The following is a 60948-nucleotide window of genomic DNA, read 5'->3' on the forward strand; positions in this document are numbered from 1 at the left end:
CGAATTGTGTCATGACCCGCCTTGAACCCGAACTGTTTATCCGGAATTATTTTGTTGTCCGCAGCCCTATTGATGATCTTTTCGAAAACTTTTCTGATTCTCGGAATAAGACTTATCGACCGAAGATTTGACGGGTTGGAGTTGGTCCTTTCCCTTTCTTCCATAGTACTGGATAATATGCATTATTCCGTGCATTATTGAAGAGTGTGGTGTAAATGTTAATTGCCTCCATCGGTAAATGTCTTAGTACAACGTTGGATATACCATCGACACCTGCTGATACTAACCATCATGCCACGGGTACTATAATAAAACGAAACCTCATTGAAAAATATGTTATTGTTTTAACACATTCAACAAAATTCGAAATTTTTATCCACTCTTGGTAAAATCACAAGATTGGGATAATTCTAAACACCTTCTGGGGGAAGAACAAGATCAGAAAACTTTTCTATTAAAATTGCAAATTTAGGAACTGTTACAACAAAATGTTCAACAGTTTTGTAGTGAATTTAAAAAAAAATTAAATTTGTTGTTTAGGTGTGTATCGATCAATTTTTAGTAACAGCGTAGTACTTATCAAATGTTGTAAGATAACTACTTCAAAAGTGACAACTGTCCAAATTAACACAGAACTTTTTATTAAACACTCCTTCTAAAAGCGTGAAATTAAGCAAGACATGTCGAGATGCATACCTCCACGAATGGCCTTCATTTGTATGTTTATGAAGTTTATTTTCTCTAAAATATTTACTTGATGGTAATCTTTTTAAACTTTAACTTTAAGTTTTTGAAACAAAATTGGCTTTTCATACAATTTTTCGCTCATTTATGGCTTATCTCGCTCTGGTCACTTGACCGTGCATTTCAACTTCAGATTTTATAATTCATCATCATTTGACCAAAAGGTGGGAAAATGGCATCTTATTGTTCCTTAATTCACGTTTTGTTTTTGACCTTGAAACAACATACTTACTTACACGTGAAACATTTAAAAACATAAACCTAGTTATGTTTTTTGATGTGGGTGACTTGTCGCTTTGAGGCAAACGAAGATAATAAATATTTAATTAGACCATTAACTCTAATTTTAGTAAATCTTCCATTCTGAAGTGTTTAAATATATACTTCTTCTTCATTTTGATGATAATTGTATTTTAATAGCACATGGTAGTGGTATGGTGTGGTAAAACAATTATCTTATATACTACATAGTATTTTTATTAACATAAACAAAACATAATTAATAAATTATTATCCATGAAACAAAGTATTAGGATTAATATTATCTCAACTTGTTGATTTTCAAAAAGCGCAGTAGATATTTTTTCTTGCAAGTTGAAAATACCATCGGTCATTCAAATAAAAAATTAATTTCATTTATATGCAATCAATCAAGTTGTATGGAAACAACCGGACACAGGTAATATAGTTTTCAGCAAAAGTCAAGGCCTTTCTGCATGCGAATGACTATTATTATTATTTTATTACCATTAGAATGGATCGCAGGTTTAGACTTAGCTATATGGGTACCACTGACACTAGACCGATTAATAATGCTTACCATAATTTCATTTCTAATGATGATGGTATGTATCTTCAATTAATTGCATTACCTATGAACTTCTTTATAATTTAGTTTGTGCATATGTATAATTGATATGTGCTTGATATGAATATGTAAGAAATTATAATTCACATACAAATTCTTGTATGTTACTACATACTTACAAGAAAGTATGTGTATAATTAAATAATAATAATAATTTTCATCAGAAGATGCAAAATGGAACTTTTGACATTTTAATAGGTTTTAAATAAAAACACGATACTTAGTTATTATATTCAACCAGTTCACATTACCTAAAAATTAAAACTACTGCCACGATGGGTGGGTTAGGTATTGGTACAAAATATTTATAAAAAATTATATTTAGTCATAATTTAATCATTAAACGATTAATAAAAGCTTATTAATGTATGAAGCTATTAATAAACAGAGATTATGCAACAAAAAAAAATCAACAGACTAAAGTAATTTATAAATTGTAGATCTGACTCATTTTGGATTTAGTCAAATTTAGGAGACGTTTATTGATAATTTTGTCAACTGATTTTATGGGAAGATGGTTCAGAAAAAGTTACTCAACAAAAGTATTGATATTTGCAGATAATCTGCAAAATCCCTGGAATCCTGTAAATTCATATAGCTACTTCATGAACGTACGAGTAACTAGTAGTAGTAACTGATGATAGCTCTGGAACAAGTATTCTATAGGTTTTTAAAAGCTTCAAAACCAACCTCTGTCTATCAACTTCTACTCTCACCTCCCCATGATGAACATCGGGTGCCTAGTACCTCAACTGGAGATTGGGTTCCAAACCCAGTGGAAAGTTGTTGGGGGCAGCAAACGACAGAGATGGCGAGAGGTGTTTCCACTAAGGCACCTCTCCTTATCCAGACGGCAGCGGAGGAATTCCCGAGATGGAATCAACGTTGGCGTCTACAGTTCCTGTAAGGTTAAATCACTTAGTGAACACCTTATAGGGCTTCTTCGACTTATTCGGAGCCCAGGCCTATAAGAAGCGGTTTTATCCGGCTCCCCATCCATGGAGTTATACTAAGGATCTGGCCCTTCAGGTTCGGGGTTGTGCGTCGGGGTGACTTCCTGGCCACGTAAAAGCTTTCAAAGTTGCGAAACACCAACAAGCCTCGGATACGGACGGATTTACTGTTGACAACCAACGCAAACGAATAAAGGACAACGAACTTCGGATATGCACGTGGAATGTTAGGTCCCTTAACAGACCACGTGTGGCCGAAGAATTAGCGGAGGCCCTAGAACGATATAAAGCAGATATCACCGCCATCCAGGAAATACGATGGGATGGGCCGGGCAAAAAGAGGATGAAAATCTGCGATATTTAATATGGTGACTGCTACCACGAAAACCAACAGTGCTTGTTTGGATGCGGCTTCGTCATTGGAGCCAGACTTAGGCAAGAAGTATTGATCAACAGGTGCATCAACGAGCGCCTCATGACCATACGCATCAAGGCTAAATTCGGCAACATTGGCCTGATATGCGCGCACGCCCCACAGAAGAGAAAGATGACAACACCAAAAATATGTTCTTCGAGCTCCAAGACAAGAAAAAACATATGAGCAGTGTCCTAGCTACGGTATTAAAATAGTCCTGAGCGATTTTAATGCTAAGCTAGGTAGGGAAGACATCTTTGGTGGAATAATCGGGAAGATCAGATTGCACGACAACACTTCCGACAATGGATTCAGGCTCATAGATTTTGCTGCGGGCGAAACGTCATGGTAGCCAGTACGCGTTTTTCACACCTCAACATCCACAAAGGAACTTGGACTTCTCCAGAACACTTCTGCAGACTGTATAACGGCGACGACGAACTGAATTTTGCTGTCAGGCAGGATGATCCATTCAACATAGACGACGAAAGCCAACAATCCCGTCCTCCCGAGTTAGCCATATCTAAGCTGAAGTCCATTAAAGCCGATGGAGCGGATGGCTTGAATGCCAAGCCCTTCAAAGCAGCTGGAGATAAGTTGGCTAGGAGCATGCACCAACTTACCTGTAAGAAATGGTCGGAAGAAAGCATGCCCGAAGAATGGAACCTCAGTATTGTTTGCCCGATCCTGAAAAAAGGAGACCCTCTAAACTGCACCAACTATAGAGGAATCAGTCTACTTAACATCGCCTATAAAATCTTCTCTGCCGTAATATGTGAACGTCTAAAGCCCATCCTCAACAACCTGATAGGTCCTTATCAGTGTGGTCTTAGACCAGGAAAGTCCACAGTTGATCAAATATTCACATTACGGCAGATCCTGGAAAAAACTCAAGAGCACCAAATCGAAACCCACCATCTTTTCATCGGTTTCAAGACCGCATATGACAGCATCTACAGGGACGAGCTGTAGATTGGTCATCGCTGCCAAACTCGTCCGTTTGTGCAGGATGACCATGGAGAATTCACGCTGTTCCATAAAGGTTTTAAACAACTTAACAGAACCTTTCGATGTCAAAAAAGGTTTTAGACAAGGTGATGCGCTGTCATGCGATTTTTTTAACATCGTGCTTGAAAGAATAGTGCAGAGCTCACACATCAACACTAGAGGCATTATTTTTCAAAAGTTTGTCCAATTACTGGCATATGCTGATGACATTGACATAATCGGAAGAACTCAGTGTGATGTCAATGGGGCTTTTGTGAGTATTGAGGCAGAGGCGGCAAAAATGAGTTTAACGGTTATTGACGGCAAAACAAAGTACATGCTGTCGTCAAGAAAGGACGTCATGGTCAAAACGTCACAATCGACAGACGTAACTTTGAGGTAGTCAAGGACTTCGTCTACCTAGGCTCCGCTGTAAACGCAGAAAACAACACCAGCGCTGAGATCAAACGCAGAATAACTCTTGCTAACCGCTGTTTCTTTGGACTAAGAAAGCAATTGAGTGGTAAAGTCCTCTCTCGAGGGACCAAAGTGTTGCTATATAAAACCCTTATCATGCCCGTCCTGCTATACGGTGCAGAAGCATGGACTATGACAAAAGCGGATGAAAGCTCCTTGGGTCGCTTCGAGAGAAAAGTTTTTCGTGAGATCTACGGTTCCGTATACATGGAAGGGGAGTGGAGGAGAAGATGGAACGACGAGCTGTACGGGCTGTACAGCGACGTAGACTTAGCCAGAAGGGTAAAAGTCCAACGACTAAGATGGCTGGGTAACGTAGAGCGCATAGAAACTAATGCTCCGGCCCAGAAAGTCTTCGAATCCGCACCCAAAGGACAGCGCAGTAGAGGAAGACCGCAGATCAGGTGGCGCGCACAAGTAGAAAGTGACCTCACCCAACTTGAAGCGCGAAACTGGAGACATCTAGCTAGGGACCGAGCTAGATGGAGAAGTTTGTTGGGTGAGGCCCTAGTTCACACAGGACTGTAGTGCCACCTTAAAGTAAGTAAGTAAGAAGCCAATATAACATTGCAAAGAGTTTTTTTGACATTGAAAATTAAGACCCAAGGTGAATACAGTGGTTACATGAGTCTATTCGAGTACTTCAATCTTACAATTTGAAAAAGACACAGTGTGAGCTTTAGGGAAAAAGGTAGGGGCTAGGAAGGAGATGTCGGTGTACAATGAATTTAAATTATTGAACATTGGCATTTCACATTCACGTAGTACGGCTAAGCAAAGAATCTTTCTGCCGAAGGTTCAAGGACAAGAAACGTTAACTTCATATTTTAGTGTCGTAATTGTGTTAGTGAGGTTGCAGTCACCAATCATTTTTCGAATACTGTTCAAAAGGCTAAAGTTATTTTCTAGAGGACCAGCCGAAAGATGGGAGTTATAATCAAGTTTTGGACGTATATAGGTTTTGTAAAATATAGTCAGATCAGAACCAAACGTAAGGCTGCTTATGAAATGTCGAGATGAATTTATTTATAAGTATGAGGTCAAAACCAAGGGGACACACGAAGGCTTGAGTGAGTTTGTCAGTTCAAACTTAAATCAATTTAAAACAATTTGTATTGAATGGTTCAGAAATTAAATTCTTATCCAACCAAGAAGGGATTCTTCAATACTGAAAGCACACAATTTTGATAAGATACCAAGATATCAAACTTTATCAAATGCCTTTGAAAAATGGAGAGGAAATCTTACTTTTTTTTAGGAGATTAGAGGCATCTTATGGAACATGTTTGAGTTTTTCCCGACATTTATTTTTCGCTAAATATCTTATAAACTCAAACATCATTTTTTATATAAAGAGTGGTTAAATTTTAAGGGCCGATATTGGTTTTGAATAAAACACCAATTATTTACGAAACTATTATCATTCCTTTTTATTATGATAATATTGGTATGATTCAATTTAAATAAAACAAAATATCGGCAAATGGCCGGCACGACCTCGATGACACACCACCATGAAATGGTCTAAATTATTCTATGCCGTTGATGTTCCTAATTATATCATCTTGTTCAATTGTTGCTTTCTTATCCTCGTATATCATTTTTTTAAATAACACCAAAGAAAGAAGTTCAACGGTGTCAAATAAAATGGCCAATTGATATCTCCACCACATGATATAAGCGACCATTCAATTTGTAGTGCAAAAGAGCCATTGTTTCGTTAGCTTTGTGGTAAGTGGCACCGTCCCGTTGAAACCATATAACGTCCACATACATATCCTCCAATTCGCGTCATAAAAAATGAATATCATATCACGATAGCGAACATCATTCACAGTAATCACAGTAATTGCCTTAAAAATGGTAGTGAAGAAACATTTTGGAAAAAATACGGCCCGATGATGCAGCCTGCACATAAGCCCCACCAAACAGTCTCTTTTTGTGGTTGCACTGGTTTTTCGACAAACTCACTTGGATTGTCATTCGTCTAAAGGCGGCAATTCTGCTTGTAGACGAATCCACTGAAGTGAAAAAGTTTCAAATTCAAAGTTCAAAAATTGATCATACACTTGGCGAAATTCTGACCATTGATGACGACGCTCAAAATGTCAAGACGATTCAGTTCTTAAGTCGATTGCATCTTGTAAGCGTGTAAATGGAAGCCTTTATGCATAATGTTCATCAATGACGAGCGTGAAAGGTACAATTATTGGGCACAACGACGTTGAGTTGAGGTGGATGGCTCTTCAGCCACACTATCGCCCCAAATTTCTAGAAAGTGTTTTCAGGCATCTTGGCGGAGTCAATAAGCTACTTGGAACCTGCAATTTAAGCCGTTCGGACTTTTTCTTCTTTGAAAACGTGAAACTCCTGATGTTAAGCTAAACTTCTGGAAACTATTCAAGCAGTTAAAGGTAATATCATCCAGAAACAATGCCTTGGAAAATCGGAGTGACAAAACGTACTTCTTTTAAACCATTCCAGGCAGCCAGTTGAACGATGGTTTGTTCCACAGTTAAACGGAATGTTTGGATTTCTTGTTTTATTCTATATTGGTTTTGTCTTTAGTCTACCCTTTATAAGGTTCAAGAAAGAGTTACATCTTTCCTTCCACAAGAAGTATGAATCTAATTTCATGGCTGTAGGTATAGATTTGACAAAATATTGTTTCTTCACTACCATTTGGAAATCATAAGTTGTAATTTTTTGTTTGAAATCAAACCTCAAATTGTCTGCAAATTAAAAAAAAAAAACAAATGTTCAATGTCTTTACCAAAAGTAAACAAAGCTCTTCAAAATCTTCCATATTTTCCAACAAAAACAAAAATAAAAGCTTAATCATGAAGAGAAATTGATGAAATCTAACCCTTGGCCATAAATTATTTTGTTAACATTCGACAAGGATTTCCTTCAAGGTGTCGGTCGTCGTCGTTAATATACTAAATACCGATCTATCCTAACTTTAAGTCAAAAAGAGTTCAATTTCAATATACTTTAACTTGGCTTGATGTTGAAGGTTCACATAAGTCCATCTCAGATAAACAAAAACTAATAACTTATACGCTTGTCAAGTTCATTTATAACCTTAATTTATATTTTTTTGTTTTTAATATACACATCTACATACCTACTGGCCTGGCCAGACATCTCAGAAAATGATGCTCACCAGACTGACTAAACCACCAACGATAACGAATGACCTACAGGCGACAGCAGGTGCTTCAAGTACGTTTGGTTGCCCAATATAGGCAGCGGGCAGCAGCTTCGCGGAACTTTATTACTTCGATCTTAATCTTAACTTAGCTTTATATCATATTGAAACAGACTTTAAGGTACGTATATATGAATATTTTGTAGATTTAGTTGAGACTTTGAGGAAATATTTACTGCAGACCTCTACTGCGTGACGTGTTTCGTGGGCCACATACCATTCATTTCTAGATACTCTTACATTGCAACATAAAAATGAGAAAACTGCACAGATTTTTCGACAGCTTAATTTGCATACGAAAAATATTTTAAACAGACATTAGTTATACAATTTTTTTTTAATATTATTTCTGAGTCATAACATAACCAAAGCCCGTCAGTAATGATACCCAAAAAAAAATAAACAAAAATACAAAACAGAAAAAGTCAAATGATAAAACAATTTAAAGAAGAAAAAAACGTACCAACCATTAATTACATTATATGAACAAGCGCATACCGAAAGCTTCAAATAAATAATTTTCGGTGCTAAGATGTTCGACAACAATGAGCCCATTGAAAAAATCCAGTTATCCAAATTCAAAAAAATAGACACCTTTGCGTAATCAAAATTTGTACTTTTTTTTTTAAGTATTTTTGATAAAGTATTTAAAATTTTTGCTCATCACGTTAAATCAGGGCCGTAGCTTACTAGTTAACAGAGTTTCCCAATAAGCTTGTATACTTTTTTTACGGATTTTGCTTTTGGAATTTGACAACTTTAAAATTTAACTTTGAACAAAATTAAAATATTTAGTAAAAAAAGGTTAGTTAAATTTTATGATCCGATGTTGAATGTGAACCGCATGTAAACTTTAAGTTTTTTTCTGCATTTCATTTGACATTTTTCTCAATTCCAAACTAACTTAATTTGAACCATGACAAAATACACTATCGAGCAACGCATTTAAGTTATTCGGGCTTATAATAAAAATGCAAATGGAAGTGAAAATCGTGCCTACCGTTAGTAAAATAGGGCTAACATTTAAGCAAACCGGGTCTGTAGGAGATGTGAAAATACCAGTGTATGATCGTACAGCTTGTACTGCAGAAAATAATGCTGCTGTTCACGATAGTGTGGCTGAAGTGTCGGCCACCTCAACTCATCGTTGTGCCACAACAATATAGACTTCCATTCACACGCTTACAAGATGCATTTGACTCAAGAACTAAAGCCACTTGACCATTTTAAGCGTTGCCAATGGTTAGAATAGTGGCAAGAAATGGCAAGAGTGGATGATCAACAATTGTAAAGGGTGATTTTTAGCTATTATCTTTCTGGCAACAGTGGTTTAAAAAGCTGACGCACGTTTCGTGTTTTATTTCACTGTCAAATATCTTCAGTTTGGTCTATAATTTAACCATGAATATTCTTATAGTCCAGTTAGTAAAGGTTTTCACCTAAAACAAATTCCAACAGTTTTGAAACTTGGTACACTTACTTAGGGATGCCTGGTGATGACCTAAAAATAAAGTCCGAAAAAATCGTATGTTTCTCTTCAGTGCCGCTAGAGTTTACTTTTAAACTATAAAAGATACGAAAAAAATCATAAAGCTTCTTTTATAAAATTTAATGAGACCTAATTTTGTGGGAAAACATTTTTTGATACGACAAATAGTTTTCGAGATAAACGTGAAAAACTAAAACAATCTCCATGTTTCTCTTAACTGCCGCTAGAGCTCACGTCGGATTCTTGGAGATTTTTTTTTGGATCATCATAAGACATCCCTCAGATTTTTTTGAGGTGAAGGCAATTTTTTTCCTTCATTGACTGGACTATTTCAAACGAAAATTGTGATCAGCGACGAAGCTTATATTTGTCTCAATGGGTACGTAAATAAGCAGAATTGTCGATTTTGAAGTGAATATCAGCCAGAAGCACTTCAAGAGCTACCAATGCATCCACAAAAAGTCACAGTTTGGTTCGGTTTATGGGCTGGTGGAATCATTGGACCATACTTTTTCAAAGATGATGCGAGTCGTAACATAACTGTGATTGGTGAGCGCTACCGTGAGATGATATCCACCTTTTTTTTTGCCCAAAATTGACTTGCATGACATGAGGCTTCAACAGGACGGTGCCACATGCCACACGCACGCGCAACAATGGACTTATTAAGAGGCGAGTTCGGTTAACATTTTATTTCACGTTCGGGACCGGTCAATTGGTCGCCTAAATCATGCGATTTAAGGTATTTAGACTATTTTTTGTGGGACTATGTTAAAGCTCAGGTCTATACAGACAAGCCCGCTTCAATTGACGCATTGGAAGACAACATGGAGCATTTATTCGTGAGATACCGGCCGAAACGTTGGAAAGAATATGCCAAAATTGGACTCTACGGATGGACCCTTTGAGACGTAGTCATGGTCAACATAATCTTCAAACATTAAATTATATGGATCATACTATAGGTTCAAGTAGAGATTTCGTGCATTTTTCTGAATTGTATGTTTTTTTTTAACGTTTCTATAACTTTAAAAAAATCACCCTTTAGAAGAAAATCATCTAATGATGAGGCATATTTTCACCATTTCGCCAAATTTTAATACAAGAGTGTTCGCTATCGTGAGCTGGTAACGAAGTCTTTATGGGCCTAATTGTAAGATATGAACTAATTAATCATCCGTTTACTCAGCAGATCTAGTCACTAGAGCTCAAGACTGAGGCCTTTGGTTAATGTTTAGTTTTCTTTCACGGGTACTGCCTTTACTGCGAGGAATTGACAAATTCTCCAAGAGTTTCTTGTCATCAAAAGTTCTTTCCCAAATAAGCCTTTCGGATTCTGCATATAAATCCCTTAGTTGACTTGCACACAGGAATGGTTGAGAGTTGCAAGTCATTAGGCCCTGGTTTTCTATGAACTAATGAAAAAAAGGAAATCCATTTATAATAAAACTAGCTGACCCGGCAGACTTCGTACTGGCTCAATCGATAAATAAAAGACCTAAACTTTTGTATAAATTAATTTCAAAACAAACAAAACGCATTTAATAAAAAAGCATTTTTTAATGAAGCATGAAATTTTTATTATTATTTTCGACACATCATGTTGCTTACTTAAAATACAGAGTTTTCCTGAAATACTGGCTATTTATAAGGTTTAATTTTTCATTAACAGTCACACACTGTTATGATACAGTTTGTTAATCAATTTAAAGCTTTCTCATCAACTATATTTTTGTTTTGTTTTGTGGTGCGTAAATAAACAAAGAAGACGGTTTTCCGACGAACGAACACGCGACAAATAATTGTCCATGCAGGAAACAGAGAAACTCCAAGTTGATTCCGCAAACTTCTAAAAACTGTCTATGCGATTTATTTATTGTGATCGCAAATCCGTTGGAATCATCGGTTTTCGCGGGATCAATACATCTTCCCCTTTGTATTTTCCTTTTATGATTGTTGCCTCAATGACGTTATTCATCAGCTGTTTCACAGCCAGTCTTGTTCCATTGCATAGTCGAGGTTGATTAATGTTACGCAGCATGATGGCAACTGATCCTACTTTTAACTGCGAATTGTGAGGTGGTAATCCAGGCAATTCTAGTGCATTTAAAAACTCCGTGCGATAGTTGACTTTGTCATCCTGGTTCATAACGATGTCGACTGATTTTAAGGAAAATAACCGTCCTGGAAGAAAATTCTGAATGGTCCAATTGAGATCCTCGACATCTTTATTTTTCGCTGCCAATATTGCTCATTCACCCAGCCAATTGTGGTTATTGAACTTTTGCGCTATATCTGGGAAAACACACTGAATGAGCTCTTCTTTTGAATCTGTGATGTGACAGAAATCTGTGTCCATTTTAACTTTATTATTTCCAATATCTAACCATTGCTTTGCAAACACATTTGCAGTTTCATCACGTTGCAAAAATAATCGCATGTTAGTTGTTAATTGCAGTGTCCTTACGTACCGCAAGACATTTGATGATTTTAGGAATGCATTTAGATCATCAGCAACAGTTGATCGGGGAATAACTGGATGAGTCTGACGAAAATCGACTGACAACAGAATCATGGCCACACCAATAATATTTTGGTTGTCAGGAAAGAATCTCTCAATGTTCTATCCAGCACCTCCAGTGACCTCTTATGGGCCATTGTGCATTCATTCCAAACAATTAATTTGCATACCCGTAGGATCTTGGCCATTGCGCTATTTTTGGCGATGTTGCCAATTGGTGATTTGCATGTTTAATGATAATTTTAAGGCAAAATGCGCAGTTCGTCCGCCTTCTAGCAGAGTCGCAGCCATTCCAGATAAAGCCAATGCTAGAGCAATCTGAAATTAAGAACGTTTTTCCGGTTCCTCCGGGAGCATTAAGGAAATAAATTCCACCAGATCCACTGTTCTCAGCTTTTATCAAAGTGTCGTACGCAATTCTTTATTATTGATTTAATTGTGGAACATTTGTACGAACTGTTTCGGCCAATGCTTCAATGTCGTACTATTGTTCCCTTTGCAATTCGTGGTTTAATGCATCGTGCATATGACGATTGGGTGCTATCATTCCCAAACACGACAATACTTTACCTGCTATCAAGAAACACATATCTTCTATCATGATCAATGTATCACTGTAAATTTCTTCAGTCATTTGTAGTGTAGGAATATCATAACCATGATCGTAACACAACATCTCCGTGTTCTGAAGTGCGACAGATTGATTGACATATTAGTTGGTTGTCAAATCTAATATCAAATATTATGGTTGTATTCAGAAATTTAATTTGAATAATAAAATTACGGAATTTTCCTTTTACTTACTTACTTACTTAAGGTGGCGCTACAGTCCTGCGTGAACTAGGGCCTCACCCAACAAACTTCTCCATCTAGCTCGGTCCCTAGCTAGATGTCTCCAGTTTCACGCTCCAAGTTGGGTGAGGTCACTTTCCACTTTGGTCCCTCGAAAGAGGACTTTACCACTCAATTGCTTTCTTAGCCAAAAGAAACAGCGGTTAGCAAGAGTTATTCTGCGTTTGATCTCAGCGCTGGTGTTGTTTTCTGCGTTTACAGCGGAACCTAGGTAGACGAAGTCCTTGACTACTTCAAAGTTACGTCTGTTGATTGTGACGTTTTGATAAAGACGTCGGTGTTGTATGTCCTTTCTTGACTACAGCATGTACCTTGTTTTACCCTCATTATCCGTTAAACCCATTTTTGCCGCCTCTGCCTCAATACTCACATAAGCCCCATTGACATCACGCTGGGTTCTTCCGATTATGTCAATGTCATCAGCATATGCCAGTAATTGGACAGACTTTTGAAAGATAGTGCCTCTAGTGTTGACGTGTGAGCTCAGCACTATTCTTTCAAGCACGATGTTAAAAAAAATCACATGACAGCGCATCACCTTGTCTAAAACCTTTTTTGACATCGAAAGGTTCTGTTAAATTGTTTCCAATCTTTATGGAACAGCGTGAATTCTCCATGGTCATCCTGTACAAACGGACGAGTTTGGCAGGGATGCCAAAACAAGACATGGCTCTATACAGCTCGTCCCTGTAGATGCTGTCATATGCGACCTTAAAATCGATGAAAAGATGGTGGGTGTCGATTTGGTGTTCTTGGGTTTTTTCCAGGATCTGCCGTAATGTCAATATTTTATCAACTGTAGACTTTCCTGGTCTAAAACCACACTGATAAGGACCTATCAGGTTGTTGACGATGGGCTTTAGACGTTCACATATTACGGCAGAGAAGATTTTATAGGCGATGTTAAGTAGAATGATTCCTCTATAGTTGGTGCAGTTTAGAGGGTTTCCTTTTTTCAGGATCGGGCAAACAATTATGTCTTTTAGGTTGATTAAAATTTGATTTTAGAACTACGCGCATAATTTTTGTTTAACTTCGCCGATTTGTCAAATTGAAAATTTTGACATTTCTCGACGTTTCAAGGTCCCTAGAGTCGAAATAAAAGATTTTTAGAAAGATGTCTGTGCGTGCGTGTGCACGTACGAGTACGTTCGTACGTCAGTACTTTCGCGACGTTTTTTTCGTCGTCTATAGCTCAAGAACCAGAAGAGATATCGATTTCAAATAAATTTTGTTATACAGAGAATAAAGCAGAAAGATGCAGAAAGGGCTCTCAAGAAAATTGCGTGGGTGGTTTTTTTACCATAGCAGTTTGAAAAAAGTGACAATTTTGGTTAAATATCTTACGAACAAAAAACGCTAGAGACTTGAATTAAATTTTATATAAAATATTGTAACGTTATACCAAGCAAGTATATTTTTTGAAAAAAATCCATTTAACGGTTTTTTTATAAATCAAAAAAACTGTAAAAAACATTTGTCACCTCCAAAGTCTTACGACTTAAATATGATTTCATCTCCAGAACAATTTTGTGCAACGAAGATTAATGTTTTTGACATCTGATAAAATTTTGAAAAAAATCGAATCGACAGTTTTTTTACAAAAAATAAAACTTAAAAAAAAAAAAAACAATACTAAAACTTGGTAAAAATTAACTTTCGTCTCAAATAGCTTTTCAAACATTTAAAATTTTGGCTTCAAACTTATTTTAGTTCACAGAAAATATTATTTTCGATATTCAGTAATTTTTATATAAAAATACAACGGTCTGTTTTTTCATAAAAAATAAAATGTACAAAAAACAGAACGCAAATTTTAAGCAAGACAAATTGACAAACGGGATAGGAAGTTATCAGTGTGGGTCGCATCCCAGCCTCTTTTTTTCATTTTATGATTCAGAAATCCATCATGATGAATTTTCTGGTCACTCGATGTCAACAAATTTGTTTTTAGATCTGAATGTGATGTCACTGTAATCAATTGTTTCTTTGAGTTTTTCATCTCGTGTTTTTAATTTAGGGATTTAACCTTTTCTTGTAAGCATTCACGTTGATTGGATTTTTATTGCACCATGTACCAATATTCGTTTGTTGCCCAAAATTGAAAAAGTTCAAATTTTTAGTAAAATTGGATCTGAATTCCTCAAAATTGTTATAATGTCCTTTCAATTATTTCTAATATGTAATTACATAGATCCCCTAAAAATATTTGATTTTTAATAGCTACGACCGGTCTTGTGCTAAATAACGTGTAAGCAATAGACCTGTGGCATAACCTTATATTTTGGAATCTGTATGTACGTACACATGTTACAAAGACATAGTTGCAAAGTATAAAATAATATAATCATCAAATGTGTTGCTTTTTTTAAACATAATCCCAAACAACTTAGGTATGAATTTTTAAAAGAAGAAATTTAACCCACCAAAGCCTATAAATGTTATTCAAGTGGGCAGCCCAAGTCGTTAATGTACAAGAGTGCTTTTGACCTTTTACCATCATTGGTGACCGATTGGTATAGTGATTGACCATGTCCTACAATTACATACATTGATCAGCAAGAAATGCGACGCCGGCCGTCATCACTGTGATGTTGATGCGAGGACTGAGGAGGGGCTGTCCAGTGTCCACGAATAAAAAAAAAAAAATTTGTTACCTCTTCATTTATGGAACGAGCAACGGTAAAGTTGGCGCATCATATATAACTTAAGAAGTTTTCTCCAAACTCTAGGTACAGCTAGGTATGTACTGTACATGGGTATGGGTGTAGGTAATTTATGTTATATTCAATTAAGATGGTTGAATGCCTGAATACCTGAAAGGCACACTTACTACATATCTACATTGGTATTTATTGTATTTATTTATTGAGTTGTTATTTATTGAGTTGCTAATTACTATAGATAGTGATGTATAGTTCCACATTAATATACTATGCAAAAATGTACATATGTGGCTTGACTAGAAAAAAGTTACATCACATTATGTGATTTGGTATACCTGTTCTTTTAATAAACATGAACCTTATGTGGAAACATTTAAATTTATCTAGCACTTGCTCAGAACTTGTTCAATTTAAGCATTAAATTGTTAATAGGATTCTCGAAAATTAGTTACGAAGTGATTATAGTTTTTCTAATTAGAAACTTATCAATCATTACAAATTTAAATGTGAGAAAGGTAAAAAGGGATACAAAATAAATATGGATATTTACAAATATACGCAGTATATTACTTCAAAAATGAAAAGAGAAATTTTGAAATTGTCAGCTTTTGAAAACCGAAACGTACAAATTACGCCATTACAAAAATAGGATGATAAACTATCCAACAAGATATAAAACTTATTAAAATAAACTTGCATGAAAAGCGGAACATAAGTTCTATGTTAATGTCCCACCATCGTTCAAGGCCTTTAGGATGGAATAAGTAAAGTTGTGAAGAAAATATATGTACATGAAAAATTGTATGAAAATTATATGGTATGTTATATAATCTCTAATTGGAAATTGACATTTATAGTTGGTTTTCTGCTAGAAGAATGTGATTACGATATTAAAGAAAAATTAAAATAATAGGATCAATATAGAATCTTCTAATATTGTTATAAGATTCTCAGCACAGTTCCTCATTTATAAAATTGTGTTTAATAACTCAAAAAATTGAGTTCCCTGGAATAAGATAGAAATATGGAAAATGGTATACTTTCTTTAAAATATAATCACCCATCGATATCCATTAAATACGTATTTTCTTAAGTTCAACAGCTTCTTCTTCCGCTAAAAATAATTTCTTCATATAAGATTGTTTAATAAACAAATACTCCAGTAAGTTCAACTTACACCTACCTTAGAGACGGCAGACACGAGCAGCCCTTGCTTCGCAACACAATTAACGCTGAAAAGTACTGACTTGATATCCCCTGCGGTCAAACCCTTTAAAGCCAATACGGGAAATCGGGATGAATTTGGAAGACTACTAAGGGTTAACTACTACAGAGTTCTCTTTGAAAACCTATCTTCAAAGAAACCACCTTGGATCTCTTATTTCTTGTCTTTAGGGAAAAAGATGACAGTTTTATATTAAACTACTCTTCTCTTTAAATTCTAGTGGATGAGATAAAAATATTCAAGTTAAGGTCTTCCCCAACTGACACTGATCTAACTATTTTACGTGGTATGACCATAATTTTCTTGAATTAAGTAAAGCGTGATTTTTTAAAAGTTATAGGAAAGTTATTCAAAAAAACACCTACAATTCAAAAAAATGCATGGAATCTTTACTTGAATCTATAGTACGGTCCATATAATTTACTGACTGCGCCTCAAATAGTCCATCCGCTTAGTCCAATTTTTGCATACTCTTTCCAACATTTCAGCCGGTATCTCACGAATAAATGCTTCAATGTTGTCTTCCAATGCGTAAATTGAAACGGGCTGGTCTGTATAGACATGAGATTTAAAATAGCCCCACAAAAAATAGTCTAAAGGCGTTAAATCACACGATCTAGGCGACCAATTTACCGGCCCGGAAACGTTAAATAAAATGTTCTACGCACTCGCTTCTCCATAAGTCCATTGTTGGGCGTGCTGTGGGGCATGTGGCAATGTCCTGTTGAAACCACATGTCATATGCAAGTCAAGGTCTTGCATTTTAGGCAAAAAAAAAAGTTGGATATTATCTCATGGTAACGCTTACTATTCACAATTACGTTACGATTCGCATCATCTTTAAAGAAGTACTGTCTAATGATGCCACCAGCCCATTATCCGCAACAAACAGTGACTTTTTGTGGATGCATTGGTAGCTCTTGCAATGCTTCTGTCTGATATTCACTCTAAAATCGACAATTCTGCTTATTTACCTACCCACTGAGCCAAAAATGAGCTTCGTCGCTGAACATAATTTTTCGGCGGATCTTCGGATAACTTTCCACGAGCCCATTCTCCAAAAACTTTATGTTGCAGTAGGTCTTTCGGCTTCAATTCTAGCACAAGCTGTATTTTAAAAGGCATCACACATAAATCCGTTGAGTAACAGAGGCCCAATTGCTGCGAACTGCGCGAATTGATAAATTGATGGTCATCATTAACACTGGGCGATACAGCTAAGATATTTTCTTCAGTTCGCACTCTACGTAAGCGTGTTGGTGGTTTAATGACCAACAATGTAAATTTGGTGCGAAATTTAGTCACAATACCCGAATTGCGATGAAGTTTTTTAACAGAGCACGCATTTTTATAATAATAATAATTTTCAAGCGTTGTTCGTTTGTAAGACGATTTATGGTTAAATTATAGACCAAGATGTCTGACAGTGAAACAAAACACGAAACATGCGTCAGCTGTTTAAACCAATATTTCTAAAAAGATAAAAGCTAAAAAATCGCTCTTTTAAAGCAAATGTAAAAATATTACTTTTATCCGAAATCGATTATCAACAAACCAACAGAATATATTTTGTTGTGCACTTTCGACCTTGGCGTTAACTTTGATTGAGAACTTTATTTAAACTCACACATTCATCATATTATAAAAAGTTAGTGTTAGGAATTCAATGATCCCTATGAAAATAAATTTCTTTTCATCACTTTGGCAAGTTTTCCCAATGATCAATATCATTACCGCTGAATTGACAACGTTCATGAATTCAATGATAAGAATCCTAAATAACCCTCTAATACAGAATCGTGTTAATTTAATTGGTCTTAAATCCCTAGCCTTACGTCGCCAAACAGCTGATGTTCTCTTCGCACACCGTCTTATTTTTACTTGTCCCAATTTTTTACCACTTATCTCAACATTTTGAGCCGAATTCAAAGCGTCAATTGTGTTGGTCTTATTTTCGTAGACAAGCGGCTTCGCATAACTTTACAAAAAAGGGGCTGGGATGCGACCCACACTGATAACTTTCCATCCCGTCTGTCGATTTGTTTTGCTTAAAAGTTTCAATTTTTACCAAATTTGCGTACTATTTTTTGTAGATTTTATTTTTTTATGAAAAAAAGGATTGTTGGATTTTTATATAAAAATTACTGAATATCGAAATTTATTTTCTGTGAAATCAAATAAGTTTGAAGCCAATATTTTTAATTTTTGAAAAGCTATTTGAGCCGAAAGTAAATTTTTACCAAATTTTAGTATTGTTTTTTTTTTTAGAGTTTTATTTTTTTGCACAAAAACTGTCAATTCGATTTTTTCCAAAATTTTATCGAATGTTAAATATAATATTTCTTATAAAAAAAATAATGTTGAAGCCAATATTTGAAATTTTTGAAGAGATATTTGAGGTCGACAATCAATTTTTACCAACTTTTATACATTTTTTTTTAGGTTTTTATTTTTTGTAAAAAAAACTGTCAATTCGATTTTTCTCAAAATTGTCCTAATGTTGAAAAGAATATTTCTTATAAGAAAAAATTAAATAGAAGATTTTATCTCAAAGTTTTTAAAAGATATTTGAGTCGAAAATCATTTTTTACCAACTTTTGTTCGGTTTTTAATTTTTTGTAAAAAAACTGTCCATTCGATTTTTTTCAAAATTTTATTGAATGTTGACAACAAGATTTTTTGAAAGATAAAAGTAAGTTAAGGACAATACTCAAAGTTTTGAAAAGATATTTGAGTCAAAAATCAATTTTTACCAACTTTTATACATTTTTTTTAGGTTTTTATTTTTTGTAAAAAACTGTCAATTCGATTTTTCTCAACATTTTTCAGAATATTGACAACAATATTTCTTATAAGATAAAATTAGTTTGAAGCCTAAATTTTAACTTTTTGAAAAGATATTTGAATCGATATTCAATTTTTACCAACTTTGAGTAATGTTTTTCTTGGATTTATCTCAAAATTGTATCAGATGTCAAAAACATTATTCTTCGTTGCACAAAATTGTTTTGGAGATGAAATGATATTTTAGTCGAAAATTTTGGAGGTGACAAATATTTTTTTCAGTTTTTTTGATTTATAAAAAAACCGTTATATGGATTTTTTCAAAAAATATACTTCTTTGATATCACGTTACAATATATTATATAAAATTTAATTTAAGTCTCTAGCGTTTTTGGTTCGTAAGATATTTAGGGTTAAGCAAAATGTTCACCTTTTTTTAAACTGCTATGGTAAAAAAACCACCACGCAATTTTCTTGAGAGCCCTTTCTGCCTTATTATCTGTATAACAAATTGTATTTGAAATCGAAATCTCTTCTGGTTCTTGAGCTATGGAAAACGAAAAAAACGTCGCGAACGTACGGACGTACTCTATGGACCTTGAAACGTCGAGAAATGTCAAAATTTTCAATTTGACAAATCGGACCCATTACAATAACTTCCTATGGGAAGTTAAAAAATCACAAAGGTATGAAGTTCAGCTTTCAATTTAATGAATGAACATGATCAGCTCAAATTTTGACATAAGTAACCTTCACTTGAAAACCAGACAGGTTTTTCTTCATTAACTTTTTAACAAAATTGTCAGAATTAAAAGGTAGTTTTTTGACAGCTGGCATACCCGCTTCTATGAAATTGCCTAGATTCAAAACCACACGTTTAAAAAAAACACCCGCTATAAATAAACTCTGGAGTTAGCAGTTTGGGATAATCTTTCGTAAGGTACAAAAGCAAAAATAAAAATTAAAAAAAAAATATGTAAGGGTTAGCTCGTAAGTTCTAGCTTAAGTTAAAGCCTTTACTTAGCTAATAATCAAATAAATTAACGTCTTTTCCAACCACCAAATGTCATGATCTATTATTAAACATTCTACAAAATCATTATTTCAGTATTATTAACGTCTATCTCGCCTACTCCCCCCTCCTTTTTTGAGGCTTCTTCCATCCTGAACTTTTAAGACATCGACCAATGCTTCAATTATAACTCATGTGATTTTGTATGACGGTATTTTCTAAGGCTATGTCTATCAGTGACATAATGACTAATACGTCTTTAATTTATTTCAACTCAAGATCATGACCAATTTCCTCTTATTTACCAAAAAGAAGAAGAATTTGTGTCTGTCTAACATTTTGTCTTTTGTCTAAAAAGAGGAAGACACAATTTCTTAGATTTCATTTATTATCGTGAGAAGATAATTTTCTGTTGGTATTCTTGTTGTTGTTTTATTTTTCTAGACATCTAATTATTAATTTTCAAGATGCTACCGCTTGAAAATTTAATACTTTTTGAAGACATTATAGTTTGACAATAGTTTCATATAAAAAAATACTCAAAACTCATATTTTTCATGGAAAATCTTAATTAACACTTGATAATAATTTATTGGTTTACCTCAAGGTCAAATTCGACACCTTCGAACAACTCTTACAATCAATCATATGGTTTTATCTTAAAACAAAAGTTAATAAATCTCCCTACATATGTACGTGGTGTCAAGAGTTCCAAAATTTATGAGTCTTTTGTTTTGTATAAAAGAAATTCAACAAAAAAAATGATTAATATCAATTTATTATCATTAAGTTATTGACAATATTCAATTTTAATTTCTAATCAATGGCGCTCGCGTCTTCCTATAAATAGTCATTTATTAGAATGTATCTTTGTATCTAAACATTCCTAAATAAGAAATAGGTACATACTTTTGGTCTTTGTATGATTTTTAGTGTTGGTGGAGGTGGTGGTAGGTGAAATGTGACACAATTTGATATTTAAATCCAATTCACGTTTTGTTTATTGGTCTGCTGATATGTTTTGTATTACATATACCTTTGCTATGGCTCCTGGTTCCTGTATAACCTAAACTCGAAGATTTCCATCGAATGAAAATCACGTCCAGAAGAGCAGCTCACGTGCCGTAATCTCACAAAATGTATGCAAAACGATAGAATAAGAAAAGAAGCACAAAACCAACCTTTAGAGTTCTAACAGCAGAAGCTGAAGCAGAAGCACCAGTAGCAGCGCAGTAGTGGTGGATTTGGGTGAAAAGAATTATCGAAAAAGATACGTGGAAGGACAAAATAACCCTTTTATTGCTGGTGTTATATCCTGAATGGATGAACATCTGTATTATTAGCGCCTTCGGTGGATATGTTTGAATATATTTGAATGTTTGGATGTTATAGGTGAATGTGTTATTCTTGATTCGGTTTTGGTATAGGTATACACCATCTTATACCTTCCTTTCCCTTAAAAGTCCTTGAGGATTAGCGAGAAGCTACAGAAAAAAAACAAAGAATAAAAGAAAATCGAACAACATATTCGAGGTTCAAGATACATTTCGTATCGATGACATGGGTTTTGCATTTTTGTCAATAAAATTTTAGCAACAAATATTTCTTTGATCTTTGAAATGTGTCCTATATGGTAATATTTATATCTCGCGTGGGTACATCACAATGTTCTTGTTCTAGAATTTGATCTTCTGTTTAGGAAAATGAGACATAGTTTTCTGCATTATGTATTTACGTCAACCCTTGAACTGAAAAAAAATCCTCTGCAGGAAAGAATTTGCTTACGTAGGTTATGAAAAATAAAATTTCCCTGCGACATTTTCGCATCAACAACATTTTGTAAATGTCCAACATTTTCGACTTTATAAACTCAAATTGTACACATTAAAATAAAAGTCCAGGTACCCCAAGCTGAATGGTTAATATAAACATATTTAAACGAATAGTTTGGACATTATTCTCTTTTCCAATTTTAGAAGTTGAGAAAAAGTCCGTATTTTTGCATCTTAAGATGGATATTTAATAATTGCACAGTGTAAAATATATAAATAAAAATAAGAAGAAAAAACGAACCAATTTGTTCGCTCGTACGAACGATTTCAACTTGAAAAACAAATTCGATCGCATGAATTATAAAATCTTATACAGGTAAATCCAGATAAGTGATTCTCGCTTAAGTGTCTTGCCTTTTAGTAATGAGAACAAAAACTTCAACACTGTTAAAAAATTTCCAATCTTTTGAAAATGCAATCATTATAAATCGTTTATTGAATTTAATTTAAATATTACATTCATTGAGACTATCAATCGATAGAAACAGCCTTGCACACTCTGGTAAGAACTATCGAATACTCCCTAGAGAAAAAGGAATACATATACTATGGTGGCCTTCCTGGATATTGAGGGCGCTTTCAACAACGTTGACACATCCGCAATCGCTTCTGCTATGACGACCTTAAACGTCGAATACTCAATCTGTGAGTTGATTAATCTAATGCTAATAAGCAGGATCATCAACTCTAGTTTGGGAGATTTTTGCACAAAAAGGTCTGTCAGTAGAGGCACTCCGCAAGGTGGTGTTCTGTCCCCTCTCCTGTGGAACATAGTGGTTAACGAACTACTAATATCACTTAAGAGGGAAGGCTACAGAGTGATTGCGTATGCCGATGATGTTGCTATCGCAGTCACAGGGGAACATCCTTATACACTGAGAGACCTCTTCCAAAATGCACTCAATATGCTCACTAGAAGGGATTATCACTGCGGACTTAGTATTAATCCTAAAAAAACAGACCTCGTCCTGTTTATACGGAAATACAAGATCCCAGTATTTGTACCTCCCTCAATAAAAGGTGTACCACTAATTTTTACCAATGAAGCCAAATACCTTGGTCTGATATTGGACAAAAAATTAAGTTGGAAATCTAATATACAGGAAAGAGTTAACAAAGCTACAGCAGCTCTTTTCCTTTGCAAGAAAGCTATATGAAGCAAACGGGGTTTTCAACCTCGCATAACCTACTGGCTATACACATCGGTCATCCGAACAATACTTATGTACGGGGTTGCAGTATGGTGGACTGCACTGGAGAAAGTCACATACTACGACAAACTCAGCAGAGTCAAACGCCTGCATGGCATTGAGAACCACACCCTCAGCAGCGTTAGACACTCTCCTTCATCTAACAACCCTCGACATCTTCAGTAAACAAGTGGCAGCGAGTACAGCGATAAGACTCGACGCCTCATCTCAAGGGACCACAAACAATGTGGGGCACTCCATCATTTTGAACCTCTTTGGTTCTATACCAAAGTACATAGACTACACTATACCTAAACCCCTATTTGGAAAAAACTTCCAGGTATCCATCACATCCAGAGATAAATGGGAAGACAAAAAAACTCCTGGATAACAAAAGTATTCATTTTTATACAGATGGATCCAAGACAAATGAGGGAGTTGGTAGTGGTGGGTACTCAGAAAAGCTTAATCTAAGCATCTCATTCCGCCTCCCTAATCATTGTAGCGTCTTCCAAGCGAACATTTTAACGATCAAAGAGGTTCTCTCCTGGCTAAGAGAAAACGTGATATTAACTTCTGATATCCGCATCTTCTCTGACAGTCAGGCTGCTTTTAAATCTCTTGATGGTGTCTCAACCAAATCTCAAACGGCCCTCGATTGTCGATCGTCTCTTATGGAGATGGCGCAGCAATTTGACATTCACCTATGTTGGGTGTCGTGCCACAGAGACATCACGGGCAATTGTAGAGCCGATGAACTCGCAAAAAATGGAACCGTCATGCCTATTTCACCTGAAAGGGAGGAGATAGGTATACCGATAGCTGCATGTAAACTTATGCTAAAAGAAACAGCTTTTGCGGTAGCAAATTCTAGGTGGCACAACTTACCAACATGCGCAGCTACAAAACTCATATGGCCTTTACTGGACCTAAAGCGCTCTAAAGACTTGTTATCTCAAAGCAGACTTCATATTAGCTCCCTAATAGGTGCCCTTACGGGACACTGTCTTATAGGCAGACACGCAATACGACTTGGTGTAGCCTCAAATGACTTCTGCAGGAGCTGTATGTATGAAGAAGAAGAGGAAACAACCTCTCACCTTCTCTGCACTTGCCCTGCTCTTTCACTAAGACGCAAACTTCATCTGGGGGACTACTCTTTAGATAATCACAGTGAATCAGCTAAAAAGGATATCAAATATCTTCTTCGCTTTATAAAAAGCTCAAAATGGTTCGACTAGTAAGAAGTAATTCTCTAAATTCATGTGGTATCACAATGGGCCTTTCTCTTGGCCTAAGCGTGTGGATTTTAATCCGCAGCCACGTTAACCTAACCTAACCATTACATTCATTGATTTGAGACTGCGACACAATTTTGGAAATCACCTTAAAAAGACTGCAACCAAATTCTCTTTAATAATTTTTTTGTTATCGGTTGATTGCATTCATTAGAAACTTCATGCATTCTTTGCATTCACTTGAAGTATTCGCATTCACTTAAACTTTTGGAAGATTTCACGTGAATGCGAATGCTACGGAGAAGTACTATCAATGTTAGGAATTTACCTTGAAGGAGGTATCGTGAAAAAATCAAGCAGTGAGACTGCGATAGGCTGGTTAACATGTTTACATGTGAAAAGGGAACCCAGCTCAGACCATTATTTCTATATGTAAATAGTATCTCACGAAAAAATGCCTCAATGTTGTCTCCCAATGCGTCAATTGAAGGGCGCTTGTCTGAATAGACATAAGCTTTAACATAGCTCCACAAAAAAATAGTGTAAAGGAGGTAAATTGCACGATCTAGTTGACCAATTGACCGATCCCGAACGTGAAATAAAATTTTCACCGAACTCGCCTACCAATGTCATATGGCATATGTTGAAACCACATGTCATGCAAGTGAAGCTCTTGCATTTTGGCCAAAAAAAAGTTGGATATTATCTCACGGTAGCGCTCACCACTCACAGTTACATTACGATTCGCATCATCTTTGAAGGAGTACGGTCCAATGATGCCATAAACCGCACCAAACTGTGACTTTTTCTGGATGCATTGGTAGCTCTTGCAATGCTTTTGGCTTTAGACGTACAGTGGCTGTAACATTATAAATTCAGTGATTCAGTATTCAAAAATTATGTTTTTTTAGCTGGTATGCCTTTTCATGGTGAAGAAACATTCAACAATTTTATTGGTTTTTCGTATTTCATAAAGAATTGACCCGTCTAAGTTTCGAAAGTCGTTACGCAACATTCACCAAATACTTAACACCCCGTTTACACTCAAGCAAGCCATTTACAACCTATTTTCCCAGTAGAGAGCGTTGGCTAATTAACAAACTTTTAACCTATGAATTAACGTATACACCGACGACAAGGCTCAAATATGGTTATAGGTCTTGGTGCTGGTTTCTATTCAGAAAAGTTTGGACTAGACAGGTTATTCTTCTTACTTACTTAAGGTGGCGCTACAGTCAGGGGCGGACCTGGGCCTCAACCAACAAGCGTCTCCAGCCAGCTCGGTCCCTAGCTAGCTGTCTCCAGTTTCGCACGCCAAGTTGGTTGAGGTCCTCTCCCACCTAGGTGCGCCACCTGAGTCGCGGTCTTCCTCTACTGCGCCGCCGTCCCTCGGGATTGGATTCGAAGACCTTCCGGGCTGGAGCGTTGATGTCCATCCGCTCTACATGACCTAGCCATCTTAGCCGTTGGACTTTAATTCTGCTAACTAGGTCAGTGTCGCTGTACAGCCCGTACAGTTCATCGTTATATCTTCTGCTATATTCTCCATCTATGCGTACGGAACCAAAAATCACCCGAACAATTTTTCTCTCGAAGCATTCTAAGACGCTCTCATCTTTCTTTGACAGGGTCCAGGCCTCAGCGCCGGGATGATGAATGTCTTATAGATGGTGATTCTAGATGCTCGAGAGAGGACTTTACTTCTCAATTGCCTTCTAAGTTCAAAGAAGCAGCGATTTGCAAGAGTTATTCTTCGTTTGATTTCAGCGCTGGTGTCGTTGTCTGTGTTAATAGCGGTGCCTAAAAAGTCCTTAACTACCTCAAAGTTATAGCTGTCCATGGTGACGTTTTGTCCAAGAAATCGTTGTTCAGTGTTCTTTTTTGATGACAGCATATATGTACTTGGTCTTTCCCTCATTGACCACTAAACCCATCTTCTTCGCTTCCATCGCAATGCTCAAAAACGCTCTACTGACATCACGCTTTGATCTTCCAATTATGTCTATATCATCTGCGTATCCGAGTAATTGGATGGACCTTTAGAAGATTGTGCCTCTAGTGTTGACGGTTGAGTTTTGCGCAATTCTTTCCAGAACGATGTTGAAGAAGTCGCATGATAAATAAACCTTTTTTGACATCAAATACATCGGTAAGTTCTTCTCCGAACTACGGTTCTACCACGATGTTCCCCTGATCGTCCTTACAGGCTTCGGTCTGTGGCTGGTACCCTTGGGAGGTTTTTTTTACCTTTTGGTAAAATTTACGAACTTCATTCCTGTTGTGACATCCCTTTATCTCTTCGATCGCGCTCTTCTCATGCTTTTTTTCCATCTAAGAAGCCGGTGTTCCTCTCCTCTTCTTCTCGTAGAGCTCGAGAGCGTTTTCTATGACTGCTGTTTCGCTGCGTGCGCTTGCCGGCATTCGTCGTCAAACCAGGGGTTTCGCTTTGTGGCCGTGTGAAACCTAGCACTTCAGAGGTGGCATCTCTGATGGCTGCAAGGCAATGTTGCCACTGGTTTTCAATGCTTAATGCAGGCAGCATAGGACACCTTAAGAGGTTATTAGAGACTCGATCGGAAAAGGACATGGCAATCTCTTGCGATTGTAGCCGTCTAACGTCGAATCTTCTCACAGTACTTCCTTGTTTTGGCTTGGATCGGGATATCCGTAGCCGTACCTGGAACGAGGTAGTAGTCCGAGTCAATGTTGGCCCCTCGGAATGTTCGGATATCCTGGATACTGGAGAAGTGTCGTGCGTTGATCACAATGTGGTCAATTCGGTTGACGGCTAATTAATTAGGAGATTTCCATGTCCCCTTGTGAATATTGAGATGTATGAACTGCGTACTAGCTACCAGAACGTCTCGCCCCGCAACAAAATCGATCAGCCTAAATCCGTTGTCGGAGGTGGTGTCGTGCAGGCTGTATCTCCCGATTATACCACCAAAGATGTTTTCTCTTTCTAGCTTGGCATTAAAATCTCCTAAGACAATTTTAATGTCTTGTCCCAGAGCTCGAAGAATATGCCTTTGGTGTCTTCATCTTTCTCCTCTGTTGGGGCGTGCGCGCATATTAGGCTTATGTTGGCGAATTGAGCCTTGATACGGATTGTCGTGATGCGCTCGCTCACGCACTCAAGACTTTTTGCCTGAGTCTAGTTCCAACAACAAATCCACACCCAAATAGACGCTGTCTTTGTTCCCGGTAGCAGTCGCCATAGTATACATCGCAGTCTTAAAGTTTGCGTTTGCCCGGTCCGTCCCATCGCACTTCTTGGATGTAATATATGCCTTGCAGCAGTTTAGGACTTTCGCTAATTGTTCGGCTGCACGTGGTTTCTTAAGGGACCTACCATTCCAAGTACAGATCCGAAGTTCGTTGTCCTTATTTTGTTTGCGTGTGTTGTCAACAGTGAATGCGTCCGTATCTGAGGTTTGTTGGTGCTTCGCAACTTAAGGTATTGTTTACGTGGCCAGGAAGTCACCCCGACGACACAACCCCCAATCTGGAGGGTCAGATCTTTAGTATAACTCCAAGGACGGGGAGCCGAATAAACCGCTCCTTACAGGCCTGGGCTCCGAATATGTCGCAAAAGCCCTATAAGGTGTTCACTAAGTAGTTCAACCTTACTGAAACTGTAGACGCCAACGTTGATTCTATCTCGAGAATTCGTCCGCTGCCGCCTGGATAAGGAGAGGTGCCTTAGTGGAAACATCTCTCCCCCCTCTCTCGTTTGCTGCCAACCAACAACTTTCCACTGGGGTATTCGAAGTATTCGAATCTTAGCTGTCAATCTCAGTCTTTTTGACATATCGCCACAATTTACTTATTTTCAAGCGTTTTGTGCATCAGCAGCAGTTTGTAGAACAACCGGAAGTCTAACGAAAATCACCGGACAACAAAATAATAGCTCCTCTAAAAATATTTTGGTTATCACGAAGATTATTCAAAGTTCTGTCTTGACCTCTAGTGACTTCTTGGGTGTCTCGCCAAAATCAGCAATATAAAAGTGTTGTGTAGTTCCTCCAGGAGCATCTAAGAAATAAATTCCACCAGTTCCATTAATCACAGATTCTCTGACAGATTGGAGGAAGAACAAAAGCGTATCACCCGTATTTTAGTAGGCGTTTTATTCGAATGAAAATTGTCACACAAACAAATTGGTATTGCGAAGGGCGTTATAGGAGCCGCTTTACTTAGCGTTACGCTAGATGACATTTGGTGGTTTGTGGAATCCAAATTTGTAATCGACAAATATCACTCTAATCGCTATTGTAGCTGTCGTTTTAGTTTCCTTTTACGACAAGTAAAACGCCACTTTCTCACGACGGAAAATTTTCGAACGCCTTGTGAAAAATTTATTTTCCCTAATAGGTGGAACTTACGAATCCAGGTGGAATTAAAGGCTCACAGGATTCATGGAATTAAATATTTCTCACAGAAATGTAAGAGTAAACAAGTTTTTAGCCACGTTAACCCTAAAGACCTAAGACCTATCAGCTTATTATCATTCCTTCTCAAAACTTTTGAACGTTTGATCGATATCCACTTAAGGGCAAGTATTGATAAGTCCCTCCTTTCAAAGGCTCAACACGCCTACAACAAAGTGAAATCAGTTGAAAGGGCTCTACACAGTAGAGTACCTACACCTTAGTTGCCTTCTAAGATATAGAAGGTGCATTTAACAATGTCGACACATCTGCAATTGCACGTGTATTGACATCTCTGAAGGTAGATAAGTCGATCAGCGAATTGATTAATCAGATGCTGATAAGCCGGATTATTAATTCAAAAGTGGGCAATTTTACTGCACAAAGGGGTGTCAGCAGAGGTACGCCACAAGGTGGTGTCCTATCTCCTCTCCTCTGGAACTTAGTAATAAATGAATTACTAATTACTCTAGAAAGGGAGGGATACAGAGTGTTTGCTTATGCGGACGATGTTGCTATTGCAGTAACGGGTAAACATCCCAATATACTAAAGGAACTCTTACAAAACGCTTTAAATAAGCTCATCAAATGGGCAAATAGGTATGGACTAGACAAAGTCCCACTCATTGACCCTCCCCTCATAAACGGTGTACCACTTAAATTCTCTGAACAAGCAAAATACTTGGGTCTCATTTTGGATAAGAAATTAAGTTGGTAACCTAATATTCAAGGGAGAAAATAAACAAGGCCACAGTAGCCCTGTTCTCCTGTAAAAAGGCCATTGGTAATAAATGGGGCCTACAGCCCCGCATTGTATATATCTCGCTCCTTACTTATGGAGTACCAGTATGGTGGACGGCGCTAGATATAGCGACAAATCGCGATAAACTCAGCAAAGTCCAACGAACAGCCTGCCTGTTTATGGGAGGAGCACTTCGCTCTACCCCCTCTGCCTCACTTGATGTTCTGTTCCCTCTAATACCGCTGCACATTTTCAGTAAGCGAACGGCTGCTCATACAGCCATACGGCTTCAAGCCTCCTCTGTGGATCAATAATGGAATTTGCCACACCACTATATTGAACTCGTTCAAAATTATAAACAGTTATATTGACTACACCATACTTCATCCTCAGTTTAATAACTATAGCTTCAAAGTGACTATACCTCCCAGGTCTTCTTGGGAGAATACATCATTTATGAACGATGATCTTATAAACTTTTATACAGACGGATCAAAAACGGAAGATGGGGTTGGTGGAGGCGTATACTCAGATAGACTAAACTTAAGTCTCTCCTTTCGTCTACCCGATCATTGTAGAGTGTTCCAAGCTGAAATCGTGACTATAAAAGAAGTCCTATCATGGCTTAGAAAAAACGTTATATCAACTAATGATAAACGTATCTTCTCGGATAGCCAAGCTTTATTAAAGTCCCTAGAATCTGTCTCCACTAACTCACTAACAGCCCTAAATTGTCGATCATCTCTTTCTTTCACCTTTTTTGGGTGCCGGGCCATAGAGACATTCCAGGAAATTGCAAAGCTGACGAACTTGCAAAAAGCGGAACAACTTTACTTCTGCTGGCTTACAATGCTAGCATAGGTATTCCCTTAGCTACACGTAAACTCATGCTAAAGCAAGATACCACATAGAAAACAAACTTCAGGTGCTATAGCACCACCACCTGTTAAGCAACAAAATTAATCTGGCCTAATGTTAGCGCCAGGCGCTCAAAACAATTAATCTCTATGAGTAGATTGCACAGTAGCTACGTTATTGGTGTCCTGACTGGGCACTGCTTGATAGGAAGGCATGCTATTCGACTTGGAGCTATCACAGATGAAGAATCTCTAAATCTGTTATTAGAGACCCACTTTCCAGGTAGCTCTAACATACTCAACGACTTAACATCAGAGTCTCTAGCCTCTACAAGCGATTTAGTTGATCTAATAACGCGGGAAAAACTGCAATGGGCCATAGACAGCTTTGATCCATATAAATCTCCATGACCAGACGGAATCATTCCGGCCGAACTACAAAAATGCTCAGACATGATCAACCCAGGGAAACCCTCAGACGTTAACCCTAAAGATCTACGACCAATCAGCCTACCATCCTTCCTTCTTAAAACCTTGGAAAGATTGATTGAAATTTACATCAAATATAATTTCTCATTTCCACAGCTCAACATGCTTACTCTAAAGGAAAATCAGTAGAATCAGCACTTCACTCGCTGGTACGTATTATTGAACATTCCCTCTAATACAAAGAATATAACTTAGTACCGTTAGTAGATATTGAATGAACTTTCAACAACGTCAGTTACCAGGCGATGACAACAGCAATGGATAAGCTGAAATTAGAGAAATCACTAATAGATCTTATAAGTCTCATGATCAAAAGCAGGACAATAATTTCTAACATGAGAAGTTTTACTACCACCAGATCGGTGAATCGAGACACTCCCCAAGGTGGAGTCCTTTCGTCTCTTTTATGGAACATGGTAGTAAACGAAATACTTACATCATTGGAAGCAGAGGGTTGCAAGGTGATTGCCTATGCTGACGACCGACGTTGCAATATCCGTATCTGGGAAGCACCCCCAAGTTCTCTCGGAACTCCTACAAAATGCCCTAAACAGGCTTACTGAATGGGCTAAGCAATGTGGATTGGACGTCAACCCACACAAAACAGAATTAATACTCTTTTCGAGAAGATATAAAATTCCTCAGATTAGCCCACCCAAGATTAATGGAATACCATTAAGCTTTTCCGACCAAGCTAAATATTTGGGCCTCATTTTAGACAAAAAACTAAATTGGAAGGCAAATATTGATGAAAGATTAAAAAAGGCTACTGTAGCGCTTTTTACTTGTAAAAAGGCCATAGGATCAAAATGGGGCTTCTCCCCAAAAATAACCCACTGGCTATACACTTCGGTAATCAGACCGATACTCATTTATGGAGTTGTCGTATGGTGGACCGCACTGGACAAGATGGTAAATCTAAATAAGCTCATCAAAGTCCAGCGGTCAGCAGGTATGTGCATCACATTAGCACTTCGCTCAACACCAACCGCAGCACTGGAAGTGCTTTTAAACCTAACACCTCTTGACATCTTCTTCAAAAGGGTGGCAGGCAACTCATGTGTGAGGCTTAAAGCCACCTCTCAATGGAACAATAACAATACTGGACATACTACTATTCCAGATCTATCCCAGATCGCTTAGACTATACCACTCCAAAAATGGTATTCGGTAAAAGCTTCCATGTGTTCATCCCTTCAAGATCCTCCTGGGAAGAAGAAGAGATCCCTATAAGACGATGCGGTACACTTCTTTACTGACTGTTCGAAGACCGATCACGGAGTTTGAAGTGGTATCTTTTCAGAAAAACTAAATCTCAGTCTATCCTATAGACTTCCCAATCAATGCAGTGTATTCCAGGCCGAAGTAATGGCGATTAAAGAAGCACCATCCTGGCTCTCTTCTCAATTGCAATATGCTCTAGAAACAACAAATGCTAGATGGTCACAGAGTACCACCTGCCTAGCAACCAAGCAAATATGGCCAAGCATAGACTTAAAACGGTCAAAAGGCTTGATATCCCTGAGCAGACAAAGTATAAGCTCTACAATTGGAGTAATAGCAGGACACTGCCTCATAGGAAGACATGCTCTGTGGCTAGGGGTCTACACAAATGACTTCTGTAGAAGCTGCATGGACGAGGAGGAAGAGGAAACGGTCCAACACCTTCTATGTACATGTCCAGCACTCTCCATTAGAGGGAATAACTTTATCGGTAATCACTTCTTTTATAACACCAGTGAACTATTGACACAAAACGTCTCTCTAACTTTATTAAAAGTACAAAATGGTTTATTTAAATTCATTACTCTCCCATGAGTAACCTCATTAGTGGTATTACAATGGACCCTTGAGGTCTACGTGCGTCAATGACATCTGGACAGCCACTCCAACCTAACCTAACCTATCACAAAGATGTATAATCCACCTTGGAGACTACTAATTCAACGATACCAGCGATCTAAAAATGCTGACATTATTTGTCTCCTACGCTTCATTCAGAGCTCCAATTGGTTCGACGAGTTAAGCTGATCAACTGATCCATGTGGTATCACAACGGACCATACTTTGGTCTAAGTGTGTGGGACTTCCCAACCAACAGCCACTTTAACCTAACCTAACCTAACAAGTCTCACGATTAGTTGCGCACACATGCCCATTAACGGTTTTGAATTGTTGGAACGAACGTGCGTCGAAAAAGCTTTACTTTGGTCGAAAATTGAAATCTCATCTAACGAATAACTTAACGTTACATCAAAACAATTTAATTACATTCATATCTTGTATGTTTATTATTCTTTTAAACACTTCACAACTAACAAGTACTATTGGTAAGAATATTTCACAAAGTATGATGATCAGCCATTGATTATAAAAAAAAATAAGTCTTTGTCCATCCGAGTGTAAATTAAGTGTCATAGTTTTTTGTTTGTTTTGTTATTCTTTTGTTGAGAAGTAGTATCATTTGCATTTGCATTTAATGTTACAAAAATATTGATTCTTAATTTTAAGCTTTCTACAAAAACAAGGAAAATTAATAAAACCGTAGTTTGATTAAAATTCAATTAAATTAAAACAATACCTAAAATTGTTTTATCTTTTCCTTTTTTTTTGATTTCCCATCGATAGGGAAATAAAATTATCATTTTTAATTGTGTCGCCACCTTTCATTAAATTATCTCGATGTTTGCTGATATACAAAGACGACCATTTAAAACTGTTTACTTAGCATATACATTTTATATCGAATAATGAACTTAAAACAAAAGAAAAATAATAAAAAATGTATTCACGAAGGTGCCAGCATTCATCATCAATGCTAGAGCTAGAGATGATAAAACGGGAGTTTCCTCTCTTTGCCATATTGCAATAAGTGCAAATGTTGGAAAATTGATATTTTGTTTTGTTTAAATATGAGTTTTAATAATTTGTAGTGTGCTGTCCACTTAAGTCTATCAGGTCAATTTGGATCTTTTCTTGGCAATGGCGTCTTCGACAGCTCTTAGCTGCTTCAGTAACTCTTCACGTCTGTTCTTCTTCATGTCTTTGACTTCGGGTTTATCCGATGAGTTAGAATTGCTAGGTGATGTTAGTGCTGACGCTCCAACCGTAGCTTGTTTCTTAATTTCAATTGAAATTGGCGATCGTTTTTTAACAGTTTCAACTGAAACAAAAACATGACCATTATTATTGAGAAATGTGTTTAGCTTAGAGAACTCTTAAAATATGCTTACTCTTTTTCACAGCTTTACGTTCGTTGGCTATTTTATCAGTTGTGCGCATACGCTTAATGGGAGTAGTTCCTCTAGACTGTGACGAGCTCTCAGATGACGATGACGATGTATCCGAACCAGACCCACTAGATTCTGAAGATCCTAAAGGTTAACAACCAAATTATACTTGAGATAAATTTCAAATTATGAACTCCCACCTGAACCAGAAGTACTCGATCCACCATGACGCTTTCTCTTTGTTTTATCGGTTCCAGATTTTTTGGATGGTGGGGAGGCTCTTCTCTTTCGATTGGTCGGGCTGTAGGCTGTTCTTTTTTCTGGAATTGGAGAAGGTGAAGAATGTCCACGCCGCTTTGCAACTGGCGAACGTACAATACCTTTGATTAGGTTGCAGACAAAAGGTTGAAGACAAACGGTTTTTGTTATGGTTAAAAATGTAATGGTATTAATATATAGAGCATGCATGTGGCAAGGATAATAAGTTTGTTATTATTTATTGTTAATTTAGGAGCTTTTATTACATATATACATTTGTCGGGTATTTTAATGGCAAAAGACATAAAGAGTGTAATATTTTTGAAAATTTCTTTATCACCTTTAAAAAGCTTTTTTTCTCTTTTAAAATGAATGTTGAAAACAATAAATAAAAAGCAGCCTTCACGGCTGCGGATACAATAAAGGGATACAATGAAGGGAACATAAATAAAAGCACATGCGAAATTTGACATCTTGGTTTTCCAAAACTTAAAACATGTTTTATATGATTCTTGCTCTTAAAAATAAATAATATCCACAAACAAAAATCAGAATTTAACTTACTTGGAGAACGCCTAGGGCGCCTGGGACTGGGCGATCTTAGACCACCACCAGTTCGAAAATGTCGTCTAGGTGGTGGACTTTTGTGTGAACTACTATTGTAGCGACGTCTGTTCTCGGGACTTGGAGATCGACTCGATTCAGAACTTGAATCTGATTGTGAACTAGTTGAACTGGAATATGATGAATTGCTGCTGTAGCTACGTCTATCGCGGCGACGTTTATCGCTCCTCTCACGATCCGAAAGTGCACGACCACCAGGTGACTTCGAACGCATCCAAGGATCATTCCATTCATCACCTCGGGCAGGGGGTTCGACTCTTTGTACAATGACTTCACGTGCTGGACGCACTCTCCGCTCGTCTTCATAATGAGGCATCCTATGAGCTGGCAATTCTCTGTATCTAGCACTGCGTCCATAAGGATCCAAATCATCGTAAATTGGTGGCGGTGGTCCTCGGGCAAAGCGTTCTGGAGGTGGATACAGTCCGGGTGGTTCTTGATAATTTTGATGCCTTGGATATTGTGGAACAACCTTTGAATAAATAAATCAATCAGTTAAAATTCGCTTGAGATTTGAACAGAAACTTACTTCTGGTGGTGTAGCTCTGTCCTTGATGTAATAGTTGTCTTTTTCAACATCATCTGGCGACAGCGTCAAGTTCATTTTCTTGTCCTCAAAGTCCATGTCTTGTTCCTTGCGCTTGTTGGCTTTACGCATCATTTCCTTGGCAGTGCGCAGACCACGCTCCCAAGCACTTTCAACGATGGGAGGTTCCTGCGGTACCACAGGTGGAATGGCTCTCGGGTCGTGGTGTGCAACAAACGGAATAGCCGGATGGTGATGTATTGGCGGAGCACGATGATGCAGAGGTGGCCTATCAGTGCGATAGTCATGATAATTGTCATGTGCAAAGGCTCCTCCTATGGGCGGTCTGCCTCCCCCCGAAGGAACCGACACTGGACGAACCATGTCAAACATTGTGTAATTGCCCTTATCGGTGACACCAGGATGCAGGAAACGACAACTCATGCCCCAGGTGCACTGGCCTCTTGTATAGAATCTACACACCGGCTTGGGTTCTGTTTCTTCGGGACGCTTTTCATCTTCATCTGAAACCTCACCTTCTTCAAGCTCTTCACCTTCTTCGGCCTCGCCATCCGATTTGTCAGCATCTTCTTTCTTCTTTTTGGCTTCATCGCGATCAATTTTATCCTGCTCCTCTTTACTCACTTCAGGGCATTCACCTTCCTCAGCTTCAAAATCTAGGGCATCCTCATCGTGCTTCTTAACCAATTCATCAATATCCGATTCCACATTTCCATTCTTATTACCGCCACTTACTGATTCATTCTCCTCTTCCAATTTTTCAGCTACTTTTTGTTGGCAAGCTTTTTTCTTATCGAGTTTTTGACGTAAATCTGTTATGATGGGCTCTGGTTCCTGTTCATCTTCTTTTTCATCATCTTTAGATTTTTTCTCGCCATCTTTTTTAGAATCTTCCACAATTTCACCTGCATCCTCATCGTCGTCGTCATCATCGTCATCGTCGTCTTCGTGAAGGCTGCGTGGAGAGTTCTTTTCCTCAGTCACTTGTTCCTTACTTTCCACTTCCTCTATTTCTGGTTGCCGTTCGGGTTCATTTGTATTTGATACAGAACCGTTAGTGGCTTCATCTTCAACAGACATCTTTGTGGTTTCTTTGATTGCTTGATCCACACGCTTTTCGGAATCCATCTCGCTAACATCGCTCAGGTCTTCGTGGCTCATGTTTATAGCACCATCCTCGCGGTGATCATCTAAGCTTCCACCAGCACTTGACACACTAGAGTTCCTTGAACTTCGGGATTTTCGTCTCACAGGGGAAATGGATTGGTTGCGAGACACTGCGCCCGGCCGCTGTGCACCACTCTCTTCGCTGCTCGATCTAGATGAAGCAGGTTTGCTGGGCGACTTGTTGTTCTCTTTGGCGCTTCCAGCTTCGTCATCTTCATCGCTCGATGATGACGACGAAGACGATGAGGAACCTGAGTTCGATTTGGATGATGCTCTTGAAGAACGTGAACTTACACGAGACGACCGCGATACTGCTCGTTCCCCACCCGACTGAGGACTTGCCGATCCTGACTTATTCGATCCGGATTTCATTGATGTGGCCGACTTAACTGACGCCGCCGATTTAACCGATCCAGATTTCGAGCGTTTTGGCGCTTCTGGACTTGATGCACGTGAATTATTCTCCGAATTATTATCATCCGATGAATCCGACGAGTTCGACGCCGACGATCCAGGACGTGACTCATCTTCTGAGTCCATCTTTGAGCTCTGGGAATCTTCCGGTGATTAGAAGCAAGCTTCGATGCTTCTCAAAATCAACAATCTGCATCAATTATATTTTTGGAAAGAAAAAGTATCTATTAGATTTTTTGTACAATTGTAATTAAAAGTTATATTTTAATTGAATAAAATAGGTAGTAGTAGAAAAAAAATTAAGATATAATCAAATAGAGCTGCTAGCATATAAGTTTTATTTTTTATTTTATAAACACGTTACACTTTGGTCCTAAAACTATGTTCATTTTATTTCATTTGGGAAAACCCTTTTTATATTGTTTTGCTTTTTGAGAAGCAGCGTTCGAAGTGCAACATGTGATTGGTTCAAGATCAGAAAAGCCGGATAAAAATTTCGTTAAAGAATTTTAAGAACATATATTTCAGTATCATACTACTTGGTACTACGGGGCGGAGCAAATATTTTGTTAAAGTTGTTTTTTAAATTAAAATGCTAGCCATTTGGGGATAGAGCAGTGGTGTCATGTTTTGAAGACTCTTATTTTTAAAGGATTTAGGCAGTTTGGCCCCCGCGTGTAGATGAACTATTTTAAGAATTTAAAACATCATATTCGTTGAATATGGAAGCAATCGCACGAAGATCAATTTATCGATTCTTTCTAAGTTCGGGTGCAGGGCAAAATTGCTATAGTAGCCTCGTCAATACATCGAATGTGTTGCCTGATGCTTGTTAACGTTCGCTAAAGCAAATTTTGATCTAAACGCCATTATAACAAGACAAAAACGCTAAAGCAAAAAAGCCTAAAGCAGAAAAACCGAAACTTCACCTGGAACGAGAATCTCAGGGACACATTATCAACAACTGATCTCGTCATATGGATCGACAAACTTAGGAAGATTCAAAGAACAGCTTGTGTCGGTATAAAAGGGGATCTCTGATACTCACCAAAGGATACCTTAGTCTTTACATTACAATTAATTTCACACTACTCAGAACATAAATGTACAGAGTAGAGAACACAGCACCTTGAGCGACTAGACTATGTAAGGTGATAACAACACAAGTCATTAATACAAGACAGAAGGACAGAGAACAACGGACAGAAAGAACACATGACAACAGCGCACGGTAGGTTTCGAGACGGTCCCCCATCTGTCTACTAACCACGCTCACTGATGCTTGATTTCGTTGCCTACCTTAGTCTTTCTCTGTACCCTCTATTTATACCCGCGGACCTACACATTTAATATTTAGTATCGTGCAGAGCACTTGGACTTAAGGAATCCAACTATTGTTTTGTTTTATTATATTTTGCGCGCACTCAAGGGGATAGGACTAGAAAGGAGATACCGATGCACATTAGTTTTGAATGTCTTCACATTGTAATGAGTCGCAAATATTGAGTCTGTTAAAACATTCCACATTTGTGCAGTGCGACTAAAGAAAGAACGCCTAACTGCAATAACGATATCACAAAACTGATTTTAGTGACCCACGATTACACAGCCTAAGTAATAAGTTTTAAGTCATTATTCCAACACAAAAGGGTTCGGGAAATGGCATATGACAACTATCCTCACTGATGTGTTAAAGAAAAAGTGATTAGTTGGGTGAGATATTTTGTCCAAGTCTATATAACAGAAGGTGGTACCCGTGGCATGATGGTTAGTGCGTTGGACTGTCATGCTAGAGGTCTTGGGTTCGATCCCTGCCTATGCCATCTAAAGTCTTTTCACGGGTACTGCCTCTTGCGAGGAATTGACAAATTCTCCAAGAGTAACTATTGTCATGAAAAAGTGCTTTCTCAAAATTAGCCGTTCGGAGTCGGCATATAAACTGTAGGTCCCCTCCATTCCTGAGAACATTACTCGCACACAGGAATGGTTGAGAGTTGTAAGTCACTAGGCCTTGCTTCTCAACGGACTGTCGCGCCACCCAATTTATTTTTTTACTATATAACAGAAACACTATTTTCACAGATAATCAAGAGTTTAAGATCATTTATTTGGCTACAACAGCCTCTGCACTTCTAAAAGTAACAGAACAGAGGTTGATGTAATGGAGATGACCTAGAGCTAGAAAATTAACCTCCAAGACACTCTTATATGGGTTCCAGATCAAAACAGCATTGAGGGAAATAAACGAAATGACGAATTGGTCTGAAGAGGATCGGCACTTGGTGGCTCATTTGCGGAGAGGATTAAATTCCTCTTAGTGCTATGAAAGACAAAATTTTATCTATTTTTTACCTGTCCTGTTCCTGCGATCAAATTTCAGGTATGATGTAATCATAATCTCCTTAATAAAGAATTTAATGGAAGTGCCCTGCCCAGTTTTCTTTTGGAAACGCATTCTTAACAAGTTTTATCAAATGGCAACAAGAGATCTAAGTTACTTTTTGAACCCCGCAAAATAGCGAGCTTATGATCCACTTACCAACCTCTCATATCTTATACCCCTCGTTCATGAGTTATTGTATCAAAACTTAGGAAAGTTTAAAGGCTATTGCCATTTTTACCCACCTTACTGATTAAAAAATAAATACAAATATGCCTTAAAATTCCTTACAAAAAATTTGGTTTGGAAGAAGACATTTCTATGGATTCTTACTTCTTAATTAAAATTCGGATAGGTTCCAAAATTGTCTTCGTTATTTACTATTACATGAGACATAAATTAACAGAATGAATGTGTGGAAGTACCTTTATCTTTATGCAGCTGCAAGATAGACTTTGATCAACCCAATTAATTTTTGTGATAGGTATCTCTATCTTTATCTTTACATTGCATCGCTTTTACAACTTTCCTGTTTATTGTTAAACAAATATTCCAACGCACTACATCTACAGCTATTAATATCACTGTATTCAGATAGGTAAGTATTGAGTTTGCAAACTTTCATGCAACAAAAAAAACTCACAACACTTAATTTATCCTTGAAACCATTTTCGACACAAACTTTTGTAATCGATAACAGGTACCTACCGCATAGTGGACTAGAAATCAAAGCACAAACAAGGAAAATACCAAATTATCTCACAAATTACTCAAATACCTATTCACTTAGTCCGAAAAATAGTGATTCTAAAAGGTTCCTTCACTCTCAGCCTAATTCTAAAAAAAAGCTGCATTAATTTATAATTTATTAATGCATTTTGATCAAAATAAAAGAAACAACAAAAGAAAAGTAGATTGACAAAAATGAAAGCTATATAATTTATGTATCCCAACATATGTACGTTATATATAGGTACACAAGGTATGTATCTTTTCTCAAGGACACGTCTTCATTTAGTTTAAGTGAATTTGATGGAACGTCATCGATAAAATTCACACAACACAAAGGTACGACGCACGACGGGTCGGGACGGGTCGGTCGTGTACCCCTCACTTTCACAGGTGGTGTCTAGAGAAATCTATACAAAAAATGTTGCATTCGAAACGCCTTTTCTCACTTCAACTTCAATTTTTATACACAGGTTTTTATTGTCTATTAATTATGAATTGTACATAACATTTCCCCTTTGTGTTACCTTTTTTTTATTTCTATTTCTTAAAAGAGATTCTAGATCTCTTTAAGAGAGAACAAAAAGAATTCGGCATCCGTTTTCTTACCTTCAACATTTTTGGATAAATATTTTCATTATTGAAAATCCCTGCTGGAACACATTCTTGATACTTTTTAGAGAATTTATTTTTTATTTTTATACAGAAAAAAAAAACTATTTAAATTAACAAAAATAAACTTGAATTGAAAACGTTGGCCATAACATTACGACCGCGAAATGGATGCGCGAAACAATAAGGCGATTGTCTTGCACCATTTTTTAGACTTTTTTTTGGCGAAGGCGAAGTCGAAGTCGAACAACAGCGAGAATGTTAATGGTCTTTTTTTTCGCACTCGATTATTCTATACATTTTTTACTTATTTACACAATTTTACCATTGATAACTGTTTTTAAATTGACGAAAAACCCGACTTTTTAAACTACACTCTTGTTTTTATTTTGTTTAATTTTATTTGTAATTTGGCAAACAACAACTGATTTCGAAGGATAAAAACAGAATTTTAATTATAAATAAACATATATTAGAAAGATTTGGAATTTAAATTTATATTTTTTATTTGAAGCAATGCCCTCCCATTTTGAAGGAAGGGCTTTCGAAATTTGCTTTTTTACATCTTACCTGATGCGTACGAAAAACGTAGCGCGTCGCTTAATTGGGCCTTCTTCAGTACAATAAAATCCACTTTATCCAAGTGTCCTTGAGTGTTTGGTGCGATTTTATGGGGACTTTTGGAGTTTCTTTAGGGCTTGGTGGAGTTTTTAAAAGGATCACACAGAGTTGGTGGCCTTTAGAAAAATTTTATTTGCCTTACCCAAGAAAATCGAATGAATGCCGCTGCAGATGAATGGTAAAGCAAGCAATATGGCGGATATTTCCAACATTCCATTGTATTGGAAGATTGCACTGGAATTGTGTACGTTTGAGGTGAAATTAGCTGTCAAATGGTTTTGGACAGCTTGCGAAAAGCATTCAGCTAATTAGTAGGTTAAACTCATAAGATTTCGAGGGTATATTCAGCAACAAATTGCATTAAGGCCTCATGACATGAAGCACTTTTTGCAAGAACCTATCAACTTTAAAAAATAAAAAAAAGGGTAATAAGATCAGGAAGTTTATCTTCTTATTCTAATTTAGTTCTATTCTATTTTTTATTGAGAAAATGGATTCTTTTTTCATCAACAATTTTTTTTAGAATCATGATTATTCAGTTGGAAAGTGAGGCAAGCGAACTTCACAGAAGGGTTACCGACACCTATCTGTGATAGTCTGCAACTCAATTTTTGTTATAATAGCCGCGTTTTATTATCACCGTGATCTGATCCGGATCAGATCATGATAATAAAACAGCATCGGATCATCATATTTTTTATTATTTAAAGTTTGGTAGCAGTGTCAAATTCGTTCTTTCAAAAGTGACATTTCGAAGCAAAAAAAATATAAACAAATACCCAAAATGGAAGCTGCTGTGGTTGATCGAAGCATTCATTTTAATTTGTATTTCTTTTCTCTTTTAAAAACTTTTATAATTTGCAGATTTTATTTGAAAGTGATGAAAGCGAAGAATCAAATAATTCAATTTTATCCCTATTGAATCTTATCGATGATGATTCAAGTTCCAGTTGTAGCTCCACAACTTCTGAAAATGTGCAAATCACAAAAATCAAAAAATGTTGAAAATACTTTTACATGGGATTTTTTTGAAATCATTCTTTAAATTAAAAATGGTTGTAAGAAACACTTAGGTGACATAAATTAGAACTCAGAACCGTCGAAACCATCTCAATAAAGAGAGTAGTTTTGAAATGACAGTGGTTTGTATGTAACACTTCCAAGAATTTCGAGAGAAAATCATACAAAATTCTTAAAAGTGTTACATACAACCCACCGTCATTTCAAAACTACTCTCTTAACCCTAGAAAGATAACCTACGTCGAATGGACGTACAAATCATGTGTATCACTTATGGCCTATGAAATATGGTTATTTTTCTAGGGTTAATTGCGATGGTTCAGACGGTTCTGAGTTCTAATTTATGTCACCTAAGGCTAGGCGCGCACATGCAACTTTTTCGAAACCAAATAGTTTGATCGTTAGTTGCCCAAACATCGCGCACATAAGCAACTCCAAAAGCAATCAACGAAATAAACCAATACACAGGAAACATTTATTCACTTTTTCTATCTCATATACACGAAACGAAATTGTTTCAGATCTGTCCTATCTTTTGCGTATGAAAGAAAAGAGTAAATATATTGTTGGAATTCAAAATTATATATTTTTTTTAATATCATAAGTCAATACAAATTTCTGGAAATGGATTTTTACAAATTGGAACAAAACAAAATACCCCCAACAAAATTGTGGCTTTAATGGATGTTAACTTTTTTTAATTAAAATAAAACATCTTTTAATTTTACTTTACTTATTTATTTTTAGTGATACAAATAGATATAATAGATCTTCAGTAACTAACTTTATGCTTATACCTTCTCATACCTCAAATAAATGACATTCTTATTTAATGAATTATTAAATGAACTTATTCCTTTATTTATTTATTCCTTTTAACTTAATAAGTAATCAGATTAAGATCTCGTGGTTAACTTAAATAATTTAGGACTATTGAATCACTTCATCAATTTAACCGCCAGCACTGCCAAAGCCCATTAGAATGGTCGATAATACCGCGACCATTTAGTCCCATCGCTGCCACACTATGCGCCGCATCCAAATACAAATAAGCTTTGTATTTCTTCTTTAATGCAATAACCTCAGGCAATCGGACAATTGAACCCTCCATACTGAAAACACCTTCGACAATTATCAACATTTTTTTCCATGGTTTGCCTATTTTTGGCTCACCATTAATTGTACATTGTCGCAGAACACTGTCCACATCTTTCATGTTATTGTGTCTTTTGTTGTAACTCCTGACAATCGAATGCCAAGTATAATTGATGCATGATTCTTTTCCCAAGTAGTTGTAATTCAGGTTCAGACATCGTGTTTCTGTTCTATTGAACTCGAATGTCCAACCGTAGTCCTTGATTATGAGATCGTTGAGGGTTACCTCCGCCAGGACAATGCAAATCGGTGGATTCCAGCTGGAGGGGACCTACAGTTTATATGCCGAATCCGAACGGCTAATTTTTGAGAAAGCACTTTTTGATGACAAGATTTATCTCGAGCTTTCCGATAGATATAGCGTGATTAGAAGCTCTCGAAGGCATCGTAAAGCGTAACATAACCCTGAAAAAAAATCTAATTTTAGACTCAGTCAGTTCGTTGATTTCAAATCGATTCAAATCGTCATCTTACCTCTCGATTAATTTCTTTAGCTACTTTTGGGGCACACATCAATTGACTGATGTAGCCCAATATTATGAGCAGGTAAAAGCCAAGATATACTAGGAAGGCTGTGTGTAGAGGAACCTTTTCGAATGAAGATTTGCTCCGATTAGTATCATCATAGAATTCTCCTCTTCCTGATACTGCTGCTCCCGTGGGTGCTTTTCCATTTCAGTGTTGTTTATGTTATTCTTTATTGTATACAATTCCATTTGCAGTCTGGTTGATAGCATTCGACGGCGACAGCGTTGTTTTACTCTTGCCATTCCCATTTGTGAGAGGCGAAACATCATTTGAAATAATTGTGCTTTATTCCATTTTTTAAACGATGACGCACTTTGATACGATTGAAGTCATAATAATCTGAAAATAAAATAAAAATTAAAAAATATGTTTTGTTTTGAGTTACAAATAATAATAACCACCTCCTTTCAGTACATAAATACATTTGACGTTTAAAAAGTAGCAAATTGAATTATGAAAACAAACATACGAGAAGGTTATATTATTCTGCGAGTCTGGAAGTATCCTACTAACCTCGTCACTCTTTAAAGAATCATTCCACTGAAATGCACTAATACAAACATACGAAAGAAACTATTTAGTTGCATGTGCGCGCAGTTACGTGTATCATAGTAGGATACAGACATTTTTTATGGGTTTAAGCAACTAATAAATTTTCGCAATCAATGTATGAAAGAGAAAACTAGTGAAATTGAGATGTAAGGTGGTACTCTTCCCTCAGAATTTTTTGTGAAAGGAAAACATTGACTAATTCTTTTTCTCTCTTGCACTTAAAGAAAATTGTTCAACGATTTAGTTGAAAGTGCGTGCAGTTACCTAAAATTCCTTGAGACACAAACTAAGGAATTGGTTTGGGGTGATCGTTTAGTTTGTGTCAAAACACAAACTAAAAAGTTGCTCGAATGGGCGACCGAATGGTTTCTGCATGTGCGCGGACTCTCGTATAAGTCTATAGTGCTCAGATTAGAAACCAAACAGTTTCGAAACTAAAAGTTGCATGTGCGTGCCTAGCCTAAGTGTCTCTTACAACCATTTTCAATTAAAAGTATGATTTCGAAAAATTCCCATGCAAAACTATTTTCAACATTTTTTTCTGCTGCAGCTTTCTCGATTTTATTTATGTTTTTTGACATTTAAAGCAGGGTTGCCCATAGAACATTTTGCTCAATGATATTTTTTTTTCCTTTTTTTTGGGCAAAATATTACCCATAAATTATGTCAAATATACATTTTTTTGGACTTAATTATTTGAATTTCACCAATTAATTAGTTTTGTTAAAATATCAATTATTTGATGGATTATATACCAAATAAATAAATATAAAGCTTCTCGCTTTTTATTTAAAAAAATATTTTATTTCAGTCAAATTAAAATGTTTATATGGCAATACAGGTTTTATTTAATTTGTTTGCAATGATACCAACATTTACATGTGAAATCACAATGAAAGAGCGCTCCTTGTTGTGAAAAAAAGAATTAAATTTTGGATCTCAAATTGAGATCCAAACACAAAGCAGGATCTTGTGTTGTTGTTGTAATGCATGTAAATCCAAGATCCGGATCAGATCATGGTGATAATAAAACGCGGCTAATAATACTTTACAATGATTTTTATACTACAGAACTGATTTTCGTTGGAAAGACAAAGAATCTTTAAATAAGGAAAACTATAAAAGAATTGTCAAGATAAAGCGGTTTGTGGTGGTGATCACGATGCAAACAAAATTATAAGCAATGTTATTTAATAAGTTATGTCTCTATAGCCTTAAACTTCTGATAAACAAAAATGAATTGATAAGAGAGCAAAAAGTGTGCCAGAATCTATTGCTTACCCCACGAAAGAATAAGTAAAGATTTTTTATTTTCTACTCAATTTATCACAGAATAGAGTTGTTCAATAAAAGCAAGACTGAAAGATGAGAATACAAACAAAAATGGAACAAAAATCTGCTCTTCCATCTTTGAAAAAGTAATTACTTCATTTATGTATATTTACACTGGAAATATTGGAGAGGAGTGACCTTCTTGAGTCAATACTGAAAAAATAATATGTTTGGGAAATTTGATAACACAACGATCACCAGTCAAAAAAGGTTTTAGACAAGGCGATGCGCTGTCATATGACTTTTTTACCAATGTGCTTGAAATAATAGTGCAGAGCTTACACGTCAACACTAGAGGCACTATCTTTCAAAACTCTGTCCAATTACTAGCATATGCTGATTACATTAACATAATGGGAAGAACTCAGCGTGATGTCAATGGAACTTTTGTGAGTATTGAGGCAGAGGTGGCAAAAATGGGCCTTAAAGTTAAGGAGGGCAAAATAAAGTACATGCTGTCATCAAGAAAGGACATACAACACCGACGTCTTGGTCAAAACGTCACCATCGACAGACGTAACTTTGAGGTAGTGAAGGACTTCGTCTACCTAGACTGCGCTGTAAACGCAGAAAACAACACCAGCGATGAGATCAAACGCAGAATAACTCTTGCTAACCGCTGTTTCTTTGGACTAAGAAAGCAATTGAGTGGTAAAGTTCTCTTTCGAGGGTCCAAAGTGTCGCTTTATAAGACCCTCATCATCCCCGTCCTGCCATACGGCGCAGAAGCATGGACTATGACGAAAGCGGATGAAAGCACCTTGGGTCGGTTCGAGAGAAAAGTTCTTCGTGTGATCTACGGTCCCATATGCATCAAAGGGGAGTGGAGGAGAAGATGGAACGACGAGCTGTACGGGCTGTACAGCGACGAAGACTTAGTCAGAAGGGTAAAAGTCCAACGTCTAAGATGGCTGGGTCACGTAAAGCGCATGGAAACCAATGCTCCGGCCTGGAAAGTCTTCGAATCCACACCCACAGGACAGCACAGTAGAGGAAGACCGCGGATCAGGTGGCGCGCACAAGTGGAAGGTGACCTCACCCAACTTGGAACGTGAAACTGGACACATCTAGCTAGGGACCGAGCTAGATGAAGAAGTTTGTTGGGTGAGGCCCTAGTTCACACAGGACTGTAGCTCCACTTTTAGTAAGTAATTAACGATCACCAGACAAGAAACAGTGATTGTGATCAGAGATCGTACAATTCTGTGGGCTCACGTAAGATTGGAGCGCGAAGCAATTTATGCGGCTGATTTAACGCACAATAAACGTTGCCAGTTTTCACGAAATAAATTTAGCAATATTTTTGACAATCTTAATTTTTTTATTAAAAATATATCTTCAAGGTTGAAATAGAAAAGTTCGTTAAGTATTCTAGAAAACGGAATACTATATAAGGCGTTCTATTAGATTCATATTCTCATAGAAAATCCAACTAAAAAATGATTCCACTTATTAAGCTATACTTCACCTCTTGTAGGCTTTAAAAAGGAAACAAAATACAAATTCAAGTTCAAAAAGTTTCTCCCTATATCCGCTGAACCTACAGTAGGGCTAGTAGCGTTAAGGAATAGTTGACATCATCGCGAAGTTGGCTACTAGCAGTCCATATCTAGTATGTCAATGGTTCTAGGGCATTTGTATACTCGGTATTTCAAAAACAAAATCCACAGCAAATTTGTTTAATTTTTATATCAAACATAGAAAATATTAATATCAGGTAAAAAATAGTACAAAGAAGGTAACATTGGGCCCGTTTTTGGAACTTTGACATGACAACAAAATTAAGCTCTGTACGAATTTAATTCCTGTATGTTATTTAAATTGATTTAAACTATTCCTTAGCATTATATCTCCAAGTATTTCAACACAAATTTTGAGTTGAAAGATTCTCTAGAGTCTAACAAGTTTTAAATAACAAAGTACTTTTGAAAAATAAATTCTTATAACGATAAACCGAACAAAAATCCAGTAAATGAATGTGAACCAGGGGTTGCCCAAAAGTCAAAACAAACAGAACTAATAACCTCCTACCAACGAGTAACCATGGCCAAACAAAGATAAACTAACGAGTAGTGTAAAAAAAATTGACATTTTTATTTTGCAATTTTCACGAGAATAAAGAAAAAATAGATTGAATTTGAAAAAGAAAACCGAGAAACAAGAAAAGCGTTTCCACTGAACCGAACACCACAGAACAAAGTAAAGAACAAAAAGAAAAATCCAAACTAAATCACACTATTCTCTAAACTAGATCCAACAAAGAAAACCCAAAATCCAACTTAATGAATAAGAAAATTCTTTGCTTATTTCCAAATCATATTTGCTAGTAGTGCTAAACGTAAAAGACCAAAAACAAAAAATAATCCCAACCCAAAATCTGTGTAACTATGAGTGTGATTGGTAAACCACAACAGGTCAGCTCTCTGCAATCGGGAGCAGGAACCAGCTCACTTGAGCCCAGTCCACTTTCACCAGAAAGGATCATCAGTCCAGACGATGTCCTTCGATTGAATAAAATCACAGAAGACTATCTCTGCACACCGGATGCCAATATTTACGAAATAGATTTTACACGTTTCAAAATACGCGATCTGGAGAGCGGTGCCGTCCTCTTTGAGATAGCCAAACCACCTAGCGAACAATTTCCCGAAGGATCCATCGAGGAAGCTACATTGGCAACAGAAGAGCTGTCGCTTTTAGATGATCCAGTTGATCCGAATGCTGGACGTTATGTTCGTTATCAATTTACACCTGCGTTTCTGAACTTGAAAACTGTTGGAGCAACGTAAGTATTTAAACCTTTTGTACTCATTCTATCAAAAATAAAATATCTTAGAATGTCAAATTCTAGAGTGGAGTGCTATGAAAAAAAACAAGTGACCTTTATGAGCAAATTTCTTTGTTTGTAGTTAACCTTTTTTGAAAGTCCTTGAATGGTCTGAGTATAGTACAACTTAATTGCCTCATGTTTAAAAAATGCCAACACGATCGTTAGACATTTGTTTGTGATTTTTAGTCCTATAATTATTCTTAATAATTGAAGTCTGGTATTCTTTATTGTCTAGTGCTTCAATAAATTTATAGATCCTTGCCCTTTCATGTCCTTTTTGGTAGAAAAAATAACTTAAGGACGTATCAATGAAATCGCTAAAATACAAATTAAAATTGCAATAAATTTGACTAAGAATTTAATTAAATTTGCTATCTGGTGGCTTTTTTGAATGAATCAATTCTTCACTGCCCTACAAAAAAGGATTTTTGAGTACAATCGCTAGGAGTAAAAAAAAATCTTCGACCTAATTATTTTAAACATTTCAAAAGTATAATCTGCAAATCTTATGATGGACTTGAAAGCGAATGTTTCTCTTTTAAATGGAGGAAATTATACTTTAGGATGTTGTTAGCAAAACGAAACCAGCAGAAATCGATGATGAATGGACGAAGAAGAATAATAAAGCGAAAGCTCATTTAACGTTGAGCGTAGAGGATGGTCAATTGATGCACATTGCCCATCTAGAAGATGCGTTTAGTATTTGGGAAGTTTTCTCTAAGAAATACGAGAGGTCAACTGTTGGAAGTCGCCTCTACTTAAGAAGAAAATTATATGGCATTAACTATACTAGTGGTAAGATGAGTGACCATATAGATGCTATTCTTAAGGGTGTAGGTTTTGAGAGCTTCTGGAAAACCTTAAGAGGAAGAATGAGATGAAGTTTTTGCAGTTTTGTTGGTGAGTCTAACAGAATCTTACTCTGGGCTTGTTACTGCACTCGAAGGTCGAGATGAGGCAGACTTAACAATTGAATATGTCACTGGTAAGATGTTAGACGAATATCAAAGACGTTTTGAAAGCAATGATGACAAAAATGAAAATGACGTTGCTATGTGGTCTAACCAAAGTAGAAATCATGAGTCTACAAAACGGAAGAAGACGGATGTAAAAGAAGCAAGAACGTGCTTTTATTGTAACAAAATAGGACATGTTAAAGCGGACTGCTACAAATACAAGTCAACTTTGGAAAAAGGGAAGCATGCCAAATCATCTGTTGCATCAACATCACATGACAGCATCAGCAATAAAGATTTTCTCTCGTTTGAAGTTTGTGCTGAATCACGAGCTGAGTGTGGTGGGTGGTATATTGACTCTGGAGCTACAATCCATATGACCAACGATAAAAACTTCTTTGATTCGATTCAAAATGATAACACAAAAATATATCTTGCTAATGACTCGTCAGTGATGTCTTCAGGAATCGGATGTTGATACATTCTGATCTGTGTGGTCGTATATAGACATCAACTCCAAGAAGTAACCGATATTTTTTAACACTGATTGCCGATTCTGTGTCGCAGCTATGTTTAATAAGTTTGGTAGAAAACCTTGAATTCTGCGATCCGACAATGGAAAGGAATAAGTATCTAAAGACTTGGAAGAATTTCTGAAGAGGGAAGGAATACATCATAAGTACGCGGTTCCATACACACCACAGCAAAAGGGTGTAGCAGAACGCAAGAACCGAACCTTTACTGAAGCAGCGAAGTGTATGTTACTTGAAGCAAATCTTCCAAATCGTTTCTGAGGAGAAGCCATGTCAACAGCAGCCTATTTGCAGAATAGGCTACCCAGTAAAAGTCTCGAGAAGACTCCAATTGAGTTGTTTACTGGAGAGAAACCTGATCTGAGCCATATTACAGTGTTTGGATCCAAATCGTTTACCTTAGTCTTAAAACAGAAGAGGAAGAAGTGGGATGGCAAGGCAAAAGAAGTGTTGTCATCCTTCTTTTCTGTGGGCTCGTGCGCGCATATCAGGCTTATGTTGCCGAATTTAGCCTAAGTCTGGCTCCAATGACAAAGCCGCATCCAAATAAGCGCTGTTGCTAGCAGTCACCATAGTAAATGTCGCAGTTTTTCATTCTCTTTTTGCCCGGCCCATCCCATCATATTTCCTGGATGGCGGTGATGTCTGATGGGACCTAGCATTCCACGTGCATATCCGAAGTTCGTTGTCCTTAAATCTTTTGCGTAGGTTTTCAACAGGAAATCCATCCGTGATGTTTTTACGTGGCCAGGAAGTCACCCCGACGACACAACCCCCAACCGGGAGGGCCAGCTATTAGTATAACTTCAAGGACGGGAAGCCGGATAAAACCGCTCCTTATAGGCCTGAGCTCCCAATAAGTCGTAGAAGCACTATAAGGTGTTCACTAAGTAGTTCAACCTTACTGGAATTGTAGACGCCACTGTTGATTCCATATCGGGAATTCCTCCGCTGCTGTCTGGATAAGAAAAGGTACCTTAGTGGAAACACCTCTCCACCCTCTCTCGTTTGCTGCCCCCAACAACTTTCCAGTTGGTAACCTTTCCACAATCAAAAGAAACAAAGAGAAACCAAAAGTACCGTTGACGATTGTAAAAGTGATGATGCAGGGATTTTCAATTATTTCGCATTAAGCATTACTGGTACGCCTAATTTCAATTGCAACTTATTTGGGTGCACAGCGGATAAATCAAGTGAGTTAAGAAACTCTACTGGGTATGAATTGCCCTTTTCTGATTCCAGTGAGACAGTGCCTATTGACAATTACTTCCTCATATCTCTTGCTACTTCATCCAGTATCTTTGAATTTATTTTTAAAACTATATTGTTTCTTGTTGCTAGAATCGAAATTGATTGTCATGTATGTGTTGGTACCAGATATGAAACGACCATTGGCAACACGGGTTGTATAGTTTATATCCTTTTATCTCTGTCACGTATTATATTCACATCTTTGTCACACAAAGATCTTTCCTATTTTTGAACTATTATTTTTCTTTTGCTCATTCTGTTTTTAATAAAGCTACTGGCTGGACGTGCCATTTTTATAACGTTCAACTTGTTATATTTTATTTACTGAAAGTTATAGACTTTAAATTAAAATCCAACAGGTTATGGGCCCAGACCCTAACTGCACAGGATAATAAAAATAATCAAAGTGAAGTTATAAAATTAAAAAAAAGAAAACAAAAAAACAATTTCGTAAGAATAGTAGATTCGCAATCGCATTTACGTATTCTAGAAATAAAGATGGCTGGTCACATGGTTCACATTGAAAAATTATCAAAAGACAATTTCGACACATGGAAACTACAAATGTGCGCTATATTAGTTAAAAATGATCATTGGGGCTATGTGAATGGGACAACACAAAAACCAGAACCGATTTTAGTGCAAAATCAGGTAAGCAATTCACAAGAAATAAGCATTTGGGAAACAACAGATCAAAAGGCCAGAGCAGATATCATTTTGTCTATTTCACCCTCCGAATTGTGTCAAACATTGCTGCACTTCAAGAGATGTTTGGGAAAAACTCGAACAAGTTTACCACTCCAAAGGTCCTGCAAGAAAAGCCACATTTTTCAAAAATGAAAGAGGGAGATAGCATGATGTCGCATCTGAATAATTTCTTCGGCAACTTAGACAAACTAGCTGAGATGGACATAGGCATTACGGAAGATCTTCTCACTATACTGTTATTGTATAGCATTCCAGACAGTTACGAAAACCTTTTGAAGTCCGGTACGGATACAAACCGAATGTTTCACATTTTAAAATATTTGGTTGTAAAGCATTCGCTCTAAATAAGAAACCAGGTATAGGAAAATTTGTGTCCAGATCAACAGAATGCATATTCGTAGGATACTCGACCACATCAAAAGCCTATCGTCTTTGGGATCCAGTTTCGAAAAGAATTATTGTGAGCAGAGACATCAAATTCATAGAACAGTCGAGTTGTATTCAATCTGATGATGTTTACGAAAAGTTTATCGATTTCAATTTAACCACAGCAAATCCGATTGACAGCAAAATCGAAGTTCCGAAATACGAAACACAGTTTGATGAAATTAATAATGATGACAGCAAATGCAATGAAGGAAAATTATTCGGAACAAGTTTGGAAAATGAAAACAACAAGAAAGCTCATAGTAAAAGTTCAGATAGCGATGAAACTCCGCTTAAGAGGGGGCCTGGAAGACCAACTTTTGAAAGAACTGGCAGAAGGGGCAGACCAAGAAAGTTATTCAGCATGATGCAAGAAAAGGTCAAGAATGAGGCTGACCTGGCCGAAGAAGCTAATTTTGTGAGCTGTTCAATTAATCCAACGGTGAAAGAAGCGATGGAGAATTCATGTGCCAACGAGTGGAGAGCTGCAATGGAATCAGAGTTCAATGCTTTACGAGACACGAACGCATGGGAACTTGTTGAACGTCCGAAGGATAAGAAGGTCATCGGATGCAGATGGGTTCTTAGAACTAAGTTCAACGCTGATGGAACAGTCGAACGACGCAAAGCAAGATTGGTGGCCAAAGGATGTTCACAACAACCAGGTATCGAGTTCAATGAAACATTCGCACCGGTGGCAAGGCAAAGCTCAATTCGAATCCTCATGGCTTTAGCAGCAGAATTTGATTTGGAACTTTTCCAGTTGGATGTTGAAATGGCGTACATAAATGGAGACCTGGAAGAGGAAATATTTATGGAGCAGGCTGAAGGATTTGTGAAAGCAGGTGAAGAGAATTTTGTTTGTTCACTCAAAAAGGCTCTATACGGGCTGAAACAGTCTGGTTCATCAAGTTAGAGCAAGAACTTTTGGAAATGGGACTTAAACCATTAAATACCGAAAAATGTATTTATTTAATGGAAACTGAAGAAACTTACATGGTTGTCGTCATCTATGTTGATGATCTTATAATCTGAACAAACAACTTAAATTCTTATCAAAAACTGAAGACACACATGTCACAAAAATTTAAAATGAAAGACCTTGGTAAGTTACATTTTTTTCTTGGAATTGAATTTAAACAAGATATTTCTCAAAATACTGTCACGATGAATCAATCCAAATACATCCAAAACATTTTATTTGAATACGGAATGAGTGAATCGAAGACAATGGCAACTCCGTTAGATGGAAATGTGAAGCTCAGCAAACAGATTGGACCGAAGACTGAACAAGAAAAGTCTGATATGTTAAATACACCATATACATCATTGATAGGTTCACTAATGTATCTCGCGGTATCGACGCGACCTGACATCGCACACACAGTAAGTGTTCTAAGCCAATACAACTCTGATCCTGGCAAGGAACACTGGAAGGCTGCAAAACGGGTCCTCAGGTACCTACAAGGCACTCAACATCTTGGCCTTGTATACCAGAAAACCAATAAACTGGAGTTAATCGGGTATGTAGACTCAGATTGGGGAGGCAACGTGGACGACCGAAAATCATACACAGGATTTGTATTCAAATTGGCCAATGCAGCAGTGACTTGGGAATCCAGGAAGCAAAAATCTGTCGCACTGTCAAGCACGGAGGCAGAGTATATGGCGCTGACTGAAGCAGCTAAGGAAACCATTTATCTGCGAAACTTGTTAAAGGAACTTGGTTTTCTTAACAATGATGCAACACCAACCATTGTTTACTGTGACAATCAAGGAGCCCAAAAACTAATGAAAAATCCTGCATTCCATTCAAGAACGAAACATGTAGACATCCTACATCATTTCATCAGAGAAGTGTTCCAACGAGGTGAGATAGAAGTCAAATATATTCCAACAACCGAGATGATTGCTGATGTCCTAACTAAAAGCCTATTTGGACCAAGCCATCGTAAATGCATCAAAGGTTTTGGTATCCTACTTGAAGAAGGATAACCCGCGTTGAGAGGGGGTGTTGGTACCAGATATGAAATGACCATTGGCAACACGGGTTGTATAGTTTATATCCTTTTATCTCTGTCACGTATTATATTCACATCTTTGTCACACAAAGATCTTTCCTATTTTTGAACTATTATTTTTCTTTTGCTCATTCTGTTTTTAATAAAGCTACTGGCTGGACGTGCCATTTTTATAACGTTCAACTTGTTATATTTTATTTACTGAAAGTTATAGACTTTAAATTAAAATCCAACAGTATGTAATTTTTTTGAATTGTCATTAAAAGAAGCGCTTTATAATAGACAACGATGATAGGTCCAAAAGCAGGAAGCACCTTATGTTATGCTACTAAATAGTGTTTGAAAAAAAGAATATCTCGAATATCTAATCTTAACTGTAACCGGGGGTTAAAAGAAACCTAAACAACTTTTTATTACTCGTGACATGATGGTTAGTGCGTTGGACTGTCATGCCAAAGGTCGGGGATTCGATCCCTGCATATGCCATCGACAGATTTTTTCACGAGTACTGCCTCTTGCGAGGAATTGAAAAATTCTCCAAGAGTAACTCTTGTCATGAAAAAGTGTTTTCATAAATTAGCCCGGTCGGATTCGGCATAAAAACTGTAGGTCCTCTCCATTCCTGACAACATTACTCGCACACAGAAGAAGGAATGGTTGAGAGTTGTAAGTCACTAGGCCCTAGTTCCTAACGGACTGTCGCGCCACCCAATTTATTTTTTTATTTTTAGAAACACCATACTAATTTTTTAAATAGAGCATAGAATTCAAAACATAATTAATTAATTGTTTATTTTTATTTTTCAGGGTCGAATTCACCGTTGGAAGCAAGCCTGTGAATAGGTTTCGAATGATTGAGAGGCACTTCTTTCGAGATCGCATACTTAAGACTTTTGACTTTGAATTTGGTTATTGTATACCATATTCAAAGAATACATGCGAGCACATCTATGAGTTTCCTAACTTGCCCCCCGAATTAAGTAAGTTTAATAATTTAACCATTTAAAAAATATCTAACTATTATTCTCTTCTCAAGTCGCTGAAATGATTGCTAGTCCCTTTGACACTCGTTCTGATAGTTTTTATTTTGTCGAAGATAGCTTAATTATGCACAATAAAGCAGACTACGCGTACGATGGTGGTTTAGTTGTTTAAAAGTTAATATCTAAACAAACAAAACACACAAAAAAATTAATTTATTTTAATATTTTTGTTTTGAAACAAACAAAGAAAAAAACAAAATCAAAGTACGAGTATCAAAAATATATCTGTGTATACTGTTCTTCAATATTTATTATCTTTAAACAAATAATAATGATTATTAAATTGATTGATCTCTTTTTTGGCTAATTGTTCATAACAAAATACAAACAAACAACAAATTAAATAATATTATGCCTCTTTTTAAAAACAAAAATCACCCTTGCCTTAGACTGCTATTTAATAAGATTTATTTTCTGTTAATTTATTTATTTATTTAATATTTATTTATTTTTTACAATGTAATACAAAACAAGACAAAATTGTTCATACATTTTACATACCACGTACAATATTATTAATTATTATTAATATAACAAACAATAATATTACAATTTTGTTTGCATTCCACATTATTGTGTTTTTTTTTTATATACAATTAATTATAAATAGTTATTGTTGTTTAAAACATCAGTATAAATATTAGTTCGAAAACGATTTTAAGAGTAAATTACAAAAGAACAAAATTAAGTCAAAACAAGGTAAATTTTAGGTGCAAATTGTATAAATCATTGAAGTTGCTTTTCTATTTCATTTAACCTCAAAGTTTAAAAATACTATAGGTTTGTGGGTAATGTTATGATTGTACATTGTTTTTAAAGGCACTATCAATCGAATGGTGCCTTAGAACGACATTGACAGTGAGGTTTTTACAAGCATTAAGAAAAAATAGGGAAGTGTTAAAAAAGAGCTTTCGTATGACAGAGTAAAATAAAGCGTGGTTCGGTATTCCACATTCACATAGGGTGGTTAAAGAACGAATCTCTATGCTTTAAAATGCTTCCGAATTCGGGATCCCAGGCATTCCCAAGGGCGTTGTTAGAAGTGCTAGTGTTACGGTTGATCTTTTTAGGAGGAGAAATAAAGGTAAAAAATAGAGAGGCAAAACAAATCAGGGGGGTCATTCCGTAAAACGATAATCGTTAGACGATAGCGTTTCGACGATAGTATCACTTCACGTAAGACGATAATAATATATTTCCTCTATGAGGAAAATAGGGAAGGATTTAAAAGGAGATACCGGTGCACATTGGTCTTATAGTTCTGAACATCAAAATGGAAGGGAAAAACAGAGTTGGCCAAAGCATTCCACATTCTCGATATGCTATTTAAGAAAGAATCTCTGTAATTAACAGTACGCCCGAAATTGAGCTCAAGGGTAAACTGATGAGCATTCCTAGAAGTGCGAGTATTACGGCTGAATTGTTTAAGGAGTGGAATGCAACTGGCTAATTCGACAGAACATTGTTTGTAAAAATATCTATAAAATAACGAAAGGCATGAAACATTGCGACGGTGTTCTAGCGATGTAAATGTTTCGATTATAGTTCTGTCGCCTATCATTTTTAAAGCGTTAATGATAATCGTTTTGAAAATTACAGAATGTCTACTCAGGATGATGTCTTTGTCACTAATCATTCTAAAAGCTCTTCCTAGAATATTGTCCAAAATCTTTAAGTAAGTTACTAGGGCACCAGCCCAGAGATAGGAAGGGTGATATGTATTCTCAAGGTAAGGGTCTTACTTACTTACTTACTTAAGGTGGCGCTACAGTCAGGGGCGGACCTGGGCATCCAACATGTGTCTTCAGCTAGCTTTCTCCAGTTTCACACGCCAAGTTGGTTGATGTCTTCTCTCACCTGCGTGCGCCACCTGAGTCGTGGTCTTTCTCTACTGCGCCGTCCCTCTGGATTGGATTCGAAGACCTTCTGGGCTGGAGCGCTGATGTCTATTCGCTCTACCTGACCCAGCCATCTAAGTCTTTGTACTTTTATTCTTTTACCCAGGTCAATGTCAAAGGATAGACCGTATAGTTCGTCGTACGGTCTTTAACTCTCCATCAATGCAGACGAGATCGAAAATCAACTGAAAAAGGACGTTCTAAGACGTTTTCATCTTTCTTTGACGAGGTGCAAGCCTCAGCCCCATAAATGGGAAATTAGACCTCAGAGAGAACTTTACTTTTCAATTGCTTTCTAAGTCCAAAGGAATAATGATTTGTTATTCTCCATATAATTTCAGCGCTAGTATCGTTGTCTGAATTTATAGCAATGCCTAGGTAGGCAAAGTCCTTAACTACCTGAAAGTTATAGCTGTCCATGGTGACGTTTTGTCCAAGACGTCGTCGTTCAATGCTATTTTTTGATGACAGCATATACTTGGATTTTTCTCTCATTTACCACTAAACCCATTTTATCCGCTTCCTTCGCAATGCGCAAAAACTCTGCACTGACATCACGCTTTGAACTTTACATTTTGTCAATATCATCAGCGTATCCCAGTAATTGGATGGACTTTTGGAAGATTGTGTCTTTAGTGTTGACGGTTGAGTTTCGCACAAATCTTTTCAGAATGATGTTGAAGAAGTCGCATAGGAGTATATCGCCTTGTTTTTTGACATCAAATGCATCGGTGAGATCTTTTCCGACCTTAATAGATCAGTATGTGCTCTCCATCTTCATTCTGCACAAACAGACAAGTTTGACAGTGATAAGACATCGTTCTGTAAAGGTCTTCCCTATAAAAGCTGTCATACTTGGCTTTGAAATCGATAAAGAGATGTTGGGTATCGATTTGAAGTGCCTGGTTCTTTTTCAAGTTCTGCTTTAATATGAATATTCGGTCAATTTTGTTTTTTTGCTTCATTAATTGACGACTTCAAAAATAAAATTAAAGAAATGTGTTCATTGTTTACTGTGTTTTGTGCTTCCAATTTATGTTTCACGACAGAATACTTGCGGAAGGATCATCCTATATATTATAAAACATCCCAGGAGCTAATGAAGTTGATTCTTAGTGGTCTAGCAAATAAGAGAGTTTTGAATTGAGAGGCTTCAATTGTTTATAATACTAAGATCCTTCCACACGTATTCTGCCTTAAAATATAAATAAGGAGCACAAAACGTGTATGAAATTTGTCCTCGGAATTTTCTACATCTTCTTAAGTTAGAAATTTTTATTTTATTAACTTGGACTATAATTTCCAAAAAAATTAATTAATAATTTTCTGTTTAAAATTGAAAAACTTAAAAGAAACTTTAAAAGTAAAATACTGATGTTTTAAATAATAATTAAAGAAACCATTCCCTTTTGATACATATTCTGTACATTAAGCCTTTGAAAAATAATACAATTATAAATACAAAAATAAAAGTAAATAATTACAACAAAATTAACAGCTATGCTTTTGTTCTTAATTTTATGATAAAATAAAATAACAAAAAAATAAAATAAACCAAAAATACTCTTCAATAAAAATTGTATATTTCCATAAACGAAACAAACATTATTTATGTAATAAATTTAAAGCACGAAATAATTATATTTTGTAAAGCAAATCATAAAAAAAAGAATTAAAAAAAATATATTATTTATCATTTTTTTGTTTAAATAGAAATAACATACAAAATTTATCAAAAATATTTTAAAAATGAGCTTTTGCTCGGCCACATTTGAGCACGGGGTTATACGATTTTTCAAAAAAAAAAAGAAAAACAAAAAATTATAGATTAATAATTCCATGAGTTTCGTTTCATCTAAAAAGAAAACAAAATCACAAACAAACACATCAAATTGGAAAAAAAATAAGAAATTAAAAGAATTCTGTCCACAAACACATCATTTTTTCTAATAATAAAACAATAAAACTTAGTTTTATGCTAAAAATGATTCTGTAAGTGAATACTTTTTAAAAAAATATACTTAAAAAATTTAGCAAAAATAAAATTTAGCGAAAATAAATTTAAAAAAAAAAAACACACTAAGGGACCCGGCACCAAAAATGATGCATAAAGGGTACACCCTGCAGCCCAAGGGTTTGCAGTTTTTATTTTTATTTAAAAAAAAATAGCTAGTTACGTATTCGGAATTTGTCGGTTCTTATTATGTAAAACGGAATTGACAAAAATCTGTAATAAATGCACGATGTGTGAAAAATTATTTATGTATTTACTTATTACGGGTCTATCACGAAATCTAGAAAACCAAAATATAGAAAGCAAAAGTCTAGAAAGGAAAAATCTAGAATAAAAAAATATCGAAAAAAATAAATTTTTGAGACAATATTTCTATTCACTATTTATGTTGCTGTGTTCACATCGTTACTTGAAGAACAATAAAAAAAATGAAAAATGAAGGTGATCGAAATAACATCGAACAAACAGTTTACAAAAATTTAAATCGATGGATTTATTTATCACTCAAATAAAAGTTTAAAAAATTAGGTCTATTGGATCTGCGAACTTAACAAAACTCACAACTGTCGGGGAAGAGTGCTTGCGGTGAAAAATAGTGGTACACACAGTGTTGTTGAACTTCCCAGTGGGCATTCCCATACCCCAACTGCATATAAAAAACAAGTGTTGAAATGTAATTCATCTGTCAAAAATAAAGGAAAGTCAACTTGTGATGCACCATCTCAAATAGTGTTAAACACGAAAGTAGAAACCCCATCAGAATGTAGGGTCAATTTACCTCCTAATGTCGCTCAAAAACAAAAAATAGCTCGTGTTAGACGTCAAAACGAGAGAGAACCTACTGATCTAAGCGAAGTCAATGTACCGCAACGCCTACGGTAATTCCCAACAAAAATGAAATACAAATTATAAAAACAAATCTTGTCTTCGTCTGTTGAAACTAATTTATCTACAATACATGTCATGTTTTTTGTTCGTCAATATTGTTTATTGACTTTTTCGTAGCTAAAGGAATCAAACGAAATCACATTAGTGTCGAAGGTAATTATGACCTGTCATCAGATCATACTCCAGTGATTCTATCACTAAGTGAATCGGAAGTACTAGGAAAAAGTAA

General features: G+C 36.5%; 2 protein-coding genes across 5 annotated transcripts; one reads left to right on the plus strand and one right to left on the minus strand.

The window, feature by feature from the left end:
- Window positions 1-33244: 33244 nt before the first annotated feature.
- Window positions 33245-41754, minus strand: LOC129944414 (zinc finger CCCH domain-containing protein 18). 4 transcript variants are annotated; one of them, XM_056053825.1, is made up of 7 exons: window positions 41514-41754; window positions 40941-41367; window positions 35624-37412; window positions 35035-35566; window positions 34413-34574; window positions 34216-34356; window positions 33245-34145 (listed from the first exon to the last, which is right to left on the minus strand). In XM_056053825.1, the coding sequence occupies exons 3-7, from the start codon at window positions 37346-37348 to the stop codon at window positions 33937-33939; spliced, it is 2769 nt and encodes a 922-aa protein (XP_055909800.1). In that variant the 5' UTR covers window positions 37349-37412; window positions 40941-41367; window positions 41514-41754; the 3' UTR covers window positions 33245-33936. The 4 variants fall into 4 exon arrangements, with proteins under 4 accessions (XP_055909800.1, XP_055909799.1, XP_055909796.1 ...); XM_056053824.1 differs by having other exon boundaries at window positions 34216-34347; window positions 34413-34592; XM_056053821.1 differs by having other exon boundaries at window positions 34413-34592.
- Window positions 41755-48215: 6461 nt separating this feature from the next.
- Window positions 48216-60075, plus strand: LOC129946510 (protein unc-119 homolog). Its single transcript, XM_056056723.1, has 3 exons — window positions 48216-48936; window positions 55684-55856; window positions 55913-60075. The coding sequence occupies exons 1-3, from the start codon at window positions 48539-48541 to the stop codon at window positions 56029-56031; spliced, it is 690 nt and encodes a 229-aa protein (XP_055912698.1). The 5' UTR covers window positions 48216-48538; the 3' UTR covers window positions 56032-60075.
- The last annotated feature ends 873 nt before the right edge of the window (window positions 60076-60948 follow it).

This window comes from Eupeodes corollae, chromosome 2 (assembly GCF_945859685.1).
Source record: "Eupeodes corollae chromosome 2, idEupCoro1.1, whole genome shotgun sequence".
Taxonomy (NCBI): domain Eukaryota; kingdom Metazoa; phylum Arthropoda; class Insecta; order Diptera; family Syrphidae; genus Eupeodes; species Eupeodes corollae.

Excerpts from the sequence above, each read along its gene's own strand:
- LOC129944414 (XM_056053822.1), bottom strand. The coding sequence starts at position 37,348 with ATGGACTCAGAAGATGAGTCACGTCCTGGATCGTCGGCGTCGAACTCG. Across the intron at positions 34,593-35,034 it reads GCGCCCTAGGCGTTCTCCAA|GTATTGTACGTTCGCCAGTT; the intron begins GTAAGTTAAATT and ends ACCTAATCAAAG. Across the intron at positions 34,146-34,215 it reads ACGTAAAGCTGTGAAAAAGA|TTGAAACTGTTAAAAAACGA; the intron begins GTAAGCATATTT and ends TTTTTGTTTCAG.
- LOC129946510 (XM_056056723.1), top strand. The coding sequence starts at position 48,539 with ATGAGTGTGATTGGTAAACCACAACAGGTCAGCTCTCTGCAATCGGGA. Across the intron at positions 48,937-55,683 it reads TTGAAAACTGTTGGAGCAAC|GGTCGAATTCACCGTTGGAA; the intron begins GTAAGTATTTAA and ends TTTATTTTTCAG. Across the intron at positions 55,857-55,912 it reads TAACTTGCCCCCCGAATTAA|TCGCTGAAATGATTGCTAGT; the intron begins GTAAGTTTAATA and ends TCTCTTCTCAAG.